General features: G+C 40.3%; 4 protein-coding genes across 8 annotated transcripts; 1 reads left to right on the top strand and 3 right to left on the bottom strand.

Moving 5' to 3' along the window:
* Positions 1–21646: 21646 nt before the first annotated feature.
* Positions 21647–23305, bottom strand: LOC121990798. The gene is made up of 3 exons (XM_042544863.1): positions 23235–23305; positions 22262–22801; positions 21647–22199 (listed from the first exon to the last, which is right to left on the bottom strand). The coding sequence occupies exons 1-3, from the start codon at positions 23303–23305 to the stop codon at positions 21647–21649; spliced, it is 1164 nt and encodes a 387-aa protein (XP_042400797.1).
* A 3987-nt stretch (positions 23306–27292) lies between these two features.
* Positions 27293–30173, top strand: LOC121992103 (FT-interacting protein 1-like). The gene is made up of 2 exons (XM_042546256.1): positions 27293–27566; positions 27637–30173. Exon 2 carries the CDS (start codon positions 27654–27656, stop codon positions 30024–30026), a length of 2373 nt encoding a protein of 790 aa, XP_042402190.1. The 5' UTR covers positions 27293–27566; positions 27637–27653; the 3' UTR covers positions 30027–30173.
* LOC121992104 (VQ motif-containing protein 17-like) lies at positions 30116–30695 on the bottom strand. The gene has a single exon (XM_042546257.1). The coding sequence runs from the start codon at positions 30611–30613 to the stop codon at positions 30242–30244; it is 372 nt and encodes a 123-aa protein (XP_042402191.1). The 5' UTR covers positions 30614–30695; the 3' UTR covers positions 30116–30241.
* A 452-nt stretch (positions 30696–31147) lies between these two features.
* Positions 31148–54298, bottom strand: LOC121992102 (general transcription and DNA repair factor IIH subunit TFB5-like). Of its 5 annotated transcripts, XM_042546251.1 has the most exons (5): positions 53849–54298; positions 40731–40789; positions 33936–34082; positions 31682–31744; positions 31148–31591 (listed from the first exon to the last, which is right to left on the bottom strand). In XM_042546251.1, exons 4-5 carry the CDS (start codon positions 31714–31716, stop codon positions 31414–31416), a joined length of 213 nt encoding a protein of 70 aa, XP_042402185.1. In that variant the 5' UTR covers positions 31717–31744; positions 33936–34082; positions 40731–40789; positions 53849–54298; the 3' UTR covers positions 31148–31413. The 5 variants fall into 5 exon arrangements, 4 of the variants coding, with proteins under 4 accessions (XP_042402185.1, XP_042402187.1, XP_042402186.1 ...); XR_006114808.1 differs by lacking the exons at positions 40731–40789; positions 53849–54298 and adding an exon at positions 34244–40711; XM_042546253.1 differs by lacking the exon at positions 33936–34082.
* Positions 54299–71907: the final 17609 nt, after the last annotated feature.

The raw sequence follows: 71907 nt of genomic DNA, 5'->3' as shown, positions 1-71907 counted from the left end.
CTCAGATCTCGCTTATTGTCATCAACCATCGACAATGCGTACGTGCGAAGTGCAAAGTACGCCTACAAAGCGCCCATTGCGCATGTGCGCACGTGCGCATGTGGCGGGCTCACAGGTGCGAGCACCTGCTCGCCCCTGAGAAGAGAGAACCTGATCTTTTTCTGAGTTAACTCCATTAACACAACATCATTAATAAGCAAAGAATGCACATCGAAAATTTCTGATGTGAGACTATTCTCCCATGCATTTCCTTATATATCATTAATGAGTAATTAATGTTTATTTGGGCCGACTTTAAACAATTAATTTCTCATTCACCTTTATTCGGTTTTGAGCAAATTAATAGTCTAAATCTATCTACGCAAAACGTAGATTTCAATTTTGAAGTCAATTATGACTTCTATCTATTGATGGCATTCTGATTTTTCCATAAAACCGATATTGGTCCATTAAGGCTCCAATATCCAACAGAGTTGATGTATTAAACTTGTTTGCTTTCTTAACAAGTTTATTTATACGTAGTCAATTAAGGTTTTATGAAGCTTAAGTTGTTTTTTTTATTAATCTTAATTAGAGAGCATTGCTCTTGTAATTTAGTTGAAGATATGGCAAATGCCTTAAGTTCAGATCAAGGTTGGTATGACAAATGCTCTTGTAACAAACCCACCCCCTTCTTTTAAGCTCCCACTGATGGTAGTGTTCTATTTAAAGTATTTCATATAAAATAGTGATTATATTGCTATATTCATTTGCTCATAGTGTTCTATTTAAAGTATTTCATATAAAATAGTGATTATATTGCTATATTCATTTGCTCAGTTTATTCACTTGAGTCACTTACTTTAACTTGTAGGAAAGCTTTTGAAGCTCTTTTAAATTCATGCTTTTATTATATTACATTTCAATATCATCTTATTTTTCAGTATATCTACATTTCATAATTATCTTATTTGGTTGTTATTTACTGTTGAGTTAAACCCTTATCCACATGCTCAATATATCATCATATCATATCATATGTTTTATTATCTTCAAAATTTTGTATTAAGTCCTTGGTACTCGGTCTGGATACATCAGAGGACTTGGAAGTGAGCCGAAGCTAGTTAGGTCCACTTCTTCAGATGCCACATCCCCATCCGGATCAACTAACGCTGCATTGCGTGAAAGACTTGAATCGACCCAAGATGAGTTAGCGAACACCAAAATTCAGCTAGCAAATACCCAAGATGAGTTAGCATCAATTAAATCAAGACAATATATGTTTGAACAAATACTTAACCGATTGACACCTGGAGCATTAGATTCCTTGATCCATGATTCATCTTCAGCTCCACCTCCTCCTCCTCTGTCTTAGGCTTTGATGTTGTGGACTTTTGGATAGAAACATGATGTTCTGGACTTGTTTTGAACTGGTTTGGATTGTTGGTTGTGAACATGTTTGAAACTTGGTTTGTGAACGTTTTGATTATATTTGTGTTGAAGTATGAGTTAATAGTTAGAGTATTTGTGAATTTGTTGTTATAGTTGTGATGATTGGTATGTTTATAAATCTGTATACATGATATGAATGAAAACAATTTTTTTTAAACCAGTGGTTAGCGATGAATGCAACCAAATTCGTCGCTAACCATAAATATTAGCGATGAATTTGGATGAATTCATCGCTAATATTTATGGTTAGCGACGAATTTGGTTGAATTCGTCACTAACTCGTCTGCATATTAAAACAGATCGTAACTGTTGCGACGAACTTCAATTTATTAGCGACAACTAATTCGTAGCAAAGAGGTCAGCGACGAACCTCTCATAATGCATCGCTAATCCCTAATACTCAGATCGGGGACGTAGTTTTGGTGACGAATTTATATAAATCGTAGGGAATATGTTAGAGATGAAATAAATAAAATCATCGTTAACATTAATTATAGCAACGATACTACTTAAATCATCGTTAAATATTTTACGGCGAAGTAATTTAATTTAGCGACGAATAGTTTAACGTCACAAAAATGTTAGCGACGAAAATATAAATTTCGTCGCTAATATAGGTTTACGGCAAGCTTATAACGACGATTCTAGCGACGAAATTTTATTGTCTCGAATATTTTTCAGCGACAAAAAAATAGTATTGGCGACGAGAAAAATCGTCGCAAAATATCTATTTTCTTGTAGTGCATTATCTGAGACCAGCTTGTACGGTATTCCAAATCAGTATAGGATGTTCTTTCATAGAAATTGAATAATAGCTCCCTCAGTAATCTTGGCCAGGGCTTCTGCTTCACCCATTTGGAAAAGTAGTCCACTGCTACGAGCAAGAATTGCCTCTGACTTGGTGTCATTGGGAATGGTCCTACAATGTTCATGCCCCATTGATCAAAGGGGCATGAGACTATTGAGATTTTTAGCGTATCGGTCGGCCGATGGGTTAGGTTCTGATGCTTTTAGCAAGATAAGCAGGTATTCACCAATCGCTGGGCATCTCTCTGCAGAGTGGGCTAAAAATACTCGGCCAGCAATACTTTTCGTGTAAGCATCCTTCCTCCAACGTGGTTACCGTAGCACCCTTGATATACTTCTTACAAGGCATACTCCGCCTCATCCGTACCTAAGCATTTGAGAAGTGGTCTAGAAAATGTCCGCTTATACAGTTGATCCCTAATTAGAGTATATACGTGAATTCTTCTCCTGATCAATCTAGCTTCTTCAGGATCGGTAGGTAGGATGCTCTACTGAAGATAAATGATCATTGGGGCTCTCCAGTCGATCGACTCTTCTATATTGTTCTATAGGTCTATCTGAGCTATTAAGAAGCTTTGGGCTATCGACCTATCCAGCACCCATGTAGTCATAGAGCTAGCCATTTTGGCCAATTCATCAGCTCTCTGGTTTTTTGCTCGAGGAATCTTGATCACTGTAACTTCCTTGAAGTCTTCCTTTATTTTCTCATATGCTTCTCTATATAGCTGCATCTTCTCATTGTTAAATTCAAAGTTACCGGCCACTTGTTGAGCTACCAGTTGACAATCTGAGTGAATGATTACTCGGGCTGCCCCCACATGCCAAGCTTCTTGCAATCCTGCCAGTAGTGCCTCATACTCTGCTTCATTGTTGGTGGCTCTGAAGTTTAATCTAACATCTAGTTGCATGATATCTTCTTGAGGAGATATGAGGAGTACCCATACTCCACTTCCCTGTTGAGTGTACGATCCGTCCACATACACTTTCTATGTTTCCTCTAAATCAGGCTGATGGACCTCCGTCAAAAAATCTACCAAGGTTTGTGCTTTAATCGTCATTCGGGGCTAGTACTGTATATCATATTCTTCCAGCTCAGTTGTCCACTTGATGAGATGGCCAGTTACCTCTATGTTGGTAAGGGTCTTCCCCATGGTACTATTGGTTAGGATCATGATCGGGTGCGCTAAGAAATAAGGTCGCAGGCGATGGGCAATGAGAACCAATTCGTAAACTAACTTCTCCAGGGCCATATACCGAGACTCGGCCCCTTTCAATAGATGACTGAAGAAACATACTGGTCATTGTACATCATCTTGTTCTTTCACTAACACCGCCCCCACGACCCCAGGGGTAGCTGACAGATAGACCCAGAGCGGCTCCCCCGCAATAGATTTAAACAGTGAGGGCAAGGTCTCTAGGTGTTTTTTCAACTCTTTGAAGGCTTGGTTACATTCTTCATCCCATTGAAACTTGGCCGCTCTCCTGAGCACCTTGAAGAAAGGAAATGCTCGATCTACAGACCGAGATATAAACCTAGACAGTGCAGTTATTCCGCTCACCAACTTCTTCCTGATTCTGAGGTGCTTTAATGTCTCGAAGTGCTTAAACCTTCTCTGAGTTAGTCTCGATTTCCCGCTTGGTAACGAGGTATCTCAGGAATTCCCCCCCCCCCCCCCCCCCCCCTCCGAGCTCCAAATAGGCACTTCAATGGATTTAATTTTAGCCCATATTATCGTAGCGTGCCGCAAGTCTCCTCTATGTCAGAAATCAAATTTATGGTCAAGGTGGATTTGATGAGGATGTTGTCTACATAGACCTCCACATTCTGTCTTATCTGCTCTCAGAAGATCTTATCTATCATTCTCTGGTAGGTAGCTTCTGCATTTCGCAATCCAAAAGGTATAACAGTGTAACAGAAAGTACCATCTGCCGTGATGAAGCTGACCTTCTCCTGATCTTCCAGCTCTAGAGGGATTTGGTGGTATCCCTGGTAAGCGTCGAACATGCAAATCCTTTCACGGCCCAAGGTTGAGTCTACCATCTTATCAATCCTAGGTAGTGGGTAACAGTCCTTAGGGCTAGCACGGTTGAGGTCTCGAAAGTTGATGCAGACTCTCCACTTGTTGTTGGGTTTAGACATAAAGACCACATTAGAGAGCCAAGGTGGAAATTGTGTTGGGACCTTTGTGCCCGATAGAGGGGGGGGTGAATAGCGTTTCGTCGCGCTTGCTCGTTCTTGCTTCCTCTTGATAATGTGCAGCGGAATACAAAGACAAAACAAAACAAAACACTCACAACGCTAACACCTAGGGTTTACTTGGTATCCACCTCAAGATGAGGTGACTAATCCAAGGATCCACACGACACGCCTATCTCCACTATGAAAACCTCCTTCTCGGTGCAGCCGGAGGCAGAGAAGCCTCGTACAACACTCACACACAACACAACACAGATACAACAAGAAGAAACAAAAATACAACTCAATACACTCTTCTTCTTGCTTACTTGTTGCTTGTCGTGACCTCTTGAACCTTGGGGATGCACCCCAAGAGCCTTCAAGAACTGGCGGAGAAGCTCGAAGAAAATCGCTGTAGATCGCAGTAAGCTCGTGCAAGAAAGTTCACAAAGAACTGCAGAGAAAACGCTCCGCAACGACTATATACAGTGCCTCCAATCGATCCAAAACCACTCCAATCGATTGTCACGTCAGCTCTGCACAATCCCAGCCGTCCATCGCCTGCAACCTGCACAACGATCGAATTCTCAATCGATCAACCGATCGATTGAGACCATCTGAATCGATCGACCAATCGATTCAGACCCATTCTATGCTCTCTGGAAATGGCTGGATCGATCGGCTGATCGATTCAGCTGTCCTCGCAACTCCTCGCGCGAGAACTCTAGGTCCCAATCGATCCACCGATCGATTGGGACTCCCAATCGATCGCCCGATCAATGCCCTCTGTGCTCGCGAGTGATGTTCCCAATCGATCGACCGATCGATTGGAGTCATTCCACACTCGCAGCACACTCCAATCGATCGACCGATCGATTGGAGCCTTGTTCAATCGATCGCCCGATCGATTGAACAACCTGGACTTAACTCAAACTCAAGTCCAAACTCTCCAACCCAACTCTCGGTCAACCGTGACCTGTTGGGTCTTCATGCCTAGCATTTGGCCCACACCCGACCAACCTCGAACTAGCCTTCCAACCTCCTCCATCAGCCTTGCATCTCTCGGATATCTCCCATCCTTCACGCCTTGCCTTCAGGAGCTTCCTTCAGCCTCATCCTAGTTGTCGGATTATACACCACACTCGATCAACCTTGAACTATCCTTCTAGCCTCCTCCATCAGCCTTGCGTCCCTCGGATATCTACCCATCCTTCACGCCTTGCCTTCGGGAGTTTCCTTCAGCCTCATCCTAGTTATCGAGTTCACCTTGCCAAGTCACACTAGGACTTACCTTGCCAAAACCACATGCTTAGACTTCCCAATTGCCTGGCTCCTTACCAGGGCTTTCTCCTTTGCCAAGATCACACTTGGACTTTCAACCTGTGCCAAGATCACACTTGAACTTTCCAAATGTCTGGCTCCTCACCAGGACTTTCCTTTTGCCAAGATCACACTTGAACTTTCCAAATGTCTGGCTCCTCACCAGGACTTTCCTTTTGCCAAGATCACACTTGGACTTTCTAGTTGCCTGGCTTCTCACCAGGACTTTCCCTTTGCCTAGCCATACTAGGACTTTCTAATTGCCTGATCTCACTTATTAGGACTTTCACCACCAAGTCTGCTCAACACTGACCTACTTGGATTTTTACTCTTGCCAACCTTCATATTGGACTTACCTTTGCCTAATCTCCAATTAGGACTTTCCCAATCAAGTCTCCTGTCAACCTTGACCTACTTGACTTCTCTCTTACCTAACCTCCAGTTAGGACTTTTCCATTGCCTAAACTTTAGCTAGGACTTACCCGATCAAGTCTCCGGTCAACACTGACCCACTTGACTTGTCTTCTCATCAACCTGGTCAATCCCTTGACCATCTCCACAATCGGACGATTGCTCCAATAATCTCCATATATTGTCAAACATCAAAACTCAAATCCCAACTCAAGCTTGACTCAACTCAAGCTTAGTCAAACTGGTCAAACTTGTCCTAAGGAAATTGCCTCAACAATCTCCCCCTTTTGGATGTTTGACAATTCCTCTAAGTTAGGCTAAATCCCATAGTCTTAACCTTTTCCTTATACCAAGGCTAAGTCCCATAGCCTTAACCTTTCCATGACAAAGTATGAATGAAGGTCTAACTTAACATTCAATTCTCCCCCTTTGTCACACATCAAAAATAGACAACAACTCTTCCCCATAAGAGTTAACCTCACAATGAAGATCACATACCCTTCATTGTCTCCAAAGCTCCCCCTTAAGCTCTACTTGACTCCACAATACTCAACCTAGAGCATTCACCATTTAACCAATGAAAATCCCATTCATTGTATCCACTGCTCCCCCTTGAGCAGTAATCGTTTTCACAATGCTCATCTGAGAGCATTTTCCACTTTACCAATGAAGGTCTGATCCCCTTCATTAAACCCAATGCTCCCCCTTGAGCAAACATCTACTCCAAAATGCTCATCCAAGAGCATTTAACATCCTAGCAATGAAGATAACCAACCTTCCATTGCTCTCCAATACTCGACCCTGAGTATTAATTCATCACGAAGGTTTAACTCACCTTCCAAGGTTTTTGAAAAGATTTTTATGTTTTCAAAGAGTAACTCCCCCTAAAAACATGGTCAAACTTCGATCATTGCACCAACAATGACTTGGGGTTCCTAAATAATTAAGAAAACCAAAACTCGAAGATTTGAGGTTCAAAATTCAATAATGAAACTAACCTCAACCTAAACTTCACCTAAGTCGACATTAACCAAACCATGCTTGTTTTCATCATAAAAACTACCCCTAAGTGTATACAAATGTATTCCAAAGGGTTAAGAGTAGTTAATGACCCTTGAAAACCAAAACTTGAAGTTTTAAGGTTCCAAAATTCAGAATTGAAACTAAACCTTATCCTAAACTTCACTTTGGTATTTCTTAACCAATCCATACTTGTTTTCACATGAAAACTCCCCTTAAATGTATATAAATATATTCCAAGGGGGTTGGAATGGTTATTGGGACTCGAAGTGACTTGAAGTGCTAAAATCAGGCTTTTCAGGCCAAAATCAGACTTCCCAATCGATTGAAGTTAGGACTCAATCGATTGAACTCACTCCAATCGATCCATTGATCGATTCCACGCACTTCTGTGCGTAGAAATTCCCTTTGAATCGATCGACTGATCGATCCAATCACGGGTCAATCGATCGCCTGATCGATTCAACACCCTTCTGTTCGCGGGAATTGGCTTCCCAATCGATCGGCTGATCGATTAAATCCAATCCAATCGATTGGCTGATCGATTGAGTTTCTGATTTCCTAAAATTCAATTTCAGCGAACTTCAAAAACTCCCCAAAAATTCTATAAAAATTTACAAATCATGAAAATTCATGTAGACACTACTTAGGGTATATACTATCAAGAAAAAATAGTTTTCTATGAAAATACTTCTTATTTTCAATGATTGACACAAATTTGAAAACTTGTAAAAACTCTAATGTTTTCCTCCAAGTTTGTGCTCAACTATTCAATGATGATCACTATCAAAAGATAGTCTTCACTAAGGTTTTCAAAAAGCATTTTGAGATGAATTTTAAAACCAATATCCAACCATGTTCTTTGGGCTCAATGCACATGACTTGTACATTAGCTTTCCCAATGATTGGAAAACACATAACTATGTGTTTTGATGAACCTAAAACTCAACAAGATGCACTAAATCAACATCTTGAGTTTTGTTCACCATCCTAACATCTCACTTGTATCTAATGTGTACTAAAACACATACAAGTCATCTTATGATTCTTTGTGAGATGTAAATTTGGTTTTGTCCTAAACTAAGGGATCATGCATCTCTATCTAGGCATTGTGAAAATCATGATTATCCATCTAGGATATCACTTGACATGTTCCCACTTGTTGGAACACTTCCATTCATAATAAATGCCTTTTGTCCTTGATTACAAGGAAATTTACATAATGCATGATGATTAATGGCATACATCAAAATAAGCAATTTTCAAGAGACAAGCATGCTATAGTTACATGATGTATATATGGCATGACATGGTATTTTTGTGTTTTTCATAATAAAAATGAATGCAACGTATGATGTCATGACATATGATAGACAATCAAACATGGCATTTTAGCATAAATAAAATATGTCTAGATAGGCTATTTAAGCATCCTTAATCCTATGTTAAACCTTAAGATTTAATCCTAAATTGCCCATTTCTTGAAGAAATGTCAAAACCCAACTTGACATTTCTTTTACCCTTTTCTATTTGTGCCAATTGAGATTAAAAATTCAATCCTTAAATTTTTGTTTGACACAAATTACTCCTCTTAAGGATTAAACTTTGAGACTCAATTTTGCTCTTACGTCCTTAAGAACATATTGAGATCTCAACTAGTCATTCCTTATCCTTCTTCCAAGTGCGCCAACTTACATTAAATGTGATTCCTCAAGGTTTGACACAACCTACTCTTCCAAGGAGTAATTATTTAGAATTAAGGCTTAAACATATCTTAATTCCCTTAAGAAGATACCAAAATCCTAACTTGGTATTCCTTCTCCTTTTTCCATATGTGGCAATTTAGACTAACATCAACACCTTAAACTTTGGCACATTTTACTCTTTCTAAGAGTGACAATTTTAGATCAAGGATTATATTTTCCTTAATTCCATGAGAAAATGTCAAATTCCCAATTTGACCTTTCTTTTGCTTCTCCAAGTGTGCCAATTAATTTCTAATTTCAATTCTCAATACTTGGCACCTTTTTGCTCTTTAAGGATTAATTGCATTTGACTAAGGCTTGGGTCTTCTCCTCATTTCTTAAGAAAGTATCAAAATTCTAACTTGATTTTTCTTATGTCTTTCTTAAGTGTGCCAATTTAGATTAAGTTCATCTTTTCAAGTTTTGGCACATATACTACTCTTTCCAAGAGTAACCCAATAATCTTTTTCATTTTCAAAGGTTAACAATAACCTTGAAAATGCTCTAAAGTGTCAACTTTAACAAGGTTGGGTTAACTACCCTTCCAATTGGAGTTGACACTCTCTAAACCCATCTAGGGTGTAGAGAATGTGCTCCTAGGAACCCAAAATCTATTGGTGCTCCTTGGGTGCTCTAGGTACTCACTAGGGATGACTTCCCTAGATACCTTCCTAAGGACCTTTCTAGGCTTCTTAGAAGCCTTGGTCACTTCTACTAGGTCACTTCTAGGGATAACTTCCCTTGTAACCTTGTTTATGACTTTGTTTGACATTTTTGAAGCCTTAGTCACTTTTACTAGGTCAACCTTAGGGATGGCCTCCCTTGTGACCTTCTTAGTGACTTTGTTAGACTTCTTAGAAGCCTTAGTCACATTTGTCTTGCCAAGGATACCTTTAGGAATTCCTTCCCTAGAGTTTTTGGCTTGACCTCTAAACCTAGGGTTGGTCCCATAACTATATGGAACCCTATGAAAAAAAGTCACATCCTTCGTGGCTTTAGGTTTGTATCCCAAACCTCTATAGCCATTGGATGGCTCTTGTCTAGTTTTTCCTAGGTTATGCTCATTTTGACCCTTTAGAAGATTTTCCATTCATGCTAGGATTCTTTCCAAGTTATCAAGTCTTGACCTCAAGACTTGGGTTTCCACTCTTAAATCCATAGATTTGGATTTTTCTTGATTCCTATGAGCATTCCTAATTTTAGGCATATATCTATAATCCTTAGAGTGATTGCCTAAGTAGTTATCTACCTTCCTAACCTTAGGTGTGGTAAATCTAGCATGAAGAGGAATATATTTATCCTTAGTATCATCATGCTTCCTACTTTCATGATAATTAGCATTAAAATGATAAGCATTATTTCTAGCATGCTTTTTATCATGTGTTAAAGGAATAGGTTCATTAAATGATACCTTAGTTTTTACCTTAGAAGTTCCCCCTAGACTTGTGTTTCCTCCTTTGACCTTTGTTGTTTTCTTCCCCTTTAGACATTGACTTCTATAATGTCCTCTTTTATTGCACAAGAAACACACAATGTGTTCCTTGCTCTTCTTTGTAGTGGGAGTTGTCTCTTTGGGCTTCTCCTTGCCCTTGGATACTACTTGGCTCTTCTTCTTGGCCAACTTGGGACACTTGCTCTTGTAGTGCCCATGCTCCCTACACTCAAATCAAATGATATGATTTTTGTTATTTACAATTAGAGTTCCTATACCTTTGCTTGTAGGGATGATGCTTGATTCTCCATTTGATGTAGCTTGCATTGTGGAGGTTTCATCATCTTCTATTTCTTCCTCTTCACTTGAGGATGTGGACTCTTCCACTTCTTCATCTCTTGAGGATGTGGAAGATCTCTCCTCTTCCACCTCTTCCTTTTCTTTTTCTTCCTCCTCTTCCTTTTCCTCCTTGAATGTTGACCTCTCGTCAACATCGGATTGCATCTTTTCTTCCTCCTCTTCTTTGGATGTTGACCTCGTGTCAACATCGAATTGGCCCTTTTCTTCTTGGACCAATGAGCCCTTCTCCTTGGGCTCCTCCACTCCTTGAAATTGAGTGGGGTTCTCATGATAGGCAATGATCTTTTTCCAAAGATCATTTGCACTCGTGCATTCACCTACACTCAAAATTATATTAGAAGGTAATAAATTAAGCAATATTTTCGTTACCTCCTTATCTGCCTCCGCTAGCTCCTTTTGTTCCTTGGTCCAATGTCGAGGTCGGAGGCATTTACCCTTCTTGTCCTTTGGAGCTTCAAATGGGTCTTCCAAGACCACCCATTGGTTCCAATCCATTTGGAACAAAGTCTCCAACCGATTCCTTCAAAAACTGAATTCTTCTTTGTCGTACGGAGGTGGAATCCGGATATCCCATCCAAGTAGACCTCCCAAGTCCATCTTCTTCCTCTAGCTTCTTGCTTTCTTGGCGGTTAGTCCGTAAAAGAGCGATCTCGCTCTGATACCAATTGTTGGGACCTTTGTGCCTTCTAGAGGGGGGGGTGAATAGCGTTTCGTCGTGCTTGCTCATTCTTGCTTCGTCTTGATAATGTGCAGCAGAATACAAAGACAAAACAAAACAAAACACTCACAACGCTAACACCTAGGGTTTACTTGGTATCCACCTCAAGATGAGGTGACTAATCCAAGGATCCACACGACACGCCTATCTCCACTATGAAAACCACCTTCTCGGTCGCAGCCGGAGGCGAAGAAGCCTCGTACAACACTCACACACAACACAACACAGATACAACAAGAAGAAACAAAAATACAACTCAATACACTCTTCTTCTTGCTTACTTGTTGCTTGTCGTGGCCTCTTGAACCTTGGGGATGCACCCCAAGAGCCTTCAAGAACTGGCGGAGAAGCTCGAAGAAAATCGCTGTAGATCGCAGTAAGCTCGCACAAGAAAGTTCGCAAAGAACTGCGGAGAAAACGCTTCGCAATGGCTATATACAGTGCCTCCAATCGATCCAAAACAGCTCCAATCGATTGCCACGTTAGCTCTGCACAATCCCAACCGTCCATCGCCTACAACCTGCGCAACGGTCAAATTCCCAATCGATCGACCGATCGATTGGGACCATCTGAATCGATCGGCCGATCGATTTAGACCCATTCTGTGCTCTCTGGAAATGGATGGATCGATCGGCCGATCGATTCAGTTGTCCTCGCGACTCCTCGCGCGAGAACTCCAGGTTCCAATCGATCGCCTGATCGATTGGGATGCCCTCTGTGCTCGCGAGTGATGCTCCCAATCGATCGACCGATCGATTGGAGCCATTCCACACTCGCAACACACTCCAATCAATCGATTGGAGCCTTGTTCAATCGATCGCCCGATCGATTGAACAACCTGGACTTGACTCAAAACTCAAATCCCAACTCAAGCTTGACTCAACTCAAGCTTAGTCAAACTGGTCAAACTTGCCTTAGGGAAATTGCCTCAACAATCTCTCCCTTTTTGATATTTGACAATTCCTCTAAATTAGGCTAAATCCCATAAACTTAGCCTTTTCCTTATACCAAGGCTAAGTCCCATAGTCTTAACCTTTTCATGACAAAGTATGAATGAAGGCCTAACTTAACCTTCAAATTGTACTTCTCTAATGTGCCCTGCTTTCAAGAGCTGATCCACCTTAGCTCAGATGATCTTATTTTGCTTAGCCGAGAAGTTCCACTTCTTCTGCTTGACCGACCGAGAAACAGGCAGAAGATGTAGTTTGTGTTCAGCTACCTCGGGCTTGATGTCGGGTAGCTCTTCGGGGGACCAAGCGAAGACGCCCCTATTGTGTGTCAAGCATTTGACTAAATCTATCTTGATCTCGATCGCTAGGTCACTAGTGTAGGACCGTTAGATTCGATAGAGGGGGGGTGAATATCGATTCGCAAAACAAGAGTTTAAGCGCAGCGGAAAAAGATAAAGTAGACACAAATATTTTTACTTTGTTCGGAGCCTGTGACGACTCCTACTCGAAGGCCCGTGGTCCTTGACCACTTTCGTTGGGCAATCACTAGCAAGTCGAAATATGATTACAGAAAAAGTACAGGAGATGCTAGTAATAATAAAGCAATACCGACAAAAAGAAAATTAAACAAAAATCGGAAGAGCACTTTTGTCGGAGCGTTGTTGGCGTCGCACTTGAACGTCGAGCAGCAAGATCAGCAGAAGAGTTCTCAGTCAAAGTTGATTCTGAAGCTCCTGTCTGGGACTTCTTTTATATGCTATTCCGGGCGCCTGGATCCCTTCCGGGCGCCTAGAGTGTGACGTAACTGCTCAAATCAAGATGCTCCACGTAGCGACGAGGTGTCTGGATAAAATTCGCCTTCCGGGCGCCCGGACCACCTTGTTCCAGAAAGACTCCTTTTTCCTGCAAAACAAGGTTAGTCCGAGGCAAATATATATCCTGTAAAACAAATAGTTAGTACAGTTAAAGTTCAACAGATAGATAAAGAGAGTATGACTTAGATTCCGTCTTTCCGAGACCGGAATCTAGTCACGATCTCGACTTAGACATCCGAAATGGATCTAAGACGGATCGACGCCTAATGTCCCCTTCCCGGGAACGCGTCCTCACAGTCACTCCCCTCCAGTGACTTACCTCACTTACCTGCCAGACGTCCGGTCAGCCCGTCGACCCGTCTGGACTTCTCGCCAAGCGTCCGGTCAGCCCGTCGACCCGCTTGGACTTCTCGCCAGCTATCCGGTCAGCCCGTCGACCTAGCTGGACTTCTCGCCAAGCGTCCGGTCAGCCCGTCGACCCGCTTGGACTTCTCGCCAAGCGTCCGGTCAGCCAGTCGACCCGCTTGGACTTCTCGCCAGCTATCCGGTCAGCCCGTCGACCTAGCTGGACTTTTCCTGTACACTTGATCAAAGTGTCAGACAACAACACAACTAACTTAACCTATTTGTCATTCATCAAAACCTGGGTTAGACCGTTAGTGCTACCCGCACCAACAATCTCCCCCTTTTTGATGGAATGACAACCTGGTTAAGTTAGTGAAAGCATATGTACGAAACAACATGCATTTGTGTGGTTTTAAAGTCAGTTTGTGTTTTTAAATTGGTTTAGCTAACTTAACCACCTAACCCTCCTCCCCCTTTGGCATTCATCATCAAAAAAAACAAGGGTAAACAATCATAGTGTAGAGTTACTGAATAACACTTAAACAATCATTTAAGGACAAAAGTACAATTTTTAAATCCAAGAAAAGATCAAGTTGACTTGGGGGAGTATAAAGTTTTGAAAACTTGTATAAAGCAGTAGTTTTTAGCTTTTAGAAAAATTTCAAGATTTACATTTACAAACATAAGTGTATAAGGTCTAAATTTTAAGATTTAAATATTCAAAACAAGTTTCAACTTTGAAACGCTTTTTCAAACATAAGTTTTCAAAACCAAAAATTCCAAAACTAAGTTTGAAAAACCTATTTTTCCAAAACTGATTTATTTTTCACCACTAAATTTGTAAACGATTTAATTTAAAACTTAAGTTTTGACAATGATTTAAGTTTGAAAAATCTAACTTTCATAATTTTCAACACTGAGTTTTGCAAATCAAATTTCAGTTTGCAAATATTGATTTTGAACTTTACTTTTAGTTTTCAAAGGAGTTTGGGAGAACTAACTTTGATAAAGTAAAATAAAAAAAATCAAACTTTTAAAGTTCAAAAGTACTAGTTTCAAAACCATGGTTTAAAATACTTGAAAAGTTGAGTTTTCAAAGACTAAGTAAAAAGGATAAAAAGTTTGTGATTTAAAACAAACAATTTTGATTTGATTTAAAAAATTTCACAATTTTAAGCAAGTTGATTTTGAAGATTGATTATTGAACTTTGATTTTCAAAATTAAGGAAAAAGATTTTGAGAAGCTTAGTTTGTAAACTTAAGTTTTGGAAAATCTAATTTCCACAATTTTCAAAACTAAGTTAAATCTAATTTTCAAAATCAATTTTCAATAAGATGTAAAACCTAATTCTTAAAAACAGCTTAGTTTTATAAGAGTTAGTTTTCAAAAGTAGGTTTAAGAAATTTTTAAGAAAACATTTTTCAAACAAAATTTAAAATATTTTATATAAAGGAAAATTTTAATTAATTCCTCCCCCTGAACCTGACATAACTTTAACCAGCTGTCTAACCAATTAGGTACTAACTAACTATCAGAAGATAGTAGCTTTCACTTGGTTAGTCAGATTAAGTTAATTACAACCAGTCAGTGTTTGACTTGACTGATGAACTTTAATCTGATTAATATCTGAATTGTATTTAACGTCCAGACTTATGTTGATGCACTGAAATTAGCATCTTAAGTCTAGACAGTTGGCCTATGCATCTCACTCCTTTCTATGTTTATCAAACACAAGCAAGGTAAACCTAAGGTGTTGGTGAGATGCTCAAGAACTAGACCTATGGGCACATGCTTTCTAAGGATTCAAGACTAGTCTAAGGCCAAAACTGTTTTTGAAAGTCTAAGAATGGAAAGTTTGAAAGCAAACAAGTTTAGCCTATAAGTTAGTAAAATCATTTTTGAAAGTATTTTTGAAAGATCCTAGCCTATTAAGATAGAACATATTCAATGTAAGTTTGAAACGCCACTAGATAAATCCAAAATATTTTACAAGTAGTGTAGCTACAGAAGTAGGTCATCACTAAGGCTACTGAGATGATGAAGGGGGTGGTCCAGATCCCAAGGATCGAAGAAGTGCCATCAGCTCAGTGTGTCGGGTGACTCCGGCAGCTCGTAACTCGGCAACCTCTCGCCGCATGTCCCGATGAAAGTCAGAGTTCTCCTGCTGGAGACTCGCCATAGCTCTCTCTAGTCCGGTCATACGGTCGGCTAGAGTGCGGGGAGCGTGTCGTGGTGCTCGAGCTGGGGGTGGTGGTGGAGCCGGTGCGGCTTCCTCTGGAAATAGTGCGAGCATGAACTCGTCCACCTGTGCGTCTGGATCGGGCTGGTGCTGTGCCCCCCTCCGCCAAGACATAGTCCCGTCATCTCTATCTATGTGGATGCCGGCTAGGGAAAAGTTTCGAGCGGCTATAACATCGAACTCGGTCATATGGGCAACGTCTCCCCTAGTGACATCAATGTGCAACGAGGACATATAGGCTGTCAGAATGTGACCAAATGGTATATGGACTCGACTGTCAGTCACAAATCCAGTTGAATAGATAATGGTGGAGAAGATGTGTAGGCTAATGTCAATGTCTAACCTATGAATCAGGGCATAAAGTAAGAACAAATGGAATGGGCGCATCATAGCGATGTCCCGAGTAGTCAGTGGTAAAATGCAAAGGACTACAACCCTATAAAGAGCGTAGTCCTGGACTCGAAGTTCTACTGACCTAAACTGTGTCACCGTGTGATCTCTCTCTCCCCCGAAAAAATACGAATAGATCGTATCGAGAGTAATATGTGAGTAGGGATCTTCGAACGGTAGATCCCTCGGAGGATAGCACAAAAAGGAGCAAGTAGATGGACGCAACTCTAAAAACTCTCGGATAGTCGTAGGGGAAAATACGATATCAGTGCCTGCTGCCCTAGTGGTATAGGTGAAATCGTCTACTTTTACTAGGTTATTGCAAAATTCGGCACACAGGCTTATGTTTATTGGACTGGTACATTCGACAAGGTTCGTTAAGTTATAGTAGCCTATAACCTCTAAAGCAGAGGGACATGACCTTAGAAAGAACGATCTATCTATGCAGGTAGTCCTTATGGCCTTATAAATGGTGGACTCAAACTTAATCCTAAGTTCGTCTGTGGGAAACCTAGGGTCTGTACTAGCATTGGAGGGTCCAGCACCAGTATTTGTTCGTTTCTTACTGTTTAAAAAAATATTCTAAGAGAGTTTGCAAAGATAATTTCAAATAAAATTTCAGATAGGGGAAGAAGTTTTACCGAGGAGCCATCGATAAATATAGATCTGACGACCTCGGTTGAATCGCGACAGCGTCTTCACCGTAAGAAAATTTTAGTTAAAAGTACTTTCGCGCTGAGGTTCGAAGTGAACCTTGGCAAAAGTGAGAGTGAGTGGTGCAAGAATTGGGGGCGCCTGCTGCCCCTTATTTATAGGGGACTCCGGGCGCCCGGATTTGATTTAGGGCGGGGCGCCCGGATCCCCTCCGGGCGCCCCGGAGGGGAATACCAGGGGCGCCCGCCCCTGGTTTTTGACTGCATTTTTTTTTTTTTTTTTGAGTTTTAGGTTTTGGAGTTAAGTTTTAAAATTAAAATTTTGAAAATAATTTTTAAAATTAAAATTAAAATTTTGAAAATAATTTTTAAGTTTAAAATTAAAATTTTGAAATTAATTTTTAAGTTTAAAATTAAAATTTTAAAAATAATTTTTAAGTTTAAAATTAAAATTTTGAAAATAATTTTTAAGTTTAAAATTAATATTAATTTTTGAGTTTAAAATTAAAATTTTGAAATTTATTTTTAAGTTTAAAATTAAAATTTTGAAATTTATTTTTACGTTTAAAATTAAAATTTTGAAATTAATTTTTAAGTTTAAAATTAAAATTTTGAAAATAATTTTTAAGTTTAGAATTACAATTTTGAAATTAATTTTTAAGTTTAAAATTAAAATTTTGAAAATTTATTTTTAAGTTTAAAATTAAATTTTTGAAATTTATTTTTACGTTTAAAATTAAAATTTTGAAAATAATTTTTAAGTTTAAAATTAAAATTTTGAAATTAATTTTTAAGTTTAAAAGAACTTTTAAAATTAAAATTTAAGCCTTATTCATCTCACCCGATCTATATTATCAATCAGGGAATCCTATGATTTTGTGAGATGAAATTAGTTTGATTACAGAGTTTTGTTTTAACTTGTGTTAGATTCAAACTTAGCTTTGGTTTCCACAAATAGGCATTCTTCGGATAAACTTCTAAGCTTGGTGAGTCACAAGGACATCATTAGAAGTAACCAACCTTTCGAGGTTTTCCGAATAGTCCTATCCACGGAACTTAGTACTAAATCTTGGTCTAACTGGTTAGGATTCGTTTAAGGGTAGCTTCGGTCAGTTCCACTTGGCCAAATGCACCAGATCGAAACCATATCTTTCTAGACATGCGATGCCCAAGTTTCCCTAACGTACTATCATCCAAAAATTTCACCAATACCATGATTCAAGTTTAAACTTGGTCTCTAATTCTAATTGCCCTGCCGGGTTTGTTAGTTTTGGGTTACCCTGTCGGGTAAGTTAGTTTTGGAGGTGCCAGCTATTCTGGAGCCTCCCCCTGAATTATTGGCCATTAATTTAAGTTTTGATTTTAGGCTTGTGTCGATTCTTTTTATAGTTATAGTTAACTTGGTGATAATTTTGTTATTTTTTAAACTGTTTAGATTTTGAATTTGATTTAGGTTTGTATTTTGGATTTTGGTTTGGTTTATTTATATAATGTATTTTTTCTTTAGGTATATAATATTGATTAAGTCCTACTTGCGTGGTTAGACACGCTTTCGGAACCCAAGCTAGATTGGTTGACTTGTATTGGGTTATTAATGATTTGAAGGTTTTATTTGAATTCGACTTATATCCTAGTCCGGTTTTATTATAACATGCTTTTTGATTATTTAGGATTAAGTCTAAATTTTTTGATCTTGTTGTGAATTTTTCTAACATCTCCTTTAAATTGTTTATTTCATTTTTTAATGATAAATTCTCCTCCTCAAGTGTTAGATCTTGAGTTGGATTTGAATTTTTTAATTGTTCCTTGAGGTTTTGATTTTCCTCAAGAAGTAAGTTGTTTTCATTTTCTAATTTAGTTAATTTGCTATTTAAACAGGAAATAATTCTAAAATTTTTTTTGTTTAAATTAAAGTATACCTCATTCGGGCCTTCGGAAACGAGTACGGACTCGTGGCTTGTTTCGGGTTCAGACCCGTCTTCATCTTCCGACTCATTTTCAGTTTCGGCTTCGCGGGCCATCAGTGCGAGGTGGCTCTGATGTTTCTGCTCTTCTTCCTCTGATTCGTCCGAGGAGTCGTCCCACGTTGCTTTGAGTGCTTTCCTTTTTGTTGGTTTTGGTTTGTCGAACTTTAGTTTTGGGCATTCGTTCTTGTAATGTCCCTTTTTGTTGCAGCCGTAGCAAGTCACGTTCTTTTGTTCTGAGGGAGAGCTGATCTTTTGAAGATCCTTTTTGCTGAAGCTCCTCTTTTTCCTGGTGAACATTTTTCTTACCAAGTTCACTGTGTGTTTTTCGAGTCTTGGTCTTGTTCAACTTCAAGCTTGCTTTTCTTGGAGGAACCTGCAAATAAGGCTACACCTTTCTCGGCTCCAGCATTAGTTTGTTCGTGCAATTCTAATTCACAGAAAAGCTCATCCAATTTTAATTTAGAAAGATTCTTAGAAATTTTGTAGGCATCCACTATTGATGCCTACAAACTGTTACGTGGAAAGGCGTTTAATGCGTACCTTATTAAGTCTCTGTTCTCCATTTGATGGCCTATTGCATGAAGCCCGTTGAGGATGTCCTTGATCCTCGCGTGTAGTTGATTCGCTGTTTCTCCTTCCTGCATTTTTATATTAAAAATTTTATTTAGAAGCAGGTCTCGTTTTGTTACCTTAGCGTCGCTTGTTTCCTCGTGCAGTTCGATCAGCTTGTCCCATAGTTCTTTAGCGTTTTTGTGTGGACCGACTGAGTTCAGTTCTTCTCTTGTCAATCCGCACTGTAGAGTGTTGATCGCTTTATTTTCTGTTGATGCTTTTTTCTTGAGATCTGCTGTCCAGTCTTCAGGATCCACTAGATTCCCGGCGTTGTCCACTGGAATTTTGTAAGGTTTCGTAATGCTCATCCACTGGTCGAAGTCTGTCTTGAGGTAGACCTCCATGCGCTTCTTCCAGTAAGGGAAGTCGCCCCCGTTGAAGAGTGGAGGTCGCACTGTGCTGAATCCTTCTTGTTGGGACATTCTGTGCACAGATAAATAACCAAGAAAAAAAAAATATCCCAAGACTTGGTCTTGGATTAGTAGTGCGGGAAGAAAAAGATAAAAAAAAAACTAGATTCGTGTTGCACTAATTTAAATTGATTAGTTAAATATTAAGTTATCGAAACACCAGTTTTAAAATTAATTAAAAAAAATTCACCCCTGTCTGATTGGTGGTTGCACCAAATCAGAGCGGTACCTGCTCTGATACCACTTGTAGGACCGTTAGATTCGATAGAGGGGGGGGTGAATATCGATTCGCAAAACAAGAGTTTAAGCGCAGCGGAAAAAGATAAAGTAGACACAAATATTTTTACATGTGACGACTCCTACTCGAAGGCCCGTGGTCCTTGACCACTTTCGTTGGGCAATCACTAGCAAGTCGAAATATGATTACAGAAAAAGTACAGGAGATGCTAGTAATAATAAAGCAATACCGACAAAAAGAAAATTAAACAAAAACCGGAAGAGCACTTTTGTCGGAGCGTTGTTGGCGTCGCACTTGAACGTCGAGCAGCAAGATCAGCAGAAGAGTTCTCAAAAAAGTTGATTCTGAAGCTCCTGTCTGGGGCTTCTTTTATATGCTGTTCCGGGCGCCTGGATCCCTTCCGGGCGCCTGGAGTGTGACGTAACTGCTCAAATCAAGATGCTCCACGTAGCGACGAGGTGTCTGGATAAAATTCGCCTTCCGGGCGCCCGGATCCCTTCCGGGCGCCCGGACCTCCGGGCGCCCGGATCCCCTCCGGGCGCCCGGACCACCTTGTTCCAGAAAGACTCCTTTTTCCTGCAAAACAAGGTTAGTCCGAGGCAAATATATATCCTGTAAAACAAATGGTTAGCACAGTTAAAGTTCAACAGATAGATAAAGAGAGTATGACTTAGATTCCGTCTTTCCGAGACCGGAATCTAGTCACGATCTCGACTTAGACATCCGAAATGGATCTAAGCCGGATCGACGCCTAATGTCCCCTTCCCGGGAACGCGTCCTCACAGTCACTCCCCTCCAGTGACTTACCTCACTTACCTGCCAGACGTCCGGTCAGCCCGTCGACCCGTCTGGACTTCTCGCCAAGCGTCCGGTCAGCCCGTCGACCCGCTTGGACTTCTCGCCAGCTATCCGGTCAGCCCGTCGACCTAGCTGGACTTCTCGCCAAGCGTCCGGTCAGCCCGTCGACCCGCTTGGACTTCTCGCCAAGCGTCCGGTCAGCCCGTCGACCCGCTTGGACTTCTCGCCAGCTATCCGGTCAGCCCGTCGACCTAGCTGGACTTTTCCTGCACACTTGATCAAAGTGTCAGACAACAACACAACTAACTTAACCTATTTGTCATTCATCAAAACCTGGGTTAGACCGTTAGTGCTACCCGCACCAACAACTAGATATGTGGGTGAGGCTTTCCGGACGCTCGAGATAGAGCTGGATCTCCTCCCAAGGGATGAGTTCCTATGCTATGGGTAAAGGTTCATCTTGGATGACGTGTATCCTGCCATCGTGAGTTCTTTGAGCCTTACGGGCTTCCACTTTCACCATGTCGATGTAACATCTGCGAGAGACCAGTTGCTTTCCTCTGAATTCCCCGACATGATCTCCCACGAGGAATTTAATCTTCTGATGAAAGGTGGAGACTACCACCCGAAATTAGTGCAATGTCGGTCTTCCCAGGATGACATTATAGGAGGATGGGGAATCCACTACAATGAAAGTGCTTCTTCGCGTCTTCAATAGGGGCTCGCTTCCCAGAGAGATGGCTAGCTTAATTTGGTCCATGGGTCTTACTTCATTGCCGGTGAAGCCGTATAATGAAGTGGCCATGGGCTAGAGCTCTCTGGCATCGATTTGCATGCACTTGAATGCACTCTTGAATACCATGTTGACAGAACTTCCAGTATCAACAAAAACCCTGGCCACACAACTGTTGGCCATGAAGGCTTTGATTATTAGAGCATCATCATGAGGGAGCTCCAACCCCTCCAGGTCTTGCGGCCCAAAAATGATTATGGGCCCAATAACTTGTTTTCGATTGCATCCTACGACATGTATCTCCAAGTGGCGTTCATGAGATTTCTGAGCCCTAACAGAATCTCCGTCCATGGGCCCTCTGGAGATCATGCCGATCTCTCGGATGGTCGCATTTCCCCTGTTTTCCTCCTCCAGGGATTCCCCTCGCTCCTTGCCATGACCTGGCTGCTGGCTTCCTTGACCTGCATTGTCGAGCAGGGATTTACTTGACTGACTTACCATGGCCTGCTGGTTGGCTAGCAACCTCTGAAGCTTGGGTGCGATCTTAGGTGGAGGCAGACCCAGTTTAGCTAGCCACCAGGAATCACGGGCGAACTGGACGCAATCCCCAGTGGCATGAGTGTAGGACCTGTGGTAAGTGCAATAGCGAGGTCCCCACTGACCGGGTCTTGGGGCTTGGACAACTTCTACCCTTTGAGCGATCCGAGAGTCTTGCCTGGGCGGGAATCCCGGTCGAGAATCCCTGGCATGCGAAAGAGGCTGAGTCGACGATTGGGCAGCCTCTTCTCTGGTTTGTTGGCAGGAGCAAGCGCCTTGTCCTCTTTCCGCCGAGCCACCTGGGCTTCTTCTACGCTGATATAACTAGTGGCCTTTCCTACCATCTCATCGAAGTTCTTCACAGGCTCTCGGATGAGGGCTCGGAAGAACTCCCCTTCTACCAGACCATGGGAGAAGACGCTCATCAATATTTCAGAGGTAACGGACGAAACGTCCTGGGCTACCTGGTTGAAGTGTTTGACATAGCTTCTCAAGGGCTCGGTAGACCCTTGCTTAAGGGTAAAGAGACAATGGTCTGTCTTCTGGTACTTCCTGCTACTAGTGAAATGGCGCAGGAAAATGGTCTTGAAGTCATGGAAGAAGTAGGTGATGGACCCATTCGACAGTCTATCGAACCATTTTTGTGCCGAGCTAGACAGAGTGTTTAAGAACACTTGGCACTTGATGGCGTCGCTGTATTGGTGCAGTAGCGCAGCATTCCAAAACTTTTGAAGATGATCCTCCGGGTCCTTGCTACCGTCATACTCTCCAATAGCTGAGAGCTTATACCCCTTTGGTAGCTTCTCCTAGAGTACCCTTAAAGAGAAGAGCACTTTCTCCTCAAGCTCCCCCCGGGGCTCCTTCCTGAGGACTATGACTTTTCCTTTCTTTGAATCTCTGGGCAGAGAGCTCTCCACGATGGAGGCCTGTGGTTTCTCTTTTTTATTGTAACAGTCTGGGCCCTTGTGGTAATAGTCTGGGTCAGGCTCCCGATAGAAGGCTTAAGGGAAATCCTCGGAATGTTTTCTCTTAAATCCCTTATCTGAGATGCGAGTCGGGTCCTTGGAAATTGTAGGCATCTTGTACGGCCGTGAAGCAGTGGTTTGTTTTTTTTGAAGTCGCTTGCCTCTTGGCCTCCTTGAATAGTTCATATTCTCCTTCTGTCATGGTGATGTTGATTCTTTCGATATCCTCCATCTTCACGTTCCAAAACAAGTGAAGGAGATTCCCATAGAAGGGGTCAAATTGATCCTGTCCGGAATTTGAGTCAGACGAAGGCTGACTGAGGTGTTGTTGGTGTTGACGGAGAGGTGACTCAAGGACACTTGGCGTATGTGCAGTGGAAAATAGACCCCCACGTGGAACTGAAGGACGACAATGACTAAGCTGACGGTACTTAAGGTCTGCGCACACTCAGACAAGCACATAGAACATTAGAGACTAGACACCAGGGAAAAAGTCCCCGGCGCAGGCCCTCCAATGCTCAAGTCAGGTACTTTTTCCCCGAAAGAACAGTGTATTAAGGAAAAAAGAAGTGTAGAGGACAAGTGTGAATGTGCGAGAGAACGTACCTACTCAAGGGAGAGGACCACCCTTTTATATGACTGTGCGTACCTCTGGAGCCTGATCGATGTCAGAGAATGTCAGGTGCCAGGATCTGTCGAGTGATGGAGGACGTGTGACACCCTCCCATGGACTGGAAGAAGGTTCTATTCGTAGATGACCGTAGACCATTGGAATATTCCATGACATACGACAGTTATTCTCTGACAGGCGATTACGATTCTCTGACCTTGTTGTCGCCTAGTGCTTCTGTCTTGTCTGGGTGTGACTAGGGGCAGCTCGGGATGATCAGTCAGGTTTAACACTTGGCTCGAGTCTTGATGAGAAGGACGAGCTGTGGTGAGAGCCCCATCTTCCCATTTGAATTACTAAAGAGCTAACCGGGAGTTAGTCTACCGAGAGCACCAAACCTAGATATGATCGAGCTAAGAAAATTCGACCAGTCGGAGCAGGTCAGGCATTACCCCGATTGCACATCATGTCTCAGATCTGGGATCATGATCTGTAAGCACCCGATCAGGCATCATGCGGCTGATGACATCAGGCGACCCAGCTTCATCTTTCCCTAACTGCTGACTACCACGTCCCCTTGACTTCTGACTGCCACGCCCTCTTGACTTCTGACTGTCACGCCCCCTTGACTTCTGACTGTCTGGCTTTATCGGACCCTACCGTTATGCACCATATCAAGCAGTGTTCAAACTGATTGCCTCCCGAGTCCAAAGGGCAAGTTAGCTTCTCCTAGCTAATTCAAGGGAGAAGATCTCAAGAACAAATTAAAGAACACAGAAGCAGCATGGGGAAAGTCTAATTCGCCAACAAGTCTAGGACTGCAGAGCCTATGTTGGGTTCCACAGGATGTGCAGCGAAATCTACACCCTTTTCTTTGAGTTTCCTTTGCAGGTCAGGAGGCAATCCAGGGAACTGAACTCTGACCCTCTGGGTTCTGTTCATCCTGGGTTGGATATCTCCACTATAGCGACTGTGCCATTTTCGTAGAGGTCTGCCTTTTTCACTGCATCTTCATTCAAGTACTCCAAGAATCTGGAGTACGACATCCTGCTCGACGTCGATTCTTGTGGAATCTCTGGCTCGACGGCCTTGGCAGGCTCACTTGCATGCAGCGCAGTTGCTCCAATGCTGCACAAAGCTACAGATTCCAGCAACTTTCTTCTTCCAAATGTGGCACCCGGAACCTTGTTCTTGATCATGCGATCTCTTGCAGCACGTGACTTACTTTTGCCTTCTTTAGGGAGATCGAGGGAGTTGCAGACGCGAAGAAGGTGGAAGGTGGGGAGAGGCAAATAAGCAAGTGACATTATTTACTGAACATGAGAATCTTCTTCTTCACACTCAGTAGGAGGAACTAGATTGAGTTTTTATTAAAAAAATAAAGAAACCCCTGAGATTCATTGCTCCATATTCCATCCGAAAGTTGAGTCAGATGGAGGGTCGGCGATGTACCTGGAATGCTGACTAGGAGAGGATCCAGATTGAGGGCCGACGATGCAAAAAAGGACAGAAAGATCGCTGATAGTACTCACGGCCCTGCAAACACAATAGACCAAGTATCCGAGAGCATTAAAGCCCAAAATCAAGGAAGAGGTCTCTGGCACAGGCTCTCCGAGGCTCAAGTCAGAAGATGCAGAGCCAAAAAAAGTATGCGAAAGTAAAACAGTAATAGATGCGAGTGTAAGTACGTGTGAGCGTACCTGGCCAACGAAGAGGACCTTTTTTTATACTATCTTTCATAACTTCCATAATCATCAAGCATCAGCGAATGTTGGGTGTCAGGGCATGTTGGGTGACAGAGAGTATATCGTAAACTCCCATTGGGTAGAGGAAGGTTCCGCTTCATGCATGTGTTAATGCATCGAATATTCTTTGACCACTAGCCTTTATTGTTTGACAAGTAGTTGTGATTCCCTAACAAGATTGTCTCCTAGCAATAGTCCGACCAGAATTTATCCGACCGGGCATAGGCTGAGAGTTGGGCCCATGAGATGTGGGGGAGCTGTGCCCTTTTGGTCAACTAGATTAAAGCTGAACGGGAGTAAACTGGGAGCCATGCCTAGGAAAAGTGAGGTGGATTGAGCCTTTTCAATCTGACCGTTTTAAAGTCAGACGGTAATAGACTGAGAGTCGTGCCTAGGAGAAATGAGGGGACTAAGCCGTTTTGATTCGACCAGCTTAAAGGCGGACAAGAGTAGATTGAGAGTTAAGTCCGTAAGACGTGAGAGAGTTGAGCCCTTGGGATCCAATCGGCTTAAAGCCGGTCGAGAGTAGACACGTAGTGCTCAACCTTGACCACCTCCTTTTCTTGACTATTAATCGCCATGTTACCTTAACTATGGTCCTCGCAATACCCTTGGAACCACCCCTTATATGTCGTATTAGCTTCCATCTAGATTCTCTAGCAGTTTCAAGAATCCGGTTGTCATCTTAGAAGATTAGGAGTGTTCTTGACGAAGATGATCAACGGTTGAAATGTGTGGGAGAATGACATGTGGAGTTAGATTTTGTGGCCGGAAGGACTCTAACAAACTGGACAGTTCTTCGTCATTCTTCCATAGGCATTTCTAGAGCTTTTAACCAACCAACTAACTAAACTCGATCAACAACGTTTGGCCTTAGTGACCAAGCCATGTTCCTGCACTCAAAGTCATGCCACGATGTGAGGGTGTGGCGAAGAGAGAACTATGTTACTCATGGCATGGCTCGACTTGACTCAGTTTGACATTTTTGGGTCATGCTAGATAAACCAAGCCTCTTGTATTCATGTCACACGGGCTAACCCACATGCCAATGTCAAGCATTGTACAACTGAAACATGCATCGCGTAGAGAATGACATGGGACCGAGTCGAACATGACCCACTTTGGGACTCAATAGGCTTATTGATACATCTAGCTAGAGCATGCCATCTTGAAATACATTGAGCTTTTTTTTGCATAGCCATAACTAGGTTTAGATCTTACAAAATCTACAAACTCAGACTATTTCCTCAAGTTGGGGTGCAACGGAATAGATTCCCATAGCCACACACTAAGCTGGACAAGGAATAAAGGCAGCAAAATCCATGTGTTGCTCATTACTACTGATTCTTTCAGTAATCAAGAGGAAACATGAAAATGGAGATTCTATGAGTAAGGACGTCACTTTCATTCTAAATCCCAATGAATAGTGCTTTTATAGGATGTTTCACAATCACAGCTGTTCTAGGAATAAAGGTATCTAAAAGGCCACTATTTGGGAGAAGCTTTTACGCACAAGGTAATGCCTTCTAATTCCTTATGTCATCAAGAGGGAAACATTAAAGATCCCAATGCCAAGGACAGGCATATTTAATCATGGTTCAGAGCAAAAAAGTTGCAAATAATCAGTAAGAATTGCACGACTGTCATAATATGTTTAATCAAGGGAGCATGCAGCTCATTGAAGAATTCTTTATCAGAAATATATAAGCATTAGCTGAAGGTAGTTTCAATTGCAGTGTTTTTCTAAATGAAACTGAACAAAGATTATTCATTTGATTATTCATAAAATGAAGTGAGTAGAAAACCTAAGAATCAATTCACATAGTTCTAAGTTATTAAAATACTTTGAGATTGTTCCCTGCATCAGGTAAGGTACCAAGTACAGTTTCTATTCCTTACTTCACATTGAGCTGCCAAGGATTGATATAGGACAACTTTGCTTGGGTAGCAGGTTTCAGGGCAACATGCTGCTTCCTTGCAGCCATTGGAGGCAAAGGTAGCTTAGAACAAGAATTTAGGGACTTGAAAGTTGAAACTAGGATGCTAAAGACGCTCATACTGAAGAATAGAGACAGTAACCTATCAAACTTCCATTGAATTTGACTTCGTCTCAGAAGCATTATAGAAGGACCTCATAGGTAAGAAGTGGATGATTTTCTTTGCAGTTGAATTGTATATGGTCTGATCAAAATTTTTTTGCCAATGCAGCTTTTTCACCAGCAAGAATGAGCCACTACCAGCAAAATGAACTGAAGGATCCAAATCCACTGTTTGGCGAGCACCGGCCAATCGGAGCAGCCGGCCAAGGTCAAGTCCTTAGTTGGCTCAGAGGTGGCAATGACAAGCTCACAAGCACCTACGACCTTGTGGATCAGATGTACTATCTCTATGTGCGAGTTGTCAAAGCCAAAGATCTATCCACCAACCCCATCACCATGAGCTGCGATCCTTATGTCGAGGTGAAGCTGGGCAACTACAAAGGCACCACCAGGCACTTGAGCAAGGCCAACCCAGAATGGAACCAGGTTTTTGCATTCTCCAAGGATCGTATCCAATCATCATTGATGGAGGTGTTCGTAAAGGACAAAGAGATGATTGGTAGAGATGACTACATGGGAAAGGTAGTGTTCGATCTCAATGAAGTGCCGACCAGAGTCCCCCCTGACAGCCCCTTAGCTCCACAATGGTATCGGCTGGAGGACCGCCGAGGAGGAGGGAAGGTGAGGGGTGAAGTCATGCTCGCAGTCTGGATAGGAACACAGGCAGACGAGGCGTTTCCAGAGGCATGGCACTCTGATGCCGCCTCCGTCAATGGAGAAGGAGCAATCAACATGCGCTCGAAGGTCTACGTCTCCCCGAAATTATGGTACCTCAGAGTCAATGTCATCGAAGCGCAGGATGTTCAATCAAATGCTAGAGGTCGCGCCCCTGAGCTCTTCGTGAAAGCTCAAGTTGGAAATCAGATTCTCAAGACGAAGATTTGTCAGGCAGGCACAGCTAATCCACTTTGGAACGAAGATCTCATCTTTGTGGTGGCAGAGCCATTTGAAGAACAGCTAGTGCTTACTGTCGAAGACCGGGTGAGCCCGAGGAAGGATGATGTGCTGGGAAGGGCATCGCTGCCGTTGACACTGTTCGAGAAAAGGTTGGATTACCGTCCAATGGTGCTGTCACAATGGTTCGACCTGGAGAAATTCAGAGTAGGGATGTTGGAAGGTGAAACGAGAAGGGAGTTCTGGTTTGCGAGTAGGATCCACCTACGAGTCTGCCTCGAGGGAGCTTATCATGTGATGGATGAATCAACAATGTACATTAGCGATCAACGCCCCACCTCCCGCCAACTTTGGAAACCGCCAGTCGGAATCCTGGAGGTCGGGATTCTAGCTGCAGAGGATCTGCTCCCGATGAAGATGAAGGACGGAAGAGGCACCACAGATGCTTACTGTGTCGCCAAGTACGGACAGAAATGGGTCCGAACAAGAACCATGGTCAGCACGTTCACTCCCAGTTGGAACGAACAGTACACATGGGAGGTGTTCGATCCATGCACGGTGATCACGATCGGCGTGTTCGACAATTGCCACCTTGGTAACGCCGATCGAGGAGCTGCTCCGAGAGACACGAAGATAGGAAAGATCAGAATCAGACTCTCAACGCTCGAAACTGATAAACTGTACAGACACAAGTACCCCCTGATCGTCCTCCAACCTTCAGGAGTGAAGAAAATGGGGGAGCTTCGACTGGCAATTCGGTTCACCTGCCTGTCATTCGCCAACATGGTTTACCTCTACAGTCACCCGCTGCTCCCTAAGATGCATTACCTGCACCCATTCACAGTGAACCAGTTGGACGGCCTCAGGTACCAGGCAATGAACATTGTGGCAGCAAGACTCGGAAGGGCAGAGCCGCCGCTCAGGAAGGAGGTGGTGGAGTACATGCTCGATGTGGAGTCTCACATGTGGAGCATGAGGAGGAGCAAGGCCAACTTTTTCAGGATCATGTCGCTGTTCTCAGGCTTCATAAGCATGTTCAAATGGTTTGGAAACGTGTGTCAATGGAGGAACCCGATAACAACTGCTCTGGTTCATGTTCTGCTCCTGATACTAGTTTGGTATCCCGAGTTGATTCTTCCCACCATGTTTCTTTACATGTTCATGATTGGGCTGTGGAACTACAGACACAGGCCCAGGAGCCCTCCCCACATGGACACCAAGCTATCGTGGGCAGAGGCCGTGCATCCAGACGAGCTCGACGAAGAGTTCGACACCTTCCCGACCTCAAAGCCCCACGACGTGGTTCACGTCAGGTATGACAGGCTACGTAGCGTGGCTGGAAGAATACAGACAGTGGTAGGAGACATGGCGACGCAGGGGGAGAGGCTGCAGTCTCTCTTGAGCTGGAGGGATCCACGAGCCACTTTACTCTTCATCTTGTTCTGTCTCTGTGCTGCCGTGGTTCTGTTTGTTGCGCCCTTCCGGCTGGTGTCTCTGGTTGCCGGCCTCTACATGCTCCGCCATCCGAGGTTCCGGAGCAAGCTACCTTCAGTGCCGAGCAACTTCTTCAGAAGACTGCCATCTCGAGCTGATAGCATGCTCTAGCTAGATCGGAGAGGGAGGCTCCAACACGCCAATTTATGTATTTCTGCTGATTTAATTTGTGGCTTTAATTGTTCTTCCTGCTTGTTATGTATGTTGCATCGTATCTTGTTGTAACCAGGAAATAAAAAGTTCATTCCATTTATTCAAGTCGTCGAGTAATAATTGAACCACATATCACACAGTGGGCATTGCTGCGAAGCAATTGATCGAACACATCAATGGCACATGTCGAAGTCCTGAAACATTGCCCCTTCGGCGGCGTCTCCGAATCCACTCGACAATCCGCCACAGAAACTCTCATCCTTCAGCATCCCATGACTGGAGGGCCTCGCCGCAGTCGTCTCTTCTTGGTGCAATAACAACTCCCCGGCGATCGTCGTGCTCGAAAGCGGAGACCGTGATTTCACGATGGCTTTCAGCTTAGTTCTTCTCTGCTTTGAGTGTTTCCCAGTCAGCTGCTGCACTAGGGCGCTAAAATTCTCGGTGTCGGTCTTGATGATCTCCGGTGTGAATATATGCACAATTCTAACCTTGCGCTTTGTTCTTGCGAGTGAGACAGGTTTGTCTCTCGCTGCTGCTTGGCTCATGTTGAGAAATTAACTAGCTGAAGAAGAAATCTTGGAAGAGGAAGAGTTAGAGAAGTTGATTGAAAGAGGTGGTGAGGATTGATGATCATGATGTAGGTGTTTTATTATATATAAAAATGTGGGGACAAAAGGCGATTGGATGAGTTTGTTGACTAAATAAATTAATAATTAATTAAGGTACAAGGGGCAGAATGAAAGATTGTCATGCGTGCGAATCTAATAAGATGCAGCAGAATTTAATATTCAATCTATTAATGACATCTAGATCAGCCTGCTTCACTTGTCGATGGTCAATGACCCTTCCTAAATTCGATAAGACACAAGAATGATTCAATCTTTTAAAATCCATAAAAATGCTATTTAAGAAAAATTAAGATTTGTTAAGGTGAATTTGAATCAAACTGGACTTTGTTGAACAGTTTCAGACAAAAGAACAATGAAATATTTGATTCAGTGGAATTGAAATCTCTATTCTGTTACCTTTACTGAGGTTTTATTTTGTTTGAGCATAATATGCTCTTTGGATCACTTGCATACTAAAACTTCAGCAATTTTGAATTGCTTCCTGTAAATTCCCCAAACTAGAGTTTATAAGACTGTTCATATAACAGAACTGACATAAGAAATACTAAGTTGTGATCTAAAAGCTAGTTCAGTTGTATGTCTCATACTAATAGTCGCACTTTGACTCAAAGTAACAAGATAAAAAAAACATTATATTAGACGGAAGTTACAAGTGACTGATCCACATATAAGTTTCATGTCCCAATTTATTGTCTTGCTAAATAGCAGAAAGGGAATCATGCCGGCTTCTCGTAGGTATTTTGATCCCTAAACTCAGCAATCTTGCTTCGGATCATTTCACCCATGCTAGGCTGCACAAATATGTGTGTATTGTCAAGCACATGTAAGATGAACTTCTGGGAAGGAGGCAGGGAAGCATTGTAGTTGATAATAAATTGTGCCATGGGGATATCACTGCAAATCAAAAGTGAATAGTGTACTGAGAAACGCCAGGAAAAATTATTATCGCTTAAAAACAAGTGCTGTTGCAACAATGAATCTAACCAGGAAATCAAGAGGCCCTTTATTGCATTAACCATCTTTGTATCAGTAAGCAAAAGCTATAACCTGCATACAGAGTTTGAGTATTAGAACTTGAAACGCAGCTGTAAAGATGGATTAACCCAAATGCGATGGAATAAACTGTATATAGCATTACATGTCAAAAACCAATTAGATAGTACATAAACACAAATCAGCATACGAATTACCATGTCTTTGATCTCAAATCAGCACATTGACAAGCGAAGGATAAAGAGAAAGGATGGAAAGAGGATAAAGACACATCTTTGGAACATATCATCTTTCTATGGGCTTCATCCAGAAGTGGAGCATGTAGTAGTACGCAAAAGATAACACTCAGTGGTCTTAGAGGAAAGATCAAAAGCATAGCTCGATCCTTTACCTAATGTAGCAAAATGAGAACAATATATTTTCTATTTATGTCTTCACTACACAGGTTGACCCTTTGTTGGGCAAAGCAAAATATAAGATATTTTTGTCTTCACTACACAACTTGAATGTCTAATGGACATAGAAAACTAAGAATATGACATTTCCATTGAAAGACAAAGGTTGCAAGAAGAAAATGTATTGTTTCTGTTTTTATTAGCATTTAGGCAGAATATATGTAGCAAGTAAATAGAGTTCAATTTTGAAGTATGATGAGAAAATTAAAAGATAAAGGCAGAAAGATAGAACACGATATGAGCTGAATAAAGTGGAAATTTTTTAGAGAAAAATTGGAAGGAAGAGAAGAGTGAAGAAATAAACAGGGAGTTCACTTTTCAACATAATTCTGAGGAAGAGTGCAAAGGACACTGCACTACTGTTATGGAACAAAAACTAGGTGTAATCATCTATATTCCAAACAAAGAACAGCAGAAAAAAATCTCTCTCATTATTAGGAAGGAAAAGTAGACAAAAAGGGAGAAGGGAAAAAAGTTATTAGTGCACCTTGTTGAGGCAACAATAGGTTGGTAGTGAAACCCCAGTTTTCGACTTAACACACTTTGAGTAAAGGTCTGCCTGTTTGTATTTCACTAGAATCAATCTTTTATTGCTTTCTTATGGAACTGAGTCATGTCACGAGTCTTGGGCTGACCATGACGGTATTCACTGTTGGTAAAGCTGTTACTGTCGTTCCTTTTGCTCATATAGCTTAAGCTAGAGTGGTGAAGTATTCCATGAAAGAAAGACTAAGTTCATTGTAGCAACCCAGTCAAAAAGATAAAGGTGCAAGTAATCTAAAACTCTTCAGGATTTTATGTATATTCATCTTAAACATTTCCTTGATTCATTTTTTACTATTGAAATTACATTTTATATATTCATTTTAATTCTATTTGAATTAAAACCTTTGGTTTCTAAAGTTTTTTATATACTTGAAAAGTTGCTACAACATACATAATTAACAAAAAAAAACAAAAGGAATTTTTGCACAATGGATCGTCTATCAAAATCCAATAAAAATTACAAACTAGGGAATCATATTGTGTGGATCAAAAATAAAAGATCAACACAATAGCAGCACATTATTGAGATTTCCGCAGTCTATTAATAACTTCTTAACCTGTCATAGATATAGCATATGTGTGTCATAGAACACAATTTCAAAAATAAATATATATCATCAAATTTCTCTTTATTAGGAAAAACTATTTAGTGTGGAGTTCTTTGAAAAATAAATAAAATGATCATATACCTAAAAAAAACAAAAACTAAAAATGGTCAGTTTTGTGTCTTTTCTACCATCAAGGTTCACATCTGAACTATCTTTTTTGAAGCATAGTTGTGTACAATTCAGAAGGCATTTTGATTGTATTTCAAATTTAATAAATTTACTTTACATTGAATAACCGTCCATAACTTTTGCCGCATCAATAAGTTATTATCTAATCTTAAATCTGAAATCTGCATCTGACCTATGAAACTACAAGACGAATGCTCACTTAAATAAGATAGTCACATGCATTTGCAAATTTTAATTTTTTAGGCTTGTTGTTACAAATACTCTTCCAACCGTTGCAGATTTCTCAGCATTAGCATGAATGACTCGGTACTTTCGACCAAAATATCATGACCTATTCAACAACTAAGAGATCACCTCCGCAGATGCAGATGCAAATTCACATGTTTCATTCATAAAGAAAGAAACAATTCTTTGTCCTAGTAAAACTAATGTACAGGAAAAAAACATTTGCAAGGGTATAAAGAGACACAACATAAAACTTAAGATTAAGAGAGGGAAATGGATGACCTTGTGCCGTAGCTAGCAAGGGGAGGAGCTTCCGCTGTGAGGTCTTGAGGAGGAAGAGGACGACACCGACGGGGAAACGCCGGCCGAGCAAGGAACAGGATCGGAAATCACACCGCCTAGGGTTTCTTCTCTCCGCAAGATGGATGACTTTGAAAATTGTCAAGGTCGATGGATTAAATCGAAGGACAGTAAACGAATCAAATATTCGGGAACAAAAGTGTTTAATTTAATAAAAATATTTTTTTTCATTTAATATAAATAAACTTAAATAAATAAATAAATAAATACATCAAGCTTATCATCTTTACCAGACTCGAGCAGACCATTGACTGGTCAACAAGTCAAGAGCAGAAAAGCCATGGCATCCTCCGACGTCGGTCCTCAGAATCACCACCGTCCCGACCGCCCTTTTCCATCATTCATATTATAATTTTTCCTCCACAGCTTCGTCTTCCAATTCACTTCGCCTCCCCGCTCGACTATAAATACTCCGTCCTGCACTCTGCACTCTGCACTCTGCACTCTGCACTCTGCACTCTGCACTCTGCACTCAGCCAGAGAAACTGGACGCCACCGGAAAGCTTTGTAGGTAGCTAGCATTGACTTGGATGGGCAATTGCTTCGTCTGCAACGGAAAGAGAAGTAGGAGAAAGAAGCCATACCCACTGCCGGTGAAGCAGCCTGAAAAACCCTGTGAGCGAGAAGAATCAAAGCCTAGTAATCCCACCGAGGAGTGTTGCGAGGCAGGGGAGCCTCAACGGTCCTCCGGCGAGGGGGAAAACGACGTCAATGAGAGAGCGAAGGAGTTCATATCATGGAAGAGGAAGAAGATGAGAGATGAGGAGTAGGAAGTCTTAATATGCGGAGCAGACGCTTAGAGCAGAGAAGAGGGCGAAAATGAAGCAGGCGCTTCTTCTGCTTTAAATGAAATCGTCCAAAGGGCGGGTTGTCTTGTCTATTAATTCTACTCCTCCAATCAATTCATCTTCATCTGCTATTAAGGAGCAATATGAAAGGGAGAGTCTAAATACTCAAGAGACTAATTTATTAGAAATAGATAATTCAAATGAGATACTTAATTTGCAAAAGCCAAAGAGAATCATTCTTAAGCCAACTCATTATATAGATGAAAATTTAATTAGGAGATATTCTTGTTTCTTTATATGTCCAATTGATAATAAAAAAACCTTCTATAGTTGAAGAAGCAAAAGGAAATAAGTGATGTGAGCTTGCTATAGATTCTTTGTTAGAGAGAGTAATAGGCCAAGTTCGGATCATATTTTATATTCTCCGTCCTCATACCCATTGAGTATAGGATATTCGATGAGTATACTCATACCTATTAAAGGATTGAATATCTTCTATACTTATAATTTTTCTTCTTTCTATCCAACTATTATCATTTAACAAAAATATATTAAAATTAACATCCTATTAAAATATGTATACATAATTTAAAAAATAAATTAAACATCTATATAGTCTTCTCCTAATATCAAAAAAGAGTCAGTGAATTTTGGAAAAGAAAATTTTCTTTAATATATGTGTATATATTATTTAATCAGGTATTCAGGTTGAATATCAGGTATTGATAGTCCCTCCAAACTCTCTTCCATTCGGATCAGATATCGAATCTTCCATTGGGTTCGGGGTTGAAATTGTCATTCCTATTCTTTGTTAGTGGGTGTACAAAATCAAGAGAAAAGATGATGGTAGTGTGGATAGATATAAAGCAAGGTTACTTGCTCAAGGATTTTCTCGTATTACGAAGAAACTTTTTGCCCAGTGGCTATGATGATTTCAATTCGTATGGTCATAACATTGGAACCCTAAGCTTTTATTTCTCAAGTTTTCTTTAGTATCTATCTTCCATACAATATTTTTTTTTTTGGTTCGCCTCTAGTTTTTTTTAGGCTCTCTTTACTTGAAGGAGCGGATGAGTGAGGGAAAGGATTTTACTGTGGGAAAATATCCTGATAAAGGGAAAAGAAAGAAAGGAAAGAGAAAAGAATCCTTAAGGAAAAAAGAGAAGATAGGGGAAGAGGGCAGAGGGCAGAGGGCAGCCCCGCCATTCGTGATAATCATGAGCGGTCATGCATGGACACTTGCGAGATGTCCGTCGCTCAAGAGCGGCCATGCATGGACGCACGAGAGTTGTGAGCCACCTACTGCTCACGAGAGGTCATGTGTGGGTGCTCGCCGCTCATGCTTGTTGTCGTTGTGGATGCTCATCGTCGCTGCTTGTGTGACGCCCATCACCCGTGATCGTTTTGAGTGGTTGTGTAAGGACGCTCATTGCCCACTGCTCGCTGTTGATGCTCGTTGTCATTGCTTGCGTGACACCCGTCGCTCGGGATCGTCGCGTGCAAGGACGCTCACCGCTCACGAGCGGCCATGCAACGACGTCCGTTGCTCGCTAGCAGTCATGTGTGCACACCTGCCACTCGCGAGCGATCGTGTGTGGACACTTGCGAGAGGTCATACATGGACACCAACTGCTTGCGAGGGGACGTGCATGGACACCCGCCACTAGCAACAAGCGTAAGTGGCCATGTTGGACTAATTGTCCAGAGCCATCGGAGCAATTGAAGGCTCGCGTGGCTGAGGACAGTGACGCACGCGACGGGAAGGAAAGGTGTTTTGTCCATTTTTTGGTGGATAAAAAATCGGTAACAAATGAATTTGCTGATAGATTTATGAATCCATTCGTGTATTATTCCATGCGAAGTAAACGACAAAAAGAATTAATAATCCATATCCTTTCTTATGGAATAAATAACGAAAAATTCCATGAAAACTTTCCTCAGTTTTTGAATTCGGCATAGCATTTAGTCTCTATTTTTTATCCGATGCAATTTACTTTTTTGGTTTGCCTCCACGTCTATAGGCCATCAAAAGATAACTTCTGCACTTCCGATCTAATTCACATTGCCTCCTCGCTCGACTATAAACACTCCGTCTAGTACTCTACACTCAGGCAGCAGACACCACTAGAAAGACTTTGTAGCTAGCGTTGATTTGGATGGGCAATTGCTTAGTCTCTAATATTGTCTGAAAGCGAAGAAGATGATGCGCTGGGTAGATGGTTTTGATGTTGATCGTGTAAAGACTCAAAGCCAGTAAAAAATGACTCTGAGTAGCCCTGCGTGTCAAAAAGAACGTCAACAACCGGGTTAGGGAGGAGTCCTTGGCACAGACATTCTAACGCTCAAGTCAGTGACCAATTGAAGCCGTAAACAACAGATGAATAGTGGATGCATAATGTAGCTTGTATATATTGTTTGCATAATGTAAGCGTGCATGTGCCTGCGGATGGAAATCCCCTTTTATAGTGTTACTGTTTATCTATACACGAATCTCAAAGCGTTTGTAAAATAGGACAGATTATAAAGATGCTCTAACACTTTTCTTAAAATAGGCAGAGTGGAAGTTTCTAGAGTACAACTTGCAAATGAAATATTCTCTATTATCCGTAGTACAAATCATCAAAAAAGAATGTAAGGTCGTTGGATTGAGGGGTCCTTAATATATTTAGTTGTTAAACCAACAAAGCTCTTCCATAATCTAATCGGCTATTACTCTCAAGAATGACCAGGTCGGATTTGAGGAATATTGTCGGGGACTCATCCTTCGCTCAGTCGTAACGGTTGGACCAAGTGTCTAGTTTGTTAGATCAGACCATTGGTCCGACCGGCTAGATTACTTTGCTAAAAATAGTTAACTATGTTATCCTTGGGTGATGAAGAGGACCTGGCTCTGGATGGTACTAACTTGACTTAGAGTTTCATCAATACTGAGGGGCTCGATGTCTAACCAGGACAAAGGTCCAGTCGGATAACCTCTTGGCCTAGACGATCGACTACGCTGGTCCGAGTGCTGACTCCTCCTTGACTTTGACCACAATGTCAGCCGGTCTCCTGGACTTTGACCTGACTCGAGGGTCTTACCTTATCCGCTGTATCACAAACCTCCCTTTCAAGTTTAGTCAAAGGAAACTGCAGGTCCGACTGACTAGATACTTCTCTTGTTTGTGTTCCTTGTGCTTTGATCGGACGTCCACTCTTTGTTTAACTCCTGACACTAGTTGATGTTATACTTAGTTGTTGGTGCTTCCCGCATCCCTTATTTCCTGATCAGATGCTCATTCTTTGTATCTTTGCTCGGCTTGAGCTGACATCACTTTGGCCCCTAGGAAACAAAGCAAATCATTTACTAATTAATGCTTGATATGATGAGTATGCATTTTTTTATCATAAGCTTGTTTATTGTCTCTCATCCCTTATAAATGCAGCCTGTGTCTTGTTTATCATGCATCACATGCCTATGATGAGGAATATCCGATATGACAGGTGACTGTTGAGATTTGATGTGACTGTTGGTAGTTCAAATTCAATGATCTGGATTGAGCCTCTTTCCTCCATCCCCTTGATCATACAGTTGTGAGCGGTCATCACTAGAGTTTTAAGGTTCACCCTTTTCAAAGTTTTCTCAATCATCTTCTTCTTCATCCTCTCCTTTCTGTTGTTGCTGACAATTCTCCAAACTTTCCGTTCTCATCATAAGTTCATTTTTTTTCATCCTTCGTTCAACTTTCTTCCTCTTCCATGGCTTCTGCTCCCCCTATCACTATTCATGGGCTCTGGTACACCTTCACCACCTCTGACTTCAATGTCGAGGAGGTGGACCAAATACATCTCACCTATCACATCCCTCCCAACAATAGCATCATCATCCCGTCTGGCCACGACTACTCCAATCTTCTTTCGGCCGACTATCTTATTTTCTTTAAAGACCAATTCTTTGTCGACCTTCATTTTCCCTTGCACCCTTTTTTCTTAGAAGTTTGTGCTTAATTTCATATCCCCTTGCAACAACTAGCACCTAATTCCATTAGGTTAATGTGTGGAGTTATTGTACTGTTTCGTCTATATCAAGTCCCATTGCATCCCGAGTCTTCCACTACTTTTATTACCTGAAAAAGTTTGAGCCGAGTGTCTTCATCTTCTAGGCCTGAGTGGGTGCGGTATTTTTTGATAAGATACCTTCATCCAATAAAGGATGGAAATCTCATTACTTCTATCTCCGACCCGTCCTTCCAGTGACCTCCGGCGTTTGATCAACTATCCAATCTGAAATATCAACCCTCTCGAGCTGGGTGTGTATCGGTGAGAGCTAGTCTACCTCACGGTGTCCGACAGCTATCCAATCTGAAATACTACATTCATAAGCTGTTGACTAAAGGCGTACTGTACATGTTTGGACTGAGTCCCATCTGAGTCTAATTGCCTGATAGCTTCCGTAAGGAATTCAACTTCCTTTCGCTGTTAAATATAATTGATTTCATTTTTTGTTTTATAGTTAAAACCATGTGAAAAGCTTTATTGAATAACTCCACAAAAATGGATGATGAGGAGACGGACGTGCAAGGTGAGGCCAAGATGGAAAGCCATGGGCTTATGCCAATCGACTGGGATGAGGATCCAACCAGTGGAGAGAAATCCAGGTGAGTCATGGAAAGTGATGCCCATGGTGATCCCCTCCGAGTCCACTACTACTAACTAGCCTTTGATTCACCGCCAGCGACTCAAGGGACGTCGATCGACCACGCCTGTTCGATCGAATACACTCACACAACAAATCTCCACCGAAGCTCAGTTCACATGCTAGTCATCCAAGTAGGGAGAGGTTTTAATCCCTATATTTCTAGAAGTTATGTCACACCCCGAGGGTAAGGTTGTCCGACAGAAATCAGACAGCACCTCCTCTGTAACAATGGCAATTTCACCCTGAATACATAACCACAAATATATTAAACAACCCACGAGGCTGAAACAAAACGCCATAGATGACAATAACCATACCAACATAAAATATGTACATAGAAAAATGTTTGCATGCGCGCATGTCTAACAAAAAATCACACACTCAGAAATAAACAAATAGAGAAACTATATGAAAAACCAACCCCTAGTAAACTTCAAATACTAAAAAGACAAAATGCCCCCACGACAACATAAGATTGAATACGAGACATCTCTAACATGGGACCAGCAACCAGGATCTCCATGCGACAAGACTTTATTTTCTACTTGAAACATAAGAAAACAAATGGGTAGTGAGTATAAGATACTTAGTGGATAGATCACATAAAGTGCATGAAAAAAAAATAACAAGAACCAAGGGAGTAGTTTCAGTGTCTTCACATACTAGCACCAACAAGAGGAAAATATTAACCCTGGATTTTACCAACCTGAGCAATCAAATATTGCACATACTTATACAACAACTATTGACTGCAGCCGAACTGTTAGCTAGGGTATGTAAGACATCATTGTCTGCGAGAGAACACTCTACCACGGATGGTCCTGTGGGCAGACTAGTGGCCACTGCCTGTGGGAGAACACTATACTACGAATGGTCCCATGGGTAGACAGGGCATGTAGCTATCTAGCTACGGACTATGGCCGAACACGCTATCACGAATGGTCCCGTGGGTAGTCAAAGTCTACAAGTACCCAACCAATACGAACAAGAAACTAACATCAATAGGGTATACACCACTAGTTATATCACAGTCTAAAGGTATCGTACGAGTACCAACAATCAAACATAACCACAATAAGGCTGCATAGATATACCATGAATAACACATAAGAGCAAGAAGGATAGTTATCAATATCAAGAATCAACCAAACATAGATTCAAGGTAAGCTACGCATACTATCACAATAATATATCAAACAATTATGCACAAAGTACCAAATATCTAATAAAGAGCAAGAAGGATCTACCCACCTCTAATGTAGAACGTTCCAATAGTCTCCCAATCCGATGCTCTCTCTCGAGCTCAAATCCTAAAGAGGAGAAAATACGAAAGAATATTTAAGTATTAAGTGAATCCTAAAAGAAAACTTCATATAGCCAATTTAAATCTCCTGTTCCTTGGTATTAATTGTACAAATTTCTTAGTTGATTGCCCATTCTTTAATAACAGCTCTAGCTTAATTAGTCTATCAACCAATTAATACTCTACGGATTTAACAATTCGCTACCTAAATCCATTGAATTACAAACCTAGTAATTAGTCAAACCTGTTGGTACAGTTTACACTAACGGTCTAACTCAGATTTTGATGAATGACAAATAAGTTAAGTTAGGTTTTATTATGATCTAACCACTTGATTAAGTGTGTAGGAAATCCAACTAGATCGACGGGCCGATCGGATAGCTGGTACGAAGTCCAAATAGGTCGACGGGCTGATCAAATATTTCGCAAGAAATTCAGCTAGGACGACGGGCCGACTGGATAGCTGATACGAAGTCCAGATAAGTCGATAGGCTGATCGAATATCTAGCAAGAAGTCCAGCTAGGTCAACGGGCCGACCGGATAGCTGACATAAAGTCCAAACAGGTTAACGGGTTGATCGGATGTCTAGCAAACTGATAAGTTAAGGTAAGTCACTAGAGGAGAGTGACCAAGTGAGAACGCATCCCGGTTGAAGGGACAGTAGGCGTCGGTCCAGTTTATGTCCATTTGGGATCCCTAAGTTGAGATCTTGACTAATTCCTGGTTCTGAGAGGACAGAGACTAATTACTACCCTTTATTATTATTAATTATTATTTGTCCTAATACTTGTTTTGTAGGTTATTAGGATTAACGTTTTTTTGCAGGACAAAAGGAGAAAAATTACCTTCGGATGAACAGTATCGAAAGCACCCTCAAGCAGTGAAGGTGTCTTAGTACTGTTTATAGAAGGCGCCTTCTATGGCTATGGAAGACGCCTTTTGTAGGATAAATTTTGGCCAAATTCGTGGATAAGTGCCGGGCTGTTCAGGATCAAATTTGCCTCATTGGATGCCCCTTCCATGACTATAGAAGGCATCTTCCATGCCTTTTATAAGGCTGTCTCAAGAAGGCATTGGAACAACATTGATATACGAGCTACCGTGCATCTTTTTGAGCTTCCAACTGCCCCAAGCTTCTACTACGACTCTGCTGCAAAGTTGTTATGCCCAACAACTGCTCTAAGAACTTCCGATCACGTCCGGTAGATCGACACCGACACACGAGTGCTCCTACTTCTATTTCTAAAAGTGTCGGTAACATTTCATTTGTGTACTTGATTATTGTAAAAGGACAAGTGCAGTGTGTTGCACTTGTTCGAACTTTCTTTGTACTCGATTTCCTCTTCTGGAGGTATCGGAAAAGACCTTTAATAAATTACCCATCGATAGGTTTGTGGGACCTGGGTCTTGAAGTAGGAGTCGCCGAAGGCTCCGAACCAAGTAAACCGCTTGTGTCATTCTCGTGTCTTTTTAATTTCGATTTCATACGTACTTTTTGTTGCACATACTTGTGATTTTAAAACCGACAAAATGAATTTTTGAAAACCACGTGATTCACCCCTCCCCTCACGTGTGATCGATTCAACAAGTGGTATCAGAGTAGGTACTGCCGTACTGCTCTGAATTGGTGCAACCACTAATTAAGACGGGGAATCATTTTCAGTTTTTTTTATTTAAATTGGAGAAACTTTACCTATTCAGATAATTTTTTTTTGCTCGTTCGGTTTTAACTCGAAGTTGGTGCAATACCTCTCGAGTTTTTCTATTTTTTTTATATCTCAAACTCTGCTAATCCAAGACCAAGTCTTGGTACCTTCCTTTAGTTTTCTATCTTCAGTGCTTAATGGCTCAAGGTGAAGGACGAAACGTTAAAAACCACCTCCATATGAGATGTACAAGAGACATGAATTCAATCTGTAGAGGATGCAGATGGAAATTTTCATCCTTATGAACGACTTCGATGGTGGCATGACACTGAGAAGATCAAAACAAAACATAGAAGCCAACAAAAAGGTAATAAATTCAATTATAAGATTGCTACCTAATGAAATCACATGCAGAATTAGAGAACATCGAGATGCCTATGAGTTCTGGACTCGACTGACCAAGCTTCACGAGGATCCGATGGAGATAGAGGATCAAATCAAACTAGAACTCATATCTGAGTCCGAATCCCAGAGTCATCCTCAAAATAAGACCAAACCAGCTTTATTACATTAATAGCAAAAGAGGATGTAGAAGGATCCGAATCAGAATTAGAAAAAACATCAGAGTTCAAATTTGAGACGACGGTGGACAAGGATGAGAATCCTAACGAGGATTCTAAAGGTAAAATTGTAAAGTTAAAATTCAAATATCACATAATATGTTTCAAATGCAGTGAAAGAGGGCATTACAAAAATAAGTGTCCCACCTATAAGACTCGAATCACACAACCAAAGGTAAAGGAGAAGTCGACACTAAAAGTTCAGAAAGGGAAGGAGCTTATCCAATGTTTCAGGTGCAAAAAGATTGGTCATTATAAATCTCAACGCTTAGAAAAAAGATCTAAGGATCAAGGGGGAGCAAAGGTTAGTAAGTTTGCAATATATGAAAATCTTTTTTTTTTCTACACATGTTAGTATGCATGCTCACTCAAACAAATCAATTAATTTAACTAACCAAGCTAATTCAAAATCATTTAATAATCCTTCAAAGTTTAAAAATTTACCTTTAAGCTTTAGAAAATTAGAAAAATAAAATAATCTTTTGAAAAATAAAATTTATAAACTAGAAAAAATAGTTAATAATCTCACCGGATCATTAAATCTATATTTGAATTACAAGTCTAAACCAAATTTAAATAAAAAAACTAAGATATAATCAAGTATATCTTGATTATGAAATTAATCAACAAATATAATAACAAACCAAAATTAAATCAGAAACATAAATTAAAATACATAAAATCTACACTTAACTCAATACTTAAAACTTAAATAAATCTAATAAAAGAAATATTCAACAATTCACGGGGAGGCTCCAAACTAGTTGGCACCTCAAAAATCAACAACTTACCCAGATGGGTAATTAGGGCTAGTCTAAATAGGGACAAAAAATTTAACTTTACCAACGATACTGTTGAGACCGTTGGTGACCGACTAGAAGGGGGATTGAATAGCCCTGCACAATAAAAAAACCAAAAATACCCTTCTCGGACTTTTTAAAAGAATACTTGCGTAAAATAAATAAAGAAAGAAACTAGAAAGACGAGGCTCACGGATTTGACTTGGTTACAATCGAGGAGGTTGTTAATCCAAGAAAGGGATCACACTAAGTATCTCCTTCAGGCGAAGAAGCCTTTTGTGAAAGTACAGAAATGAGAAGCTTAAACTAAAATAAGAGTGCACAAGTGTTGTAATGCTAATTGCTTGTTGATTGAAAAGCTTCTGCACCAAGGATGTGTTTATAGCCCTGGTCGGGGCGCCTAGAGGGTTCCAAGCGCTTGGAAGGGGATAAAATTTTATTCCCTTCGCAACGGATCACGGTCAAATCATGATCTGGTCAAAGTCAGGTTTCGTGCGCCCGAAATCGCTCTGGGCGCCTGAACCACTAAAGTCAACATGGTTGACTTTTTCCGGTCCGGGCCTCTGCTCCGGTGCTGCTCGCCTCGGTTCGGCTCTTCCGCTCCAGCTCCGCTCGCTTGGGTGATTTCGGCCAACCGAAATAAGGCTCACCCGAATCCAATTTCGGCCTTCTCGAGCAACCTTCCGCTTCGGCTTCTCGTCCCTCGGAAATGTCGCGCGCTTCCTTCTCGTCCGCCAGCATACTCTTCCGCAGTACCTCATCCCTCGGACGCACCGAGCCTGTCGGCTCTCTCCCGTACCATCCTTCCCGCTAGCTGCATCTTTTGCTCGACTTCCTGTGCTCCTAAGCTCCTGCACACTTAGACACAAAGTTAAAACACCACAGGACCTAACCTAACTTGGTTGATCACATCAAAACAACCTTGGGGTTCTAACAAATACTAGTGAAATTTTGGATGATAGTAAATTAGGGAAACTTTGTCTATGCATGTCTAGAAAGATATAGCTTAAACCTGGTGCATTTGACTTAGTGGAAGTAACTAAAATTACCCCTTATGGATCTTAACTAGTTAGACCAAGATTTTGTACTAAGTTTAGTGAATAGGACTATTTAGAAAACCTCGAAGGCAAGATTACTCTAATGATGTTCAGGTGACTCATTATAACCCAGAAGTTTATTCAAAAAATATCTGTTTATTGAACCCAAAGCTAAACATAAATCTAACACAAAGTTCAACCAAACCCTGAAATTAAACTTAACTCATCTCACACGGTTATAGGATTCCCTGATTGAAAACGTCGATCGGGTGAGATGACTAAAGGACATTTAAATTTAAAATTTAAAATTTAAAATTTAAAATTTAACTTAAAATTTAAAATAAAAATTAAACTTAAAATTAAAATTAAAACTAAACTTAAAATTCTAAAATTAAACTTAAAATTTAAAATTAAAACTAAACTTAAAAATAAAAATTAAACTTAAATTAAAAATTAAAATTAAACTTAAAAAAAATAAAAATTAAATTTAAACTTAAAATTAAAGTTAAAATTAAAATTAAAATTTAAAATCTAAAAAAAAGGGTGTCTCTTGAAGGCGCCTCCGACACCATCGAAGATGCCCTCAGGATGGGCGGGGAAAATCCTGCCTAAGTGGTGGAAGGCGCCTTCAGCTATTTGATGACGCCCATAACCTATGGAAGGTGCCGTCCATTAAGCTTGAAGGTGCCTTCAAGCAGCGTTTTTTCAGTGAACAGAAAGCATTTTGTTCACGATCTCAAACACGACAAGGTACCTTCCAGCCACGATTTCTCAACATTTTCATCCCTAAAACATCAAAATGCCTCCTAGGTATAACCTCAACTTAGTTTATCCTATTAATCCTTAGTTCTTATATGTTTTCTGTGTCAATTTATGTTTATATGCTTGTATAAAATTAGGAAAAGACAATATGTTACCTCTAGGTCTAGCAATACTCCATCTACTAATGCCAGATTCCCTACTGAGCAACTTAGGTTGTCCTTTTTATAGCATACATATGTTGCCCTGAAATCTAGGTACTTAAGTAGAACCTTTTTTACTCAATATTGCATCCCTATCACACAGATTATTGAGCATTACCAGTTAGATAAACTAATTTACTGTAGTCATGCAATAAATCTCGATTTGTGTGCTCAGTTCTATAACAACTTAGAAAAGATAGATGACCTGACCTACTCCACCAGAGTTGGTGGAAAGGTTTTCGCTTTTCTCCCACCTTATTATATGATAGTTTAGGACTTAGGCGATCTGCATGCACATTTTTGTGCTACCCTGGTAGGGATCTGCCATTTGATGAGTCCTACTCTCATATTACGTTAGATACTATCTATATGTATTTTTTTGGGAGGAGAGACTACCTACTGTGACTGACTTTAGGTCACTCTCCCTTAGGGTCCAGGACTATATCCTATATCGAGTCCTAACCATATGCATTTTGTCGATCATATCTCGTGATGATGCGACCCTCTCACTCTTTCTTTTTGTATGCTCTTTGTCAGTGTCTAGACATTGACTTCATAATGTCATACATGCATCTAGTCTCATCACTAGACGTCAGGTTCATATGCCCTATTGTCACATCTTGACATACATATTTTCGACCATAGGAGTAGATATGGCCCAGGGTATGTTTAGTTCCCTTAGTGCATATGATGAGTTTGGTCAGCGTCAGCTAGCTCTAGTGCATATAGACATCACTGCTCAGGGGATTCTAGCCTAGAGAGGTGGGTTGTAGCCAACATACCAGTCGAGGCCAAGGATGATTTTCCACCTATTTTTTTAGCCGAGGAGCAGAGTTTACGACTGAGGAGTTATTTGGACATCCTCCGACTTCAACCCAGCCCTTGACATCGACCCAGCCCTCGACTTCTCTATCCATCGAGGATCGATTCGCTCGACTTGAGTCCTCCGTACAACTTCGGCAGTTAGTCTCTGATGGATTTAGCACACTCCAGGGGGAGATTACCACAATATTTACTTTTCTCTAAGATGACATGACCACCAGATTTGAGAAGATTCTGTTGGTACCCCAAGATAGTTTTGATGTGATCAAACAAATTAAGTTAGGTCATATTATGTTTAACCCTGTGTCTAAATGTGCAGGAACTTAGGAGCACAGGATGTTGAGCAAAAGATGCAGCTAACGAGAAGGACGACACGGGAGAGAGCTGACGGGCTCGGTGCGTCTGAGGGACGAGGTGTTACGGAAGAGTACGCAGGCGGACAAGAATGAGGCGCGCGACGTTTCTGAGGGACAAGAAGCCAAAGCGGAAGCCGAGAAGGCCGGAAGTTGGGTTCAGGTAAGCCCTATTCATAATGGCCAAAATCACCCAAACGAGTAGACCCAGAGCGGAAGACCCAGACCGAAGAAAGTGGAGCCGAAGCTGGAGGCCTGGAGAGAAAGTCAACAAAAGGTTGACTTTCACCTTCGGGGCACCCGGAACCATTCGGGGCTCACGGAGCAGTCTGGGGCACCCGGAACCATTCCGAGCGCCTAGAATCCAAAACTTAGCCAAATTCGACGTGATATGTACTGCTGCGTCGAGTATAAAATATTATCACATTCCAAGCGTCTGGAACTCTTCCAGGCACCCCAAGTAAGGCTATATAAACAACCCTACTTTCAGAAGCTAAAGATAATGAAAAATAGTGAAACAACACTTGTACGCTTTTTCTGTTTAGCTTTCTAATTCGTGAGTTCATTGCTGTAAGAGGCTTCTCCGCCCAGAGGAGATTTTTAGTGCGCTCTTTCACTGCCTTGGATTAACAACCTCCTCGGTTGTAACCAAGTAAATTCTTGGTTCCTCTTTCCTTTTAGTTTCTTTATTAGTTATATGCAAGTGTTATTTTAATCAAGTTATTTGTCCGAGAAAAGTTTTGTTTTATTTTTATGCAGGGTTATTCACCCCCTCAGCCGACCGCCAAGGGTCCTAACAAGTGGTATCAGAGGCAGGATGCTTCAGGAGGACTAACCACCAAACGAAGCATACGAGATGACCGGACCAAGCATCTATCCACCAAAGTTCGATTGGGAGTTCGCGAGCTGGAAAAAGCGAATGGAGGTTTTTTTTAAAACTGATTTTGAATTGCTTTTAATAATGAAGTTCGGTTTTGTAGCACCCGAAAGTAAGGAAGAATACCAGTGGACGAAGAAAGAGCAGGCTGACTTCATGGCAAATAACAAAACATAGTTCTATCTGTTGAGCGTCCTACTGCCACAATAAGTCAACCAGATCGGTGCCTACAACTCAGCAAAGGAGCTTTGGAAGAAGTTCCTTGAGCTACACGAAGGAACGTCTAAAGCCAAGCTCGCGAGACAGGATCTGTTAAGGAACCAACTGAGTAACATAAAATTGGAAGCAGAAGAAACTGTTACATATCTTCACTCGAGAATGAAGGAACTAATCACCGGACTCACGAATCTTAGAGAAAAGGTAAGCAACCGAGATTTATTAAGGTACGCACTTAATGCATTTCCTAGAACTATAGAGTGGGCATCATTAGTAGATGCTTACTATATATCTAAAGATTTGGAATCTGTCACCTTAGAAGAAATGTTTTCAACATTTGAAGTCCATGAAATGAGATGTGCAGATTCAAAGGAGCCGAAACACAACATTGCCTTTAAGGCAAAGATGGACGAACAAGATTCAGAATCCTCTCTTAATGATGACGAAATGATAAAGATGGTAAGAAAATTTAAAAAATTATTTAAATCTAGAAAAACTAACCATCCGCAGGATAGAAAGAAAAGAACAATCAGATGCTACCACTACAACAAAGAAGGACATATTAAAGATAACTACCCTAAGTTAAAGATCAAGGACAAAGGAAAAAACAAAAAGTCTGTCCAATCAAACAAATACAAAACGTTAAAGGCGACGTGGGATGGAACGTCGTCCGAATCAGAAATTGAAGCTATTGTCAGACTTGCGTTAATGGCAAGTCATCAAGACAACGAAAACGAAGCAAGCTCATCCGAAATGAGCATCGAGAGCATCGATGAAGGGGGAGCGACATTGGAAAAAAACAGCACTTCAAGGGGAGCTATGGATAACGGGATCGACAAGGTAAGTTAGGTACGATCTCTTCCTCTGATAAGTCATTCCAGTTTATAAAATATTTATCAAAGAAATGTTACAAACTAGAAAAAAAATAGAGTTAAAATTAATTCTAGCCAAATCTTGTCCATTAGAAGAATTTGATAAAATAAAATTGAAAAATGATAATTTGTAAAAAGAAATAAAGAACTTGAAAAATCATTCATGCTCATATAATAAAGGTATTAGAAAATTTAATGGTCTAAATTGGTACCTAAATTACCACAAGGGGCAAATTAAAAAAATTTCAAAGAAATATGTTCCTAAAAAATTCTTAATTAATCTAGTAGGCTGGAACCTATATTGGGTTCCAAAATCTTATTTAAATTAAATTTAATTGGACTTAAGGCTTTCAGAAAGTAGATTAAATGTTTAATTTCTATAAGAGATTTTGTCTAGAAAGTGGTTGTTGCTCCAATAACCAAGAAGTCCTAGTGCCTCACCATAGCCTGGAAGCCAATTAATGAAATAAAATGTTCAATTGATTAATTGAAAGCATTTAATTGAAATTAATGCTTTAGATAGTTACTCAACATTTTTTTTACTTAGAAACTTTTTTGCAAAACTTAAAATTTCTAAAATTATTTAAGTTACAAATTTTTGTTTTTTAAAGTGATATCAACATTATTTTCAAGTTTTTCAAAGTTTTCAAAAACTTGATAAGTTTTTCAAAATCATTGGAAAATCAGAGTTTTTTTTAAACTAAAAACTTTCTTATTTTTAAAAAATTACCCTTAGATTTTTGGTACCCCATTTTTATGTGATCAAAGGGGGAGAAGGGAAGATTAAGTCTAGGGAGAGGTAGCTTAAACTTTTTTTAATTTTTGTACTTTATTGCAAAATTTATTACTTTTACCTTATGTTGGTTTACTCTAACTTAACTTGGGTTGCTCACATCGAAAAGGGGGAAATTGTTGGTACCCCAAGGTAGTTTTGATGTGATCAAACAAGTTAAGTTAGATCTTATTGTGTTTAACCCTGTGTCTAAGTGTGCAGGAACTTATGAGCACAGAATGTCTAGCAAAAGACGCAACTAGCGAGAATGATGACACGAGAGAGAGCCGACGGGCTCAGTGTGTCTGAGGGATGAGGCGTTGTGGAAGAGTATGTGGGCAGACGAGAAGGAGGCGCACGACATTTCCAAGGGATGAGAAGTTGGAGTGAAAGCTTGCTCGAGAAGGCCGGAAGTTGGATTCGGGTGAGCCCTATTCTGGATGACTAAAATCACCTAAACGAGCAAAGACAGAGCAGAAGACCCAGACCAAAACAAACGAAGCCGAAGCTAGAGGCCTGAAGAGAATGTCAACAAAAGGTTGACTTTCACCTTCGGGGCATCCGGAACCATTCCAGGAGCCCGGAGCAGTCCGGGGCGCCCGGAACCCAAAATTTAGCCAAATTTGATGTGGCACATACCATTGCATCGGGGATAAAATATTATCTCATTCTAGGCGCCTGGAACCTTCTAGGCACCCCGAGTAGAGTTATATAAATAACCCTGCTCCCAAAAGCTAAAGACAATGAAAAATAGTGAAACAACACTTGTACACTTTTTCTATTTAGCTTTCTTATTCTATGCGTTCATTGCTGTAAGAGGCTTTTTCGCCGGAGAATTTTAGTGCGCTCTTTAATTGCCTTGGATTAACAACCTCCCCGGTTATAACCACGTAAATTCTTAGTGCCTATTTCCTTTTATTTTCTTTATTAGTTATATGCAAGTGTTATTTTAAACAAGTTATTTGTCCAAGAAAGGTTTTGTTTTGTTTTTGTGCAGGGGCTATTCACCCCCCTCTAACCGCCCGCCAAGGGTCCTAACAGATTCTTCAAGCTCTGCGCGCACCTGAGCGACCCCTACCACCACCACCTGCCGATGATGATCAGACCTGATCATGTTACATATACTATTATGCATTGTATATTGTTTGACTTACTATCTTCAGTTAGTATTTTCTCTTTCAGTCTATTTGTTAAATTAGGAGTGTGTTTCATAGACTTGGACCATTATTTTTTTATTTTTAAATAATTTGCAAATTCAAGGATAAAATTTTTTCTTACATTTTTCTTAAAATTTCCTTATTTTAGAATTTTTAAAATCAATTTTAGCCTTATTCTAGGTCATACCTATAGAAAGCATGTTCTTATAGATCTAGGACTTGAGCATCTCACCAACATATTAGGGCTACCTTGTTTGTGTATTGGCAAACTTAGAAAGGGGTGAGATGCATAGACAAATTGCCTGGACTTAAAATGCTTACATAAGTGCATCAACATAAGTCTAGATGTTAAATACCAAACTTATAGTAATCAGGTTGAGTAATCTAGTTTAGTCAAATACTAACTAGATAAAGGACTTAACCTGACTAACCAAATAAACACTATTATCTTCTAATAGTTAGTTAGTAACTAACGGTTAGACAGTTAAGTATAATTTATAGTTGATTAGATTATTTTGAAATAATATCAGGTTCAGGAGGAGGATTAATATCTCTAAAAATTGTCTTAAAATTCGATAAATTTTGAAACATTCCTTATACCTTTCAAAATTCCACTTTTGAAAACGTTTATCACATGTTTGAAAAATTCTGATCAAATCACATATTTTGAAAAATTATTTTAAAAACTGTTTCAATTTTTATAAACTACTTTAAACCATTTTTTTTTAAAATGTTTTTGAAAAGCTCTACAGCAACTTCTTTAAAAAAATCAATTTGAAACTCATTTCAATCTTTGAAACCTGCTTTGAAAGATGTCTTGTAAATTATTTTCAAAGCTTCTTAAAAATCATTTCTATGCTTAAATTTTTTTCTAAAGCAGTTTGGAAAGATAATAGTTTTCAAAATTATTTTGAAAGGATTCTACGATATGTTGACCAATACTTTTTGAAAACACTTTAAAAAGTTGTTATGGTTATAAAAGTTTTTTTTAACTCCCCCAAGTAATCCTGGAACTTATCATGTTTTTTACTTAGCACATTTTTTTGTTTAGTTGTCTATTAATGTGTTTGATGAATGACAAAAGGGGAGGGTTAGGGATTAAATTAGCAAACAACTTAGGGATTCAGTTAGCAAACAACTTAACAACGAAATCATAATCATATTTGTCTATTTTTCCTAACTTAACCCAATTTGTCATTACATCAAAAAGGGAGAGATTATTGGTGCGGTTTGCACTAACGGTCTAACTCAGGTTTTAATGAATGATAAGTAAGTTAAGTTGATTTTGTTGTGATCTAACCACTTGATTAAGTGTGTAGGAAATCCAGCTAGGTCAATGTGCCGACCGGATAGCTGTACGAAGTCCAGATAGGTCGACGGGTTGATCGGATATCTGGCAAGAAATTTAACTAGGCCGACGTATCAATCGGATAGCTGATACGAAGTCCAGATAGGTCGATGGGCTGACTGGATATCTAGAAAGAAGTTCAGCGAGTTCAACGGGTCGATCGAATAGCTGGCATGAAGTCCAAACAGGTCGACGGACTGACCGGATGTCTGACAAATTAGTAAGTTAAGGTAAGTCACTGGAGGAGAGTGACCAAGTGAGGACGCTCCTGATTGAAGAGATAGTAGATGTCGATCCAGTTTAGGTCCATTTGGGATCCGTAAGCTGAGACCTTGACTAGTTCCTGGTCTTGAGAGGACAGAGACTAATTACTATCCTTTATTATTATTAATTACTATTTGTTCTAATACTTGTTTTATAGGTTATTAGGACTAATGTTGTTTTACAGGACAAAAGAAGAAAAATTACTTTCGGATGAACAATACCAAAGGCACTCTCAAGCAGTGAAAGTGCCTTAGTACTGTTTATAGAAGGTACCTTCTATGGCTATGGAAGATGCCTTCCGCAAAATAAATTTTGGCTGAAGTTGTGGATAAGTGCCGGACTATTCGGGATCGAATTTGCCTCATTGGAGGCGCCTTCCATGGCTATGGAAGGCGTTCCATGCCTTTTAAGGCTGTCTCGAGAAGGCATTGGAACAACACTGACATACGCGCTACCACGCATCCTTTTGAGCTTCTGATTGCCCCAGACTTCTGTTATGACTCTACTGCACCCAAAAACTACTCTGAGAACTTTCGATCACGGTCGATAGACCGACACCGACACACGAGTACTCCTACTTCTATTTCTAAAAGTGTCGGTAACATTTCATTTGTGTACTTGATTACTGCAAAAGGACAAGTGCAGTGTGTTGTACTTGTTTGAACTTTCTTTGTGCTTGATTTCCTCTTTCAGAGGTATCGGAAGAGGCCTTTAGTGAATTATCTATCGATAGCTCCACGGGACTTGGGTCTTGAAGTAGGAGTCGCCGAAGGCTCCGAACCAAGTAAACCGCTTGTGTCTTTCTCGTGTCTTTTTAATTTTGATTTCATACGTACTTTTCGCTGCACATACTTGTGATTTTAAAATCAACAAAATGAGTTTTTGAAAATCACGTGATTCACCTCCCCCCCCTCTCACGTGCGATCGATTCAACAAAACTGAATACTAAAATAAATAGAAAACCAGTAACCGATTAGGATAAGCATGCGATAAGTTATTAGATCCATGGTTTCATTAATCTATCAACCCATTTATTATACTATAAATCTAACCATCGTATACTTAATTAAGTCGCATGCTTTTTAGCTAATCACACCAATTAGTAACAAGGTTCAACCCTTATCCCTACGGTTAGCAGGTGAGAACTTATTGAATGAAAGCATAGCTCATTAACCTCACTGTGAACAGAAGAAGCAGACAGTTATTCACATCCCAAATCAACAAGCAAATTTCAATTCCTATAGTGAGATTAACCCTGATTGCTAATAGGATTTGATCAACTAAATTGAATGAGTGAACTTAGGTATAAACCTCATTACCTACGACTTCTTCTCCGGTGGCAGTTCACTGCTCCAGCGGTGGGTCACGACAATCTGCGTGTGGAGCAACAGTGTCAAGGGTGTAGACAATTGGCGGTGGCGACGGCGCGCGCAATAGCAGTAACTGTTGTTCAGCGGTGTCCTTGTTTTCCGACGACAGCCACAGTGACCGACCGCAGCCCCTCTCCTAGGATGGCAGAGGGCGACAGGGTAGCAAGGCGGCGTGGCGACGTCGGGCGAGAACACTGAGTGGAAGATGACGCGATGCCGGCAGCATCCCAATCACTGGTAACCCCTCCCAACCCTAGCCCACTACTCAGACGGACACGACTCAAAGGGCGGCGCGGGGTGTCTGCGTCGTCGGGCGAAGATGGCACGGTGTCAGGTGAAAATCGTGAGATGACGGGGTCTGTTGCGACGAAACGAAGCTAGGGCAAATAAAAGAAACTATCCATTTCTTTTAATTAATCAACTCTCTAAATAAATAAATCTAATAGATCCTGTCCATCCTAATCGAATAATCCCTATGAATTATTCTTAATTTCAATAAATAAATCCAGAAAAATCTAAATAAATTTAAGAAAAAAATTTAAGTTTAATGTGGTTATACCCATTTATGTGTTATTTATAGATTTATTATTATTTCATATAAACATATTTCCCTCTTAATTCTTACCGATACAAATTTATTTTTTTTCTACATCAATTTAATTGTTCCATTTTTTAATCATTTTAATTATTCTATATGTGTGTGTTTATTCAGTATATTACAATTGGAGCCGATCAGACCACTCCTACATCATTCGAGCGGACACCCTCACTCTCCGAGCTATCGGTTGGGGTGATCCCCACTGCACTAATTTCATTTTGCTACCCCCTCTGACTGAACTATCGCAACCTCATTCCAAAATAACTTTTGTTTCCAAATCCAAGTCGAAGATAAAATCTGACGCTCTGGGACTGAACGAACAGATTAAGCATAATAAATTTTCAAGAACACTTAAACTACATTCACAAGAGTAGCTTTCCACTAGCCTTCAGAGTCGCTTGAGCCCAAACACCTGATAAGAATACATGGCCCATTGGAGTAAACCTGGATACACTCTGAGTGCGTACAAAAACAAACACCCTTGAGGACCTGGCTGATCGATTTTCCCAAGATGTCACTGTGGTAAATGTTTTTCGCCCTTATATGTATTCATTTGTTTTCCCTTCATTCCTCTAGTTCTAGGTGAATGGCTTAGCGATGTGCCAAAGAATGGAGAAGCTAAGTCATGAAAACAAAACTTTGAAGGACTCGGCCGAAGGAGCAAGAACTTCTTGAGATCCAGCCAATCGACTGCAAGCTGAAATTGCTCAACTGAAAGGCGATCTAGAGAGCCAGTTGGAGCAACTATTAAGAGCTGAGTGAGCTCTTACAACAGAGAAGGATAAGGGCCATGATCAGGCCATCAAGATTGAGAGGCTCAAGAAACAACTGAACACTTTTGATGCCCGCCTCTATTCCGAGAATACTCGGAAGGACAGAGCTATAGAAGATCTCGATCTAAAGAATAAGGAAGCTCGATCCCTCGCCAAGAAGTTTGAAGAAGTAGAAACGACACTTGTCTCAGAGTTGGCTAGCCGAGCGACCGAATAGATTGTTAAGGAACTTCAACTTGAAGAGAAACAACAAATAATTGACTCCAAGGATGCCGGTTGGATGCCCTAAAAGTCAAACTGGAGGCCTCACAAGTCAAGTTAGCAAGTTACAAGGCAGGGGAGTCTAGTCGGTTGGAGACATTCCGAGTGGAGTATTTGCACTTCAAGGACTTAAATCAAATACTCGATGATCAAATTATCAAAATATTCGACTAAGGAGCAAGAGGGGCGAAAAAGTAGCTGAGAGAGGGCGGCTACCAGATGACAGACATCTCAAGGAAACTTATACGCCGTTAGAAGATTTTGAATAGCATCCCGGCGGACGCCTTCCCTGATTTTGTATAATTTGTTTAGAAGAAACTTTTTATTTGAGGGTTTTACCCTCCTAGCCTTGTAATGTCTCCAAAACTTATGTTTCTCTAATGTATATATTTTTCCTTTGTTGGTGTAATCCCCATTGGTTAAGGTTTGACCAGTTTTGTGTGAAGAAAAGTCAAGTAGGTCAAGGTTGACTAGATACTTGACTGGAAAGTCCTAACTTAAGGTTAGGCAAGGGCAAGTCCAACAAGAAGGCTGGCAGAAGAAGAAAATCCAAATGGGTCGCTGTTGATCGAACACTTGGTGTGGAAAGTCTTGTGAGTGAAGCCAAACAATTGGAAAGTCCTAGTGAGTGAAGTTAGGTAGAAGAAAAATCCTAGTGAGTGAAGCTAGGTTAAAGTCCTAGTGATTGAAACTAGGTAGAAGGAAAATCCTAGTGAGTGAAACTAGGTGAAAACCCTAGTGAATGAAGCTAGGCAGAAGGAAAATACTAGTGAGTGAAGCTAGGTGAAAGTCCTGGTGAGTGAAGCCAGACAGTTGAAAGTCCTGGTGAGTGAAGCCAAGCAGGTGAAAGTCTTAGTCAGTGAAGCTAGGCAGTGTGAAAATCCTGGTGAGTGAAGCCAGATGAAAAGCTCTAGTTAGTGAAGCTAGGCAATAAGGAAGTCCTAGTGTGTAAAGCCAAGCAGTAGGAATCCAAGTGGATTAAGGTTGATCGGACACCTGTAATTAAAAGTCTAAGTAGGTCAAAGGGTTGACTGGATACTAGGTACAAGGAGAAAATGTTGGATCGAAAGCACTAGAGAAGGGGGGGTGAATAGCGCTCATGGCTTTCACTTTCCGTTTCGGAAGAATCAGAAATAAATGCAGCAGAAATAAGAACAAACAACCTAAATACCAAGATTTACTTGGTTCGGAGCCTTAGGCGACTCCTACTCCAAGGCCCTCGATCATTGATCGCTTTCAGTGGGAAATCACTATCAATTCGTAAATCTTTACAACTTTGAAGTACAATTAAATGCAGTAAAATATACCAACGACAAAAGAGAATAGTGATCTTGAAGTTTCTGATCGTCGGGGTCGAGTTGCGGCTTTGTCGGAACGTTCTTTAAGCAGCACATGGAAGATGGATCGAGTTTTTGATGATGTGTTAAGCTTCTGGTTGAATCCCCCTTAAATAGCTTGTGGAGGGCACCTCCAACACCATGGAGGGTGCCCTCATTTGCACCGAATCCACAGTGTGGATGAGCTTTGACCACTTCGCAGCTTATCCACCTGAGGGGGCCCTCAACCTCCATGAGGGTGCCCTTGCGCCAGTGTCCAGGGCACCCTTAAGCTCCATGAGGGCGCCCTCGCGCCTTGTTACGAGAGGGTCTTTTTCATCCCTAAAAAGAGTGTTAGTCTAGAATACAAAAACATATCCTACAAAACAGAATTAGCACAATCAACACAATAAATATGATTATTTGACAGTCACCGACTGTCTGATTCTGACTTCAGATTCCCTACCAAAAATCCTAAATCGAACCGACGCCTACTGTTCCCTCACCAGGGAACACGTCGTCACCTACTCCACTCAGGAGAGTTTACATGTTGTCAGTTGATCCTCCAGACCAATTGGACTTTTGCTCAGCGTCCGAGACTCCAGGACTTTTCGCTGGACGTCTGCTCCACGACCCGCCTTGTCTTTCACCTGGTTCGCGACACCAGGACTTTTCACCTAAAGTCTTCGACTCTAGGACTTTTGCCCGAAGCCCTTAATCCGCCAAGATTTTCCGCATAGGGTTACCACTCCCTAGGACCTAGGGTTACCTCCCCCTAGGGTTTTCCACCTACCTAACCGCTTCTGCCTAAGTACACTTAGGATTTTCCTACAAACTCATTCACACACATTAGATAACAAATAATCTTAACTTTGAACCCTTTGCTATTATCAAAACTTAGGTTCGATCGTCAGATGCTTTCTGCACCAACAATCTCCCCCTTTTTTATTATGGCAACACAATTCAAAGTTAAGTAAAAAAGTATAAATATAAATGCAAGAATAACTAGAATATGTTAAATACTTATAGCAAATTGAACAAATGTAAAAATGTAAAATGTTCTCTTTTCACTAAAAAGTAAAAAGTTCTAGTTTTTCGCTAAAATTTACTTTTACTTTCACTTTCCTCTCCCCCTTTGCCATATATCAAATATATATATAAATTATAGAAAGGGGTAAAAAAAAAATGAATAATCTGCTGCCCCTGAAAGATAGCTTGAAGAAATATTCACTTGTTTGAATTTTTGAAAAAGATTTAGAAAATAATTTCTAGCCAAATAATAGGGTTTTAAACTAAATTAAAGTATTAAAACCAAGCTAATTTTCATAAAACTTTGAAACTTTAATCCAGTTAAAAACTTTAAAGAAAAAAATACTAGGTTTTAACTTTAGTTTAAAATAATTTAATCCAGGATAATAAGTCAAGAATATTTTATATTTCAAGGTCAAGTTTAAAATTAATTTTATTTCCAAGTCAAAAATAATTTTAAGTCCGGGTAAAAAATAATTTTATGTCCAAGTAATAATTTTGTTTTAAAACCACGTAAAAAATAATTTTTCAATAAAATAATTTTCAAATAAAAAAAAATTTCAAGTCAAAAGTAATTTTTATTTTAAAAACAAGAAACAACTTGGTTAGAAGAACTTTTTCCACTCCCCCTCGATTCATGCTAGCCAAAAAAAATTTAAAGTCCCATAGTCCAAACATGAGTAACTAAATTATTTACTAACAACCAACTGTCTAACCTTTAGTTATTAGTTGTTTGCTAAGAGGTAGTAGCTTTCACTTGTTAGTCAAGTTAAGTGAATATTGTTGGGCCCGAAATGTAGCTACAGGGAGGGGGGGTGAATAGCTCGGCACGATCTCGTGCTCAGCATTGCTTGCTTCTCGTGAAGATGTGCAGCGAAAAATACAAGAAACAATACACCACAACGCTAACTCGTAGATTTACTTGGTATCCACCTCAAGAAGAGGTGACTAGTCAAAGGATCCACACACTCACGCACCCTCCACTATGAAAACACTCCTTTTCAGTAACTACCGAAGGCGGAGAAGCCCTACAATACTCTCAATACAATAAGAAACAAAGAGAAGCAAATATAAGGGAAAGCTTACACGGTTTACACAATAAACTCTAACCCTAACTTCTTCTTCTTGCTGTGGATCCACCTCTTGACTTGGAAATGCCTCCAAGAACCTTCAAGATCTGGCGGTGAGAACTCTGTGGAGAAGCTCTGGAATCGCTGTGAAGATCAGAGCTGAACAGTGCAAGCGTTGGCGAAGAAAGAGCTCGACAACGACTATATCCTGCACCAACGGTCGTATCCCAATCGATTGGATTACTCCCAATCGATTGGGGAGGCTTTGGATCGATCCAGAGCGCCTCTGTGCTCCTGGGAATTGCCTGGATCGATCGACTGATCGATCCAGGGCTTATCGCGAAAAATCGCAACTCCCAATCGATCGCCCGATCGATTGGAGGCTCCCAATCGATCACCCGATCGATTGGGAGGCTTTCTGTTCACGCGACACTTCTCCCCAATCGATCTACTGATCGATTGGGAGGAGGTTTGTCGTGGGGACTCACCCAATCGATCGCCCAATCGATTGGGCATGAGCCAATCGATCGACTGATCGATTCAACTCCTGTTTTTGCCCAAAAACAAGTCCAAAGTCCCCTACACCAACATCCGGTCAACCATGACCTGTTGGTTCATCATGCCTAGCATCCAGTCATCCTTGACCTGCTAGGACTCCCTTACCAAGTGTCTGGTCAATCCCTTTGACCCACTTGGACTTCCACTAGATGTCTGGTCAACCTTGACCCATCTGGATTTCCTTGTGCCAAGTATCCGGTCAATCCCTTTGACCTACTTGGACTTCCCATCTGCCTACCTTCACTCACTAGGTCTTTCACCTGACTTCACTCACCAGGATTTTCCATACTGCCTAGCTTCACTCACTAGGTCTTTCACAACTGCCTTGCTTCACTCACTAGGTCTTTCACCTGGTTTCACTCACCAGGATTTCCCATACTGCCTAGCTTCACTCACTAGGTCTTTCACAACTGCCTAGCTTCACTCACCAGGATTTCCATCTGTCTGGCTTCACTCACCAGGATTTCCATCTGCCTAATTTCACTCACCAGGACTTTCACTTCTGCCTGGCTTCACTCACCAGGACTTCCACAACTGCCTGGCTTCACTCACTAGGACTTCCACAACTGTCTGGCTTCACTCACCTGGACTTCCACCTGGCTTCACTCACCAGGATTTTCCAGTCAAGTATCTAGTCAACCTTGACCTACTGGACTCTTCTTCACTATCTCCCCACATGAACAATCGCACTTGCAATCTCCATGTGTTGTCTACATGTATTGTCAAACATCGAAATCCAAACATCAAGACTCGAGCTTGAACCAATTCAAGCTCAGTCAATCAGGTCAACCTTGACCTAGGGAATATTACACCAACAATCTTCCCCTTTTTGATGTTTGACAATACCTCCTTTAAGTTAGACTAATCTCATAGCCTCAACTTCCTTCATGCCAATATGAATGAGGATTTCCTTCATTCTCCTCCTTTTCTAGAGGGCAAACTCCCTCTTAGGTAATGAAGGCCTAACTTAAACCCTACATTCTCCCTGAAGAGTTACACATTATTCTTAACGCTCATCCTTGAGCATATACCACTTGGTATATTCACACACGATTCAAATGAAGGTCTCATACCCTTCATTGTCATCAAATGCTCAACCGTGAGCATACATCACATGAATAATGAAGATATCCACTCTTCATTACATTCAAATGCCCAACCTTGAGCATTTACGCTAAAGAAGGTTAACCACCTTCCAAGGTGTATGAAAAATAGATTTTCATGTCCTTAAAGAGTAACTCCCCCTAAAGACATGCACGGAACTTCTATCATTGAACCAATAATGACTTGGAATCCCTAAACCTTTAGGAAACCCAAATTTAGAAGTTTTGAGATTCAAAAATTCAATATTGAAACCAAACCTCAACCTAAACCTCTACTTAGTCTCCCTTAACCAATCCGTCCTTGTTTTCATCATGAAAACTCCCCCTAAATGTATACAAATATGTTTTGAGGGGTAAGGAATGGTTACCTAGACTAAAGGTGGTTCAAAATGCTGAAATCAAGCTTTCCCAGCCAAAATCAGCATTCCCAATCGATTGGAGTTGGGTCCCAATCGATTGAACTCTGCTGAATCGATCCACTGATCGATTCAGACTGCGTGGATCGATCGACTGATCGATCCAGCGAGCTTCTGCTCACGGGAAATGCCTTCTCAATCGATCGCCTAATCGATTGAGGCACTCCAATCGATCGGCTGATCGATTGGAGCTCTGAAAAACTGAAAACTTATTTCAGTGAATTTCATAAACTCCCCTAAAATTTTATAAAAATTAAAAAATCATGAAAATTCATGTAGACAATCCTTAGGGCATATATTATCAAAGAAAAATAGTTTTCTATGAAAATACTTTCTATTTTCCAAAGTTGACACAAACTTGAAAACTCGTAAGAACTTTAGTATTTTCTTCTAGTTTGTGTCTAACTTTTCAATGATGAATACTATCAAAAGATAGTCTTCATCAAGGTTTTCCACAAGCATTTTAAAATCATTTTCAAAACTAATTTCCAACCATGTTCTTTGGGCTCAATGCACATGACTTGTACATTAGCTTTCCCAATGATTGGAAAACACATAACTATGTGTTTTGATAAACTTAAAACTCAAAAGAATGCACTAAATCAATATCTTGAGTTTTGTTCATCATCCTAACACCTCACTTACATCTAATGTGTACGAAATCACATACAAGTCACCTTACAGTTCTTAGTGAGATGTAAACTTTGGTTTTGCCCTAATCTAGGGATCATGCATATCTATCTAGGCGTTTTGAGGTTATGAACATCCACCAAGGATGTTACTTGTTAATGAATGTCATTTGTCCTTAGATTTGTAAGGAATTAAAATAATGCATGATGTGTTATGGCATACATCAAAGATAAATAATTTTCAAAAGAAAATTACCTATAATTACATGATACATGTATGACATGACATGGTATTTTTATATTTTTCATAATAAAACATGAATGCAAAGTATGATGTCATGGCATATGATGGGCAAACAACGCATGACAAATTAGCATAAAAGAAATATCTAAATTATCTATCTAAGTATCCTTAATCCTTAGCTAAATTAAAATTTAAACCCTAGATTACCCACTATTTCCCAAGAAAATGCCAAAATTCAATTTTGACATTTCTTTTGATTTTCCTAATTTTGTGCTAATTTAAATTAAGCAAATTCCTCAAATTTTTGGCACAAATTACTCTTTTAAAGAATACCAAATTAAGTTAAGGCTTAAGTTGCCTTTAATTCCTAAGAACATACCACAATCCCAACTTGGTTGTTCTTACGATTTTCCCAAATATGCCAATTTAATTTTAAAATCAAGCTTCTTATATTATGGCACATCTTACTCTTTCCAAGAGTAAGCCATTTATCCATATCATTTTCAAAGGTTAACAATAACCTTGAAAATGCTCTTAGAGTGCCAACTTCATCATGATTAGGTTAACTACCTTTTCAATTAAAGTTGACACTCTCTAACCCATCTACGGGTAGAGAAAATGCTCCTAGGAACCCAAAACCTATTGGAGCTCCTTGGATGCTCTAGGTATCCACTAGGGATAACTTCCCTAGATACCTTCCTAGTGACCTTGTTAGACTTCTTAGAAGCCTTGGTCACATCTCCTAGGTCAACTCTAAGGATTTCTTCCCTTGTGACCTTTTTTGTGACTTTCTTGGACTTCCTAGAAGTCTTAGTCACGTTTATTGCAAAAAATACTCTTAGGAATAACCTCCCTAGTATTTTTGACTTGATCATTTGACCTAGGGTTGGTTTCATAATTATATGGAACCATATGGTAAGAAAATACATCCTTCTTAGCTTTAGGTTTGTATCCCAAACCTCTATGGTCATTGGATGACTTTTGCACTCCTAGACCTAGGTTATGTTCATTTCGCCCTTTTAGGATATTTTTCATCCTCTTTAGGATCTTTTCCATTTTATCAAGTCTTGACCTCAAGACTTGATTTTCTTCCCATGATTCCCTAGATTTTGATTTTTCCTTAAATCCTTGAACATTTTTATTTCTAGGCTTATAACTATGGTCCTTAGTGTTATTGCCTAAACTTTTGCCTACCTTCCTAACCCTAGGTGTGATAGTCTTAGCATGAAGAGCTATATGTTTTTCTTTAAGGCTATCATGCTCCCTATTTTTATGGCAAATAACATTAAAATGATAAAAATTAGAATTAGCATGCTTTTTACCATTATTTAAAGGGTTAGGCTCAACAAATGATACCTTGCATTTTACTTTGGAGGCTCCCCCTTGAGTTGTGCTTCCTCCTTGAGCCTTGACCGCTTTCTTCCCCTTAGGACATTGACTCCGATAGTGTCCCCTTTGATTGTAAGAAAAGCACACAATGTGCTCCTTGCTCTTCTTTGTTCCAGGAGCGGTCTCTTTGGGCTTCTCTCTGCCCTTCGGTGTCACTTGGTCCTTCTTCTTGATCAATTTAGGGCACTTGCTCTTGTAATGCCCGTTTTCCCTACACTCAAAGCAAATAATATGATCTTTATAATTAACAATTGAAATTGATATACCTTTGCTTGTAGGGATGACTTCTTCTCCTTTTGATCCGGATGTAGAGGCTTATTCTTGATCCGACAATGATGATCCACGCTCCCCCTCAATCCTAGAGGTGGAGGCTTCTACCTCTTCATCCTCGGACGTTGAGTATCTCTCAACTTCCGAATCCTCATGCTCATGAAATAAGGAGTATACTCCTTTGCTTGTATCTTCGTGCTCCATAGAGGATGGATCTTCTTCTTCTTCCTCCGGTGTTGAGCATCTCTCAACCTCGGAATTCTCCTCCTCTTGGTCTTGATCTACCGAGTCACCCTCTTTGGATTCTTCATTATTTTGTACAGTGGAGGGGATCTCATGAATCTCGTCCAACTTGCTCCAAAGCTCTTTGGCATCTTCAAATTCTCCAATTTTCTCCAAGATGTTGCTCGGCAATAGATTGACCAAAAGCTGGTCACTTTGTCATTAGCCTCACACCTTTGGATTTGTTCTTGGCTCCACTTACTTCTCTTGAGAATTTTGCCCTTTGAATTCTTTGGAGCTTCGAAGCCTTCCATTAGAGCAAACCATTGCTCTATCTCCATCATAAGAAAATTTTCAATTCTTGATTTCCAAGAATCAAAACTCATGGATACATATGGTGGAGGCACCCTTGTGTCGAATCCGAGTCCATCTCGAAATTCCATCTTGAAGTTGAGCTTCTTGAATTCTTTGACTTTGATGAATTTGCTTCAACTTCTTCACCCTCTAGCTTTTTGCCCCATCCGGCAATAATTCTGGTGAAGAGCAACCTTGCTCTAATACCACTTGTTGGGACCGAAATGTAGCTAGAGGGGGGTGGGGGTGAATAGCTCGGCGCGATCTCGTGCTCAGCGTTGCTTGCTTATCGTGAAGATGCGCAGCAAAAAATACAAGAAACAATACACCACAACGCTAACTCGTAGATTTACTTGGTATCCACCTCAAGAAGAGGTGATTAGTCCAAGGATCCACACACTCACGCACCCTCCACTATGAAAATACTCTTTTTCGGTAACTACCGAAGGCAGAGAAGCTCTACAATACTCTCAATACAACAAGAAACAAAGAGAAGCAAATATAAGAGAAAGCTTACACGGTTTACACATTAAACCCTAACCCTAGCTTCTTCTTCTTGCTGTAGATCCGCCTCTTGACTTGGAAATGCCTCCAATAACCTTCAAGATCTGGCGGTGAGAACTCTGTGGAGAAGCTCTGGAATCGCTGTGAAGATCGGAGCTGAACAGTGCAAGTGTTGGCGAAGAAATAGCTCGATAACGACTATATCCTGCGCCAACGGTCGGATCCCAATCGATTGGATTGCTCCCAATCGATTGGAGAGGCTTTGGATTGATCGGTCAATCGATCCAGAGCACCTCTGTGCTCCTGGGAATTGCCTGGATCGATCGGCTGATCGATCCAGGACTTATCGCGAAAAATCATAGCTCCCAATCGATTGCCCGATCGATTGGAGGCTCCCAATCGATCACCCGATCGATTGGGAGGCTTTCTGTTCGCGCAACACTTCTCCCCAATCGATCCACTGATCGATTGGGAGGAGGTTTGTAGCGGGGACTCACCCAATCGATCGCCCGATCGATTGGGCATGCGCCAATCGATCGGCTGATCGATTCAGCTCTTGTTTTTTGCCCAAAAACAAGTCCAAAGTCCCCTACACCAACATCCGGTCAACCATGACCTATTGGTTCATCATGCCTAGCATCCGGTCACCCTTGACCTGCTAGGACTCCCTTACCAAGTGTCCGGTCAATCCCTTTGACCCACTTGGACTTCCACCAGATGTCTGGTCAACCTTGACCCATCTGGATTTCCTTGTGCCAAGTATCCGGTGAATCCCTTTGACCTACTAGGTCTTTCACCTGGCTTCACTCACTAGGATTTCCCATACTGCCTAGCTTCACTCACTAGGTCTTTCACAACTGCCTAGCTTCACTCACTAGGTCTTTCACCTGGCTTCACTCACCAGGATTTCCCATACTACCTAGCTTCACTCACTAGGTCTTTCACCTGGCTTCACTCACCAGGATTTCCCATACTGCCTAGCTTCACTCACTAGGTCTTTCACTTGGCTTCACTCACCAGGATTTCCATCTGCCTTGCTTCACTCACCAGGACTTTCATCTGACTGGCTTCACTCACCAGGACTTTCACTTCTGCCTAGCTTCACTCACCAAGACTTCCACAACTACCTGGCTTCACTCACTAGGACTTCCACAATTGTCTGGCTTCATTCACCAGGACTTCCACCTGACTTCACTCACCAGGATTTTCCAGTCAAGTATCCAGTCAACCTTGACCTACTTGACTATTCTTCACAATCTCCCCACATAAACAATCGCACCTGCAATCTCCATGTGTTGTCTACATGTATTGTCAAACATTGAAATCCAAACATCAAGACTCGAGCTTGAACCAATTCAAGCTCAGTCAACCAGGTCAACCTTGACCTAGGGAATATTGCACCAACAAATATTCCAGTTAGTTTTGACTAAGCATGGATAACTTAACTTGATTAAAATGAGTTTGGTGTTTAATGTCTAGACTTATGTCGATGCACAAACATAAGCATTCTTAAGTCCAGGCAGTACCTTATGTATCTCACACCATTCTAAGTTTTTCATACACAAGCAAGCTAATCCTAGTGTGCTTGTGAGATACTCTAGCTAAGAACTAGGGGTACATGCTTTCTAGGGGTAATTTCCTTGGCTAAATCCAAAATTTTGAAAAACTAATAAAATTAGGATTTTGAAAATGATTTTTCCTAGAATTTTAAAATAAAGTATTTTGAAATTACAAACGAAGAATCAATTTTTGAAAGTGACCTCTATTCTACTAAGCACATCCCTATTTGCCTTCTAAGTGCACTGAACTCAAGTTCAGGTAAAGGTTTTGTGAAAATTTCAGTCAGGTATGACTTGGACTCAACATAGTTAAGCACAATATCACCTTTAACTACATGATCCCTTACAAAGTGGTGTTTAACTTCTATGTGCTTAGTCCTTGAGTGGTGAATTGGATTCTTGGTTAAGTTAATTGAACTTATATTATCAATTGAATTTTTTGTGTTTTTATATTCTAGTTGATAGTCCTTTAAGGTATGCATCATCCATAATAGCTGAGATGCACATTCCCCTAGGGCTATGTACTCAGCTTCAGTAGTGGATAAAGCAACACAGTGATGCTTTCTGCTTGACCAACTTACTAGGCACTGACTTAGAAATTGATAGCTACCACTTGTGCTTTTCCTATCTAATACACCCGGCATAGTCTGAGTTAGAGTAGCCGATTAGGTCAAAAGTGCAAGTTCTAGGGTGCCAAAGTCCTACATTTAGGGTTCCCTTAATATACCTAAGTATTCTTTTAACATTTGTTAGGTGTGACTCTTTTGCACAAGATTGGCATCTTGCACACAAACGTACTGCAAATAAGATGTCCGGTCGACTTACAGTTAGCTAGAGTAGACTTTCTATCGTACTTCGATAGTATTTTAAGTCTATTGATTTTCCTTCTAAGTCGGAGTCAATTTTAACATTTGTAGCCATTGGAGTATTTATATTTTTTGAATTTTTCATTCTAAATTTTCTAATTAATTCCTTGGCATATTTTGTTTGAAAGATATAAATTCCATCTTTGGTTTGTTTAATTTGGAAGCCTAAGAAAAAGTTGAGTTCTCCTACTAGGCTCATTTTAAATTCACTCTCCATTAATTTGTATATTCTTTTAAAAATTTAGTGTTGGTTGAACCAAAAATTATATCGTCTACATAAATTTGGGCTATAAAAATATCTTTTGCTAAGGTTTTTACAAATAAGGTTTGATCTATTTGACCTTGTTTAAAACCTTTAGATGTTAGATAATTTGATAGTCATTCATACCAAGCCCTAGGTGCTTGTTTTAGTCCATATAGGGCCTTTTTTAGCCTAAAAACATGGTTCGGGTGGTCTAAGTCCTCAAATACTGGGGGTTGACTTAAATATACCTCTTCTTTGATAAATCCATTTAAAAAAGTGGATTTTACATCCATTTGGAATAACTTGAATCCTTTGTGTGCTGCATAGGCCAGCAGCATCCTAATGGATTCAAGTCTGGTTACGGGGGCATATGTCTCATCATAGTCTAACCCTTCTACTTGACTGAACCCTTTAGCTACTAACCTAGCTTTATTTCTTACAATTTCACCCTTATCATCCAATTTATTTTTAAATACCCATTTAGTGTCAACTATGATTTTGTTATTGGGTTTGGGTACTAGTTCCCAGACCTGGTTTCTTTCAAATTGGGCTAACTCCTCTTACATTGCTAATATCCAGTTTAGGTCAGGTAGGGCTTCTTCTATAGTTTTGGGTTTAATTTTTGAAATGAGAGCTATCTGACTTAGGTTCCTATAAGATGATCTAGTTCGAACTCCTAAGGTTGGGTCACCCAAAATTTGGTTAGATGGGTGATTGGTATTTATTCTTGATGGTTTTATGTTAGAGTCAATAATTGGTTCTTGTGATTGGCTAGATTTTATTTGAATATCTTCATCATCTTCTATGTTTCTTGAATTAATATTTTTTGTATTTTGATTAATATTTTCATTTATTAAGTTAGATAAGTTATTTTCTTCATCAAAAATTACATTAGTTGTTTCTTCAACTTTTAAGGTATTTTTGTTATAAACTCTATATGCTCTATTGGTTGTAGAATGCCCTAAAAAGATTCCTGGAATTGATTTTGATGTGAATTTTCCTAAATAGTCTTTAGTGTTTAATATATAAACTTTACACCCAAAAACTTTTAAATAATTTAAGTTAGGAATCCTGTTGTAATATAATTCATATGGAGTTTTATTTTATATTTTATTAATTAAAATTCTATTTTGAATGTAACAAGATGTATTAATTGCCTCAGCCCAGAATTGATTATTTAAGTTGAATTCATTTAATATGGTTCTAGCGGTTTCTTGTAGGGTTCTATTTTTTCTTTCTACTAGATCATTTTGTTGGGGGGTTCTAAGGCATGAATATTCATGTTTATATCTATTAATCTCGCAAAATTCAATAATTTCTAGGTTTTCAAATTCCTCCCATGGTCACTTCTAATTCTTTTAATTTTAGTATCTTTTTCATTTTCTACTAAGTTACAAAAAGTTTTAAAGGTTTCATCTTTAGATTTTAGAAATTTTACCCAAGTAAACCTTGAGTAATCATCAATTATTACTAAGCAATATTGGTTTTTGCTTAGTGACTCAGCCCCATGTGAATCAAACAGATCTAAGTGTAGAATCTCAAGTATTGAGTTAGTTCTTTTAAGTTGGTTGATTTATAGGTTGACTTGGTTTGTTTACCTTGTTGACATGCATTACAAATTGAATTTTTGGTAAATTTTAATATGGGCAAGCCTCTGAGTAAGTCATTTTGACTCATTTTTGAAATGAGTCTGGTATGAGTATGACCCATTCTTTTGTGCCACAACTTAGTTTCCTCTTGTTGTGTCAATAGACACTTAAGTGAGGAGGTTGGTAGATCAATTGAATAAATATTCTTTTTCCTAATTCTTTTAAGTGTGATTTTAGGATTTTCAACATTTTTAATTAAGCATTCAGATTTTGAAAATGTGACTAAGTACTCTGAGTCACACAATTGGCTAATACTTAGTAAATTAAAATTCAATCGATCAACCAATAAAACTTTTTGAATATAGAAATCGGAACTTAGTTAGATATTACCAGTTCTGATTACCTTGAGTGTTCCGTCATTGCCGAATGCGACAAACCTTAGGTTCTTGAATTTCAGCTTAGTAAATTTCAATCTATCTCCAGTCATGTGCCTAAAACATCCACTATCTAGCATCCATTGATCCAAGTCTTTATGTTCCTACACATAAAGTATTTGATTTGGTTCAATTTGACGGATAGAAAGATAGTTTGATTGAAATTAACTTTTAATGTTCCATCTCACCCAGGCTAAGTTATCAAACATAGTATTCCTATGGGTGATTGTGAGATGGTTTTATTGAGTTAAATAGTTTTCAGTTTGGAATTGGTTAGATTAAATTAATAAATTAATTGATTAGTTGATTTATTAAGTTAAATTGATTAATTAAGTTATGTTAACATTGATTTAATAAAAAATTATTTATTAATTAAGTTAAGATTATTTATTGATTAAGTTAAGATTATTTGATTAATTATTTTTATTTGAAATTATTAATATTGATAAGTTGAAATTGATTAATTGATTTTAATTCATTCTAAATTATACTTAGGTCCATCGCACCCATTTTTAAATTATCAATCAGGGAATCTTATGGATTTTACGAGATAGCTAATTTTATCTTTGATTTAAGTTATGTCTAAGAATTAATTTACATTTGAGTTAAACTCAGATTCTTCAATTGGTCAATTAAATACACATTTCAAAGATTAGCTTCCAGGCTGTGGCGAGGCACTAGGCATTCTTGGGTATGAGATCATCCACCACTTCTAGACAAAGCTGCTCAAATAAATTGAGTATTTAATTTTCCTTTTGAAATCCCTAGGTCTAACTAGTCAAGTGTAAATTACGCCTAGGTCCTTATCTAGCCTAATCTAAGCATGTGTAGTAAAAGCAGTAAAAAGCAATCATCAAATAATTTTAAAAATGATCTTCCTATTGGCTCCCCCTAGATTATAGCATCGATATGGTCTATCAAGGTAATGTATTTGATTCTTAGGGACTCAATATTGTCCAAGTCCAACTTGATTAACCAAGTTCAACTTGGGGACCCATGCTTGGACTAATTTGTTATTATTTCTATTTACCAGAGATAAATACGACTTGTATTTTCTTTTAGCCTTAAATCCAAGTCTGGATCGGTTGTAAACAGCTCGCTGTTTTCCAAGAATCAGATCAAGATTCTTGGAACCCAGAGTAAACCATTCCAACGTGTCCTTTAGTTCCTTGACTTGATTTTTCAGGCTAGAATTCTCTTCCTCAAGATTTTGGACTTGAGTTGAGGTTCCAGTCTGATCAAGATCAGTCAAGGAGCTAGAGTTGGTCAGTGCAAGGAAGCTTGTCTGCTCGAGCTCTTCGTCAGAATCTTCTGAAGAGGACTCGTCCCATGTGGCTTGTAGTGCTTTCTTTTTTTTCTGCTTCCTTTCTTTTTTTAGATTGGGACAATTGGCCTTGACGTGTCCGTTTTGATTGCATCCATAGCAGGTTACTTTGAACTTTATCTTTAGACTTGTCTGTACCTTTTTGGACTGGACCACCTTCTTGATATCCTTCTTTATGAACCCCTTCTTTTTCTGTAGAGAGCTTGCGTACTAGGTTGATGAGCTCTACTTCTATCTCATCATTGTCATTCTCTGAGTCTAGTTCTTCTTCGAACTCGGGTTCGATCTGATGCTTCTTCCTTGCATCCTTTGTCTTGCTTGTACCTGCAAATAATGCAACACTTTTCTTGACCAGCCGAGCATTAGTCTGTTCATGTAACTTGAATTTAGAAAATAACTCATCTAATTTAATTAAAGACAAATCCTTAGAAACTTTGTAGGCATCAACCATGGATGCCCACAAAGTGTTCTTAGGAAAGACATTAAGCACATACCTTATAAAGTCATCTCCTACCTATTTTTGGTATAATTTTAGTTAATCTTGTATTGTTTTACTTTCTAAAGATAGTAGTGTGTTACTATCTTTTCATTTGTACGAATTGCTTCTTTCTGAAGATTTCAGGAAGAAAAATTATTGTGAATTGCCCAACGGTACGATCAAGGATCACGAGTCTTGGAGTAGAAGTCGACATAGGTTCTGAACCAAGTAGCCACCTTAGTCACCTATCTTTCTTTTGCTATCTTATATTCTACTATCTTACTTTGATATTTGTTTTATGAATCAATACGAAAAGAAAATCTTTAATGAGCTATATTCCCCCCCCCCCCCCCCCCCCCCCTCTATCGCTTCATTTCGATCTATCAGGTTGCTCCTCCATATTCTCTGATAGATAAGGGTTGGAAATGACTCGACAGTTTATCATCTAAAATTTCTTTGGAGAACAACATTCTCACCCTCTTGGGAGAGTCGTTGGCTATTAGATCTTTACCTTTTCATAAGTCACGGGCAGGTGAATTTTTATAAGACGATCCCTGGGGCCTTTCCGCTCGACCCATATCATCAAGAGGCATGTAGAATAGCGCCCTGTGATATGCGATCGATGATAGGGGGCACATGTGGGATGCTGGTTGGATGCGCTAGTGCTTGCGAGAATGCGGTCGGGGGAGGATGGATCGGTTGGAACCTGATCGGGCCCTCCACTCGGGTCTTGCACTCGACCTGAGGGCCAATCATAGATATAGTCGAGTCGTTGGGA

This window comes from Zingiber officinale, chromosome 6B (assembly GCF_018446385.1).
Source record: "Zingiber officinale cultivar Zhangliang chromosome 6B, Zo_v1.1, whole genome shotgun sequence".
In the NCBI taxonomy this organism is placed as follows: domain Eukaryota; kingdom Viridiplantae; phylum Streptophyta; class Magnoliopsida; order Zingiberales; family Zingiberaceae; genus Zingiber; species Zingiber officinale.
This window is presented reverse-complemented; position numbering and strand designations above follow the sequence as displayed.

Excerpts from the sequence above, each read along its gene's own strand:
- LOC121990798 (XM_042544863.1), bottom strand. The coding sequence starts at position 23,305 with ATGGAGGATATCGAAAGAATCAACATCACCATGACAGAAGGAGAATAT. Across the intron at positions 22,802-23,234 it reads CTATTCAAGGAGGCCAAGAG|CGACGCCATCAAGTGCCAAG; the intron begins GCAAGCGACTTC and ends GCACCAATACAG. Across the intron at positions 22,200-22,261 it reads ACTCTCGGATCGCTCAAAGG|GTCCTACACTCATGCCACTG; the intron begins GTAGAAGTTGTC and ends CACTTACCACAG.
- LOC121992103 (XM_042546256.1), top strand. The coding sequence starts at position 27,654 with ATGAGCCACTACCAGCAAAATGAACTGAAGGATCCAAATCCACTGTTT.
- LOC121992104 (XM_042546257.1), bottom strand. The coding sequence starts at position 30,613 with ATGAGCCAAGCAGCAGCGAGAGACAAACCTGTCTCACTCGCAAGAACA.
- LOC121992102 (XM_042546251.1), bottom strand. The coding sequence starts at position 31,716 with ATGGTTAATGCAATAAAGGGCCTCTTGATTTCCTG. Across the intron at positions 31,592-31,681 it reads AAGGGCCTCTTGATTTCCTG|TGATATCCCCATGGCACAAT; the intron begins GTTAGATTCATT and ends TTTGATTTGCAG.